This window comes from Lutra lutra, chromosome 1 (genome assembly GCF_902655055.1).
Source record: "Lutra lutra chromosome 1, mLutLut1.2, whole genome shotgun sequence".
Classification (NCBI taxonomy): Eukaryota; Metazoa; Chordata; class Mammalia; order Carnivora; family Mustelidae; genus Lutra; species Lutra lutra.
The window spans coordinates 27,120,735-27,192,823 of NC_062278.1; the positions used below are offsets into that span (position 1 = coordinate 27,120,735).

The window sequence follows — 72,089 nt, forward strand, 5'->3', positions numbered from 1 at the left end:
TTACCACACATTTGAGGCTTAACTCTAATTACAGATAGGACATGTGAGCAAACAGCATCTGGGACACTTCCACTCATTTCAGAAGGTCCTTCTTCACTTCCATAAAAGAAGGCTATTGATTTAGTAACCAAAATTATTAATAAGCCACTTTCTGCTCTGAACAAAAGGTTAGAGGGAAAGACCTCCTTCCGAGTCAACATATTGGTAGTCTTTATTGTTCTGTTTTGGAGACAGTATCTGCCCAACAAGTGTCATGAGAAAGGAGTTTATTATTCAGTCCTTTAGACAGAGGACAGCATTTTTGCGGATTGATAACTCAACCCGAAAAGGGCATTTACACCTGACGGAAGAAGAAAATTCTGTAGACAGATTTGTGCCTCTCTTCAAACCTTTCAACCATCTGAATAACCCCTGAGGTTAAATAGCTGGTAGACATCTGTAGGCAGAAGTAAGAGAAATGAGATCATCAAGGAACGGTATCGTGCTTACAACATGTGGCGAAATGAGTGGCTCTTCACCATCTGTTATTTGTGTGTGTATTTTATTATGTAAATGTTCGTACACACTGCATTCTAAACAAAGGAACATTACTTCCACTTTGTTGGAGCTGCCAAGCTTGCGTATGTGTCCTGGAAAAAGAAAGTGGCAGACAGAAAATTCAGGGTTCATCTAGCCACTTGTGTCCCCACTCCTTTCACCAAGAGGGTGAGAGACTCTAAGTAGGTTGGATCCCTTTTCTACATCCTGTTAACAAATACAAAGCTTGACTGTGAATGGAAAACAATGTCTTAAATCCTACAGTTATGGTCTAAAGCTTCTTTTGCTGGGGTCCACGGGAAAAAGATACTGGAAGCTGGGATGCCCTGGGATGGTTCCAGTGTACACTAGCGATAAATCCAAGCTAGAAAAGAAATCTGGACAGAGAAAACAGGCTCTGTTCAATTTTCTCTCATCTGTTTAATTCCTGGCACATATCTCTGGGTCATGGGAAGGTTCTGGTGGACTGCTGTCATTGTCTCCCCCAAAACAAGAGGGGTGTGTGTATGCATGTTTGGGAGGAATGAAAGTGAGGAGATTTGGGTGACACATATTCTGGTTTAAATTTTCATAAAATTACCAATTTAAATTGAAATGTAATTATCCTAACTGGCATCTTTTTGGCAGCAGCTTAAAAAAAAAAAATCCCTCGGCTTTACTGTACCAAGCAAAAGCCCAGAGGAGTCCTGACACTGGCCTTTAATCAAAAGCTGAAAGACACAAAAGCTTTCAGATAATCTATGCCAAGCTATCTTGGACAGCACGGAATTGCCTGGAGCACCCTTCTGGTGGCATTTAAAACACCTGGTGCCCTTAGAAAAAAAAAATACATCTGCGTCTGCAATTTCTCCTTCTGTAATTCTCCTCAAATCTCTCTATCTCAACCCATTCTCCTGTCTTTATAAGGAGGGATGCTACAGTGACAGTAAAATAAAGCAATTTTATTTACTGAGAGAATGACACTTGTCATGGGCTATGCCTGGAGGTGACAGACTCAGGTGCCCATCTGCACAAACACTTCCTCACTGTTTATTTCATGTGGTTTAATATAATTAAACTATCATTGTGCTCATTGATTCAGCTCAAATTTTAATTTGATAATTGGGGAAAAGGTGTGCATTTGAAATGGAGGCAATTAATTGACACTTTAAACGCACTGGAACAGAAATAATTTAAGTTACACCATACTTAGTGGTGACTTATACTGTTGTGTTTATGCAGATTCTTTTATGTAGCTCCTGTCATTAATGGACTGAGGTAAACAACGCCACTCGGCCTAAGTCCTTTCGAAACAGGCCGCCTAATGCTGCAGTTGGGACATATTTTTGCCGCCACAAACAGTCCCATTCATTTTGTAGCTGTTGGCTTTTCTAAAATAAAGACATTCTAACTTTGAACCACAATCTAGTCATTCATAACTAGTCTCACATATATGCAACATAATTATGCAGATTGTCACATAATTTTGTCAATAGACAGCCTGATCCTCATTGGAACAAACATCTTGCACAAAGAAATAATGAGAATGACAAAGACACAATTTCTCAACTTATAATACCCTTTCCCATGATTTGAATAAAAGGAAGGGAAATAACTGGTTCTTACTTATTTAATTTTTCTCCAATACCAGTATTACTTTAATTTGCTTCAAGGGAATTTATATATTTTGATGAACTTACTGAAACTTAAGAAGGAAACATATTTATGGATAAGACAAATTTTTTGTGTTAATTATCTTCCATCTGGAAACAAATATGCTTTCATATTTTATAAGAATCAAGAACAAAAGCTGGCTTGTTTTAGCAGCTTACAAAATCTTCCTCATTTTTACTGGAGCTCTTTTATTTACAGAGCCTGAATAAATACTTTTAATCAAAACTGAAGCAAGTTCAATTTTGCAAAATGCTAAGCACCACAAATTGTACCTGTAGTAAATAATGTTACTTAATAAGAATTATTAGTTGTTTCTACATATGCCCTGAGACGATTTGTTCTTAATATAAAGGATTGGAGCAGCCGCTCTGCCTTTTAGATGAACGCTTATGCTCTTGCTTCAATCTTTTATTCAATATTTTTAATATTCAGTGTAACCATGGATGAACCTAGGAAAGTTTTGGCAGGTCATTTCAGTTAGGCAACCACACTCTTTTTATTAAAGCTGGAAACCTCATTAAAATAGGCTCTGTGAAGATTTTGTAAACTCCAGCTTCAAATCAAGGTTGGCAATAATGATCCAAAAAACTTTTTATATAAATGTGGTTCTTTTGGAACTTGAAAGTTTCTGAAACTAAGAAATGTTAAAAAGCAGGAAAAGGAAGAAACAAAGTAAACAAACTAAAAACACATGAAATGCACACACATAACACACATACTCGTGTACATAGGTGTTGGTGATGGGTGACATCTACTTTCAGACAAAATTCTCCCAAAATATCTTTGCTATATCAGCTAATATAATAGTTATAAAGAAAGGAAAACACTATCTTAAACATAACCTTTGGCCGTAACCAAGCCCAGTTGATGTCTTCTGAAAGATCAGAGAGTTTTAAGGCTAGAAAGGAGCTGATAGATCAATTGATTTGATAACTAACTCAGTAACAGCAACAGATTATGGGCCAGAGATTAAAGACTGTAAACTCAACCACTGGTTAGTGATGGGACCTGGGTTATAACACAGATCTTCAGACTCCCAGATGAATACTGATTCTGTGACATTGTAATTTCAATATTCCTGGTTGAAATGTTTTCAATTTGACACAACCTGACATCTAGTTGAGTAGATCCACTCATGATTGGGACAGATTTTATTATTTTACTTATTTACTTATGTGCAGAAAAACCAAATTTCCCATATCTGCTTCCTAAAATATCCTAAATTTCATTAACCCCTTAAACATAAAGATCATCAATAGAGTGGTGCAAATATTCTTTAAAATTTGAATTGAACAATAATCCTTTTTCCTAATCTATGTTGTTTGTTTGTTCCATAAAGAAAGATCTTTTTCTTTTTCTCCAAAAATTTCTTTCTAGTATTGGGAACATTTTTTGGAAGCTTATTAATCACACAGAAATACTATTTAGGTAGGTGAAGATACTAAATCCTTTACTCACAAAAAATAGGTAATTAATAGGTAATTTTCCTTTGGTTCAGGCTCAATATCTCATGAAAATAATTCTTCTTTTAAAAAATGGAGTATCAAATCAAGTGATCAATATGTTCTATTAATGCTAATTTAAGTGGCAAAGGCCATTTCTCATAAAGGAAACCCCAAATTCCTCAATTTGATTTTAGTTCAGCTCAAAAGAATTAGTATCTAGCTCTAGTCTGGGCTTTTATAGAAAAAAAAAGGATAGAATTCCTCATCTCAGATTAGTTGAGCAATTTATGTATATACACAAAACCTGCCACAACATTCAAGAAAGGTAGAAGACAGAAATAAAAGGGGTTAAATGTGCTGTGCCTATTGTTATAGGTATTAAACTGATAATATATCCTTATCGTGAATAACTCAATATATTTTGCTTTAGAATTTTTTTTTTCAGTCTAAATATCAAAATAAGTTGTGTGATGAATGAAGCTTCTGGACCTGTTAAATAAATACTTTTTCCAGGACCACTGTTTGCCAAGAACACTATCAGTTGAATAAAGCAGTGAGTTTATGCAAAGAACCTACAGCCTACAGTTTTAACTGTGACAGGGTGAGAAACTAAGAGCTGGGTCACTTACCTGGTGTGGGGATAATTGAGGAAGGTATTTTTGAGTTATGAGAATATTTGGAAATGAGTTGATGAGTAGATAGAAATGAGTTAACATAAATTCAGTGCCCAGATTAAGACATAAAGTTATCAGACAAGTCACAAATTACTTGTCGATATCAGTAGTTGTTGCATGTTACCTACTATTACAGTATTTCTCAATTTAGGGGATTTTTTTTTTTCCTAAAACTGGAACACATGGCAGTTTCTCAGAAACCCTAATCTTATTTACCAAATTAGTTCTTTGCTTTAGTAAAAAAGTAAAATTGATACACTCAGCAAATTGCAATCTTAATTTTCAGTGTTAAAAATAACCCGAAGGTAAGTTGAAAGAACTCATTGTGGCCACTAAAAGATAATTGGCACTCATGGAAACATTCCCCTAATTTTCAAAACTTTGACATTAAAACAGCAGCTTCTACTTAGTTATACTATCTTCTCCTCTCTCTGCATATTAACGTTGGCCTGCTGTTTTACAGACTTTCCAAGTGTGCTGGAAATTTGGCTGAGTTTGCAGTTTTGTTTTAATATATTCCTGGAAATTTTATCTTCAGCAGTTCTGTGTGCTTTCAGCGAGCGGCTAAAATGGATGCAAGTTTTCTAAGTCCGACGAGGCCATGACGCCTAACACCATTGGTGGCAAGAAAACTCACGCATGGCCTCAGGTTCTGTTGGCTTAGAAGAAATGGCCGCTGGGTCAGCTTGTCATCTTCCCGCCACTTTTTTTTTTTTATATGAGTTTCATTGTAATCAAATCAGGGAGGAAATCGCAGGGCACTGAAGCTACTCATGCACCTTTTGAAAGCCTTAATCATTGCACTGGCAGCTTCGAGGCCTTATTAAACCAAGAGATGCAATGCGTGCAAAACTCTTTTTCTAAAGCATTGCCTGTGGCAAAGACGGACACCTCTGGAATGCATCATACAGAGAGCGGGGGAACTCCTCTAATAAGTGTTTGTCCGTGCACCAGCATTTCTGTCATTCCCAGAGTGGGTTTACGTGCAGTCTTGATGATGGCTTATCACAACGCATTTGAGGAGAGCCCTCGCTCTGCAGTCTGCAAACTGCAAGCTGCATTTGGGTATCGAGAATGCTTCGCTCTAGTTTCCCTGCCTCATAGTCCTCACAAGAAACATCTAGGACAGTTTCCAGGTGGACGAGGTCGGCCCTCACTCAGGATTGGCAACCTTCCTCAAACCCAGCTCCCCTGCCCCGGGGCCACCTACCCAGCACCATCAGGCTGCTTAAAATATGGGCTTGTTTCCAGGTGCGAGGGATAGCTCCTTGGCTGTGTCGTTAGAGGAAAGGCACCCGAAGTTCCCACTTGAGTTGAAAGTAGGAAAAGCTGAAACTGGTCTGCAATTTAAATTTTATTCCCAAAGAGTTGAGATTTAGTATGTTTTAGACTGAGAGGCTGAGCACCCGGAGATGAAAGCTATTGTTTTATGTGTTAATAAGGATAAGAATGGGTTTTCTGTAGCTAATAACACTTCTCTGAATCACTGCCTTATTTACAGTGGAAGAATGTCATAGATATCATATTTCATCGGCAGTGATGGCTTGAATATGTTCCGTGAATAATTATAGTATCTTTTCATCTCTCTTTTGTTATAGGAAACCTTTATAGTAAAGGCTTTTAAAATATGCAGTGGGAGTGTGTAATCCAAGTATCAAGTCTAACGAGAAATTGTTTTGGCAAGTTCAGAACCCTCTCAAAATTCATGGGTTTGGAGTTTCATATCTAATTGGAACCTTTTAATGTTGGAATAGGTTTGCTCTTAGGAAAACAGTGTAAAGCTTTTAAGCAAGGGGGAAAAATCTTTAAGAAATACTCAGCAGGATTCTGTGACATTCAAATTATGTTTATTTAAAAACAGAAACTCCTGCATTCCGGTGTCTTAACATAAAGAGAATAAAAAATGGGAATTAAATACACGTTTACAAGCATTACGAGGCTTTGAAAAATTGCTTGTGTTAAAAAGTTTGTGAGTTGCTGTTGAGCCAAACAATTGAAAAATGTCTCCAAGAGTGTCAGAGATGTAATGGGAGATTCTGTTCAATATGCTGCCATTTGCCAGAAGTCTCCTCAGAGTACGTGCTAGCTGCGTAAAGACCTAACTACACTGCCAGTCTCCTAACGTTAACTTAGACCATGCTGAGATCACTTAGGGATGCATTCCTAGGTTTTCCAGGGAGGAGGACATCCTTCTTCCCTTTTTCGAGAATGTTTTCTGGCCCTCGCTTTTGAACTTTCATCTGTACCACAAGGCAGGCTCGTTGGTCATGCTAAGTAGTCAAACAGTCTCTGTATGTTCAGTGCAGATGACTCCCATATGGTTTCACCTAAGTGAGAATGTTCTGTGTATTGAGTGTAAAGAACACTTTGTAAACATTAATCTTAAAAAGAAGTTGTCAGTGTACAGTATCATGATGTGCAGGTAAACCTAGCTCCAGAAACATTACTTCTTGTCACTAATAAGCAAAACACTTTGGCAGCATCTATGAAATTGGGTTTTTGGAAAAGTAGATCTCAAGACGGAAAGAATTACAAAAAAAAAAAAAAAAGTCTGACGTGGGGTGGCTCACTGGTTATGCCCATTCTGGGGCTTCCTGTATTCGTTAACTTACCATATGAAAAATGGTCCAAGCATTTTGCATTCTACTGATGATAGAAATAGTGGAAGACTTTCTTCCACTATTTCTTTTAGAAGTTTTCTAGTTTTGATACTTAGGTCTGGAGATGCTTTCGGGTTAAGTGTTGTGTATGGTTTTAGGTAAAGATCAATGTTTACTTGTTTTCCCATATAAATATCCAATTGTTGCAACATTATTTTGGAAAAGGCATTTCTCTTCCTCACTGAAAGGCCCTTTATACTTAAAAAAAAATCATTTTGCCCATTATGTTTGGATCTATTTCTAGACTCTACTCTCTTCCATTTATCTATATGTCTATTTTTTCTGCACTATTACATTCTCTCAATTACTGTATATTTATAGTAAGTCATGAAATCAGAACATTTAAGTTCTCCAATTTTTTTCTGTTGCTTCAAAAATTGCTTTGGCTATTCTTGTTCATTTGCATTTCCATAAAAATTTTAGAATCAGCTTGTCAACTTCTGTGAAAACATGCTGGGATTTTGATTGGGATTGCATTGAAATTATAAATTTGGTGAAAACAGATTTCTTAACAATACATACATAACCACATATAATTAGCAAAATCACAATATTAACATTGGTAAGATACTATCAGCTAATTTACAGAGCTTATTCATATTTGATCAACTGTTCTACTGATGTACTCTTTCTGGACCACGATGCGAGCGACGGGCCCACATTGCAGTTAGTTACCATGTCTCCTTAGTCTCTCTCATTCTGGAAGAAACCTCAGTCTGTCATTCATGCCTTGACACATTTGAAGAGTACTTTTAGTAGACTACCTCCCAACTTTTGTTTGATGTTTCCTCGTGGTTAAATTCAGGTTATTCTTTTCTGGAAAGAAAACCATAGAAGCGATGCTGCACTCTCCTTAGTGTATCATGTTAAGAGGTAGAGGTTGTCACTGGGTCTTATTAATGGTGATATTCACTCTACCACTTGGTGGAAGGGATGTCTGCCATTTTCTCCACTATAAAGTTACTTTTTTTTTCTTTTAAATTAAGTATGTTGTACAGGATATTATTTCTTCAAATTGGATGCATTCTAATAATATGTTTTCAAACTTACTGACCTTTTTATCTCAGTTTCTCTTAACCCTATCCAGTGGATTTTCTGTTTCAAGTATTAACATTTTCAGTTCTAGAATTTCTAATTTTCGGTATTTGCAGAGATACCTTATGTTTTCATTCATTACAGGTGTAATTCTCTTTAGGTCATTGAGCACAATTATAACTGTTTCTTTAAAGAACTTGTTTTAGGGGCGCCTGGGTGGCTCAGTGGGTTAAGCCGCTGCCTTTGGCTCAGGTCATGATCTCAGGGTCCTGGGATCGAGTCCCACATCGGGCTCTCTGCTCAGCAAGAAGCCTGCTTCCCTCTCTCTCTCTCTTCCTGCCTCTCCGTCTACTTGTGATCTCTCTCTGTCAAATAAATAAATAAAATCTTTAAAAAAAAAAAAAAAAAGAACTTGTTTTAATAATTCTAACATCTGCTAACCTCAGTGTTGGCTTCTGTTTAAAGTCTTTTCCCTTGACACTGGATCACATTTTCCTGGCTATTTATGTGTGAATAATATTGGACTGTATCCCAGACATTCAGAATATTATGTTGTGGAGAATTTGGATTTTGTTATATTGCTCCAAGAAGTGTTGATGCCTTTGTTTTAGCAGACAATTAGTGCGGTAAGACTCAAAGTGCAAACAGGCATGTCTGTGGTGGACAGCAGCTTTGATCTCAGATTAGTTCCTTAAACCATAGCTCTGAGCTGCTTTCCATTTGTCCCATTCAGTATGCGGTTTAGTGGTCAGCCAGAGGCTTGGGTTGAGGTTAATGGGATCCTCCTTCTCTGGCTCGCTCCTTTCTATTCTCCTCTTTCTCTCTGGAAACTCCAGTTGTCCTGTGCCTCTTGCCTTATATCTCTCAGCCAGTAAGCCAGGGGGCTTTCTATCCGTATTTGAACCATCCTTACACCACACCATTGCCACTGGGACTGAGGCGTCCCTTAGAACAAAACTGCAAAAAACCTAAGGGGCTCAAACTGTCTAATGGCTTTCCCCATTGTGGCTCTGCTTCAGAATCTGCCTGTCATACTTCAGTCTCCAGAACCTCAGGTAGTTAGGTTTGTAATTTTTCCAGTTTATCCAGTTCTTTCTAGGATGGCTTTGTTGGGTGATCATTTCTCCATTAACAGGAGGACCTAAGAAATGTTTGGAAACCAGATTTTGAATGGTGAAACAGTGTTGTCCTAAAAATTATAGTGACTAAAGTACCTGAGAAGGAGACTCTTAGATAAAACTTCTCTTCATGTAATAAAGTAGACTCCTTTGGGTATCGTCCAACTCATAATGAAGCACTTAATTACTCTCGCCTACTTCAGACTTCCTCATACTCATACTGTTAGCATGTAGCAGCCATGTTTATGCAATGGCATCTTGAGTCTCTGGCCAGAATTAATTGAGAAATGATTGGACACCCCACTCTGGGACCAAGTCATATGCTTGAAAATTAGGAATTAGGATTGAGGGAGTTCATCTCTCCAGTATGGCTTGAAATGTACCATATATACTCGTTCGTGCCTCTGCTGCTCTTCTGCCATTGTGTGACTTGAATAGGAGAAAAAAAAGTGCCCAAAAAGAGAGACAAAAAGGCACAGAGAGAAGCAGAATGAAGAGATGGTGAGAGGATGGTCCCAGGAACTAATAATCTTCAAGTGCTCCTTCCAGTCCTACCTGACATCTGGCTGCATTATTATTATTTTTTAAAGTGCTATTACAGATCCCTATATCCTAATACAGGGATTTTTTCCTTTTGCAATTTGCAACTTTAAGAATTTTGACTAATCCATACACTTTGCATATTACAGGCATTGTGAGAGTGTTTACATAACTATAGTGATAGGAATACACAGAAAAACTGTGTCAGGGACATTAAGTTGGAAAGAAACAAACTAACATTTCTTAGTACTTAAAGTGAGATGATTTCGAAATCATTCATTAAAATCACTATATTCTGTTCATTTGGATGTAACCAAAGAAAATAGGAGCAATATATATATGTGTATATATATGTATATGTGTATGTATATGTATATGTATATACACATATATATATGTATACACATGCTATAGATTTTTTCCCCCTTATTTAAGTAAATGCTAAATAAGATAATGTTGTTAGTTATAAACTCTGTAAATGCAGTATTCGTGTCCTGTCCTGGTGCTCATTCCCTTCCTCTGGGTCAATCCCATTACTATAATTAAGTTTCTGCTTAATCAATTTTATTTTTGTACTTAATAAAAAGAGGCAATTTTTCTAGATGTCCTGTTTTTTCCAATTATATAACCACTAAGAAATCAGTTGCTGAACAAAAGTTAAAGTAATATGATTTGAACGTGAATTACTCTTTAACAGAAGGACATAATGAGCCAGATGAAAAAGCAGAACCTGTCTCCCCATCCCCCCAAATAAATAAATAAGTCTTAGCTAAAGCATATCTTGGGATCCTTTGGATTTGTCAAACATTTCATGGATCTTCCAAAACATTTTGGCAGGATAATTCCCTAAAGTGATTCATTATCCATCAATTCATATTTCAATGTCACTTAATATTTGTTGAATATTCACAACATGCTAGCATTGCACAGCTGCTGAGAACATGAATCTCTGTCTTTCAGCCTCACACTGCATGTTTTTTTAAAGATGAAAAAAATAACATATTTTAAAATTTGTCAAGAGAAAAAGAGAAAATTGGTCTAAAAACAAATCAGTTGCACGTACCCTTCAAGAATTAATCTCTTGCCCTTATTAGGATCTGAAAGCACAAAAATATGCTCCTTGTATCCATTTATATATATCTATATATTCCTTATTTTCTTTATATGTATATGCATTTATATGTATCTAGAAAAGTTTATTCAGTTTTGATGTCAATTTTCTATACCTATGTATACTTTGTTTTTTAAAAGATTTATTTATTTCAGAGAGAACGAGAGAAAGAGAGAGAGAGCAAGTGCGCAGTGTCTCCTGAGCACGAGCTGGGGGAGGGGCAGAGGGAGAAGCAGACTCCCCACTGGGCAAGGGGCCTGATGTGGGATCAATCCCAGGACCTGGAGATCATGACCTGAGCCGAAATCAAGAAGCAGACGCTTAACTGACTAAGCCACCCAGGTGCCCCCATATCTATGTATACTTTAATTCTATTGTTACTTCTATGAAAATTTGTTTTATCCAGAATGTAATTTTTATCCTCAATCTAATTTTTAAATCTCTGTTTAGGTATATGGATATACCCATTTCTCAACAAATACTGAAATTTTCTTTTGCTTGTTCCTTATTTGTATTTGCTTTCTAATTTGAAAATTATTACATATATATTTGTTTTTTTTTTTTTTTTTTTTTTTTTGGTTCTCATAAGAAGAAGCTCTAATCGCCTCCATTTGCCCCATAAATCAACAAGTTTCGCTCCAGTATCTACTTAGAAAGGCCTTTCAGGTCATGCTATCAAAAATAACGTAGTCACAGATTATGATGTAGTTTTTCTTAATATTCTGATGGATTCTAAAAGGTTTCAATTAAGATAAAATACAAAAAAAGAGTGTTTTTTTAAATGCTCCTATAAAATCTCTTCTGATTTGAATAAATGTGAATTTTTGTTACATTTCCTTAACCTAAGGAATAATAAGGGGATATAACAATATTATTTGGTATTAAATGGTATCATAACTGGTTTTTTTTCATAATAAAAGTAAAGACTCATAAAGAACAGGAAAATCTACAAGAAGGCTAAGAGGTTGGCTTTGGAAAAAATAATTAAATTTATCTATTGCAGTTATTTCATGAGATAAACTGAGTTAGTATGGCTCTAGAACATCCCACTCACTATCTTTTTTAATCCAGAGTAAGAGGTTGCTTCTTCCCCCCCAGATAAGAGGAAATTACCCTGTGACATCTGGTTTTTCTCCTTTTATTTCTTTCAAATAAAATATTATTTATTTCCGTCCAAAGTTTCCTTAAAATGTTGTATTTACCACTATACTTTGTAGTGTCCAATATATTTTAAATTGACATTAAAAGTAAAAAATAGTGATTAATATTATAATTATTTACTAATAGCCCAAAGAACTGCCAGACTTCTTATTTTGTTCTTGTTTGGAATTTCTTTTCATTCAAAGAAGGAGAGTGTAGAAAATAAGCTATTTAGTTGAAGCTGCATTTGTTTTCTGAAAGTAGGGATATAAATCATATTAGCTGGAAGTTTAGAAAACAGATATTCACCCTGTCTTCCTCAAAGGAGTATAGAGGAATAATAAGGTTATAGTGATATCAACACATTTTTGTTTTTCTGAGAACAGGGTATTAGTAGCCTCCCCCCTTTTTTTTTCTGATAGAAACAAGTTAAGGTGATGGTAGTTTGGGTTTTGTTGTTATCTACACAGATACCTGCCTATTTTTTCTGTTAATTTCTTGACGTGAAAGTCTATATGATAAGTGATAATTTGACTACAGATAAATATTGCTGCTGTATACTCTCATAGTATCTTATGCATACCCTTATCTCAGCACCTTCTTTAGTTGAAATTGCATTGATCTCTTTATAGATTTCTTCCTCATTAGACCATGTGCTCTTAGACAGCAAAGTTCATGGTCACATAGCTTTCACACCAAGCACAAGAACAGAATCTAAATAATGGAGTCACCAAAACAGCCTGCTAGATGAGGCTTACATGTTTCCTCCCAGGTACCTACTTAATAGATGGGTTCAGTTAAATGTCAAGTTTCATCCCAAAGTTCAACCAATATTTAAGTTACTCTAAGAGTTTTGCAAGCATAGCCAACCATTTATGTCTCTTGCATCTGAACTCTCATCACTTCATCGCAATAGATTAGCAGAATTCATTTCCCATCTACTTCCTTCTGAAAAAATAACCTTATGATCTTAGAAACTACCATGTTCTATAGATGATGATGATGATAAAATTACCTCATTCTATATCTCATTTTGTTTTCTATAAATCACATGTATTTGGCTTTGCAAAATAAAATGGTAATTTTACCTGTGGTTATAGCAAAGGCTTAAAAACAGAACCTCAATATTAAATCTATTAAAAACTACTGTTTATTGAATGCCTAAGTGATAAGGACTTTTATATTTTAAACTTGTAATAATCAGTCAGAGGTAGGTATTAACATTCCCATTATTCTAACTACATAGTTGGAAACCAGGACTCTGAGAGGTGCAATACATTGTCTACATTTTGTTGTATGTTGTACATCCAAACAATGTAGAAGCAGGGATTAAATACAGCTATTGTTTTTCTTTTCTCAAATTAAAAAAAGAAAAAAATATAAGGCAATGTCTTAAATCTGTGTCACATGTAATTTAGTTTAGAGTCAGTGATATATTCACAAAACCATCACATAAATCAGCAAAAGCAGTTACTCAAAATTGAAAATAGGAAAATAGGAAGCCTTTAAAAAGTGAATTTTGACAGTCTCAGAGGCAAATACTTTTTCCAACCTTTATTGTCATTATTATACATACACCAAAACTGTTGCCACACATGCCAGTCATACTTTTACTTTTCCCTCTAGGGTTCTTCAGAGATAGATGCCTCTATGGTTTCATGTGCATCTTTGACTGAACTCTTTTCATGAGGGGTTCCTTTTATAGCATCTCATTCCTGAAAAATACTGGAGGTTGCAATCACCTGTATAAAAATAATATAAAATCTAATAAATTTAGAGAGAAAGATAAAATTTCTTTGAGTATGAGTAAAAGAGCACAAGAATGAACAAAGAGAAATTCTTAAGAGATAAACTTGATCAGAAATTTCTGAGCTCTCTTTAGAGCCATTTTTCTATTGGTGATTGTAAATATATATATATATATATATGAAATCAAATTGTCCCTTTCTCCAGTGTCATTCCACAACTTATATGCAGACACTAAATAAGAAAATAGTTGTGTTGATCCAAGATAAGGATTTTGGCAGGTAGATTTAATAAAGTGAGAGAGGTACAGAGAATGAAGGTTACTGGCAAGAATATTTAAGGAAGGAAATGAAGAAGAATAAAGTGAAAGAGAAGACTGGTTGATATTTAATGAAAGGACAAATATAAATATAAGAATATAATCATAGTGGAAATAGTCCGAAAAGTAGGCACCTGGAGGAGAGGTGTTCATGAGAAAGCATGTACCTGAATCTATGATTTGGGGAATGAAAGTTCTAGGTTATGACCCTAGGAATGAGTGGCGGAGATAGCACTGAGGAGTCACTGAGTATGAAGGAAACAAGGAAGCAAGAGGCCTGGTTATTGCTTAGATGATCAGCCACATGGACTTTTGAAATGATCCAAGATGGGAGAACTTGGGCAGAGAAATCATGTTAACCAGGTACAGAGGTATTCAGTGATGAGAAGTGAGGAGGAAGTGGTAGATGATCGAGACAAGGCCCTGAGACTCATAGAAGGTTAGTGTTAACGAGAGGGTGGGGAACTGGGAGTCACAGTGTGGGATACTGAGGAGATGGCTTCACTTCCGACCTTGATGTGCCTAGCTTGTGAAAGAATATGTAGCCTCTACTTGAAAGGGATGCAGGGAGAGTGTCTTCGGGAAATCAAGACTTAGTTAAGATCTACTGAGTTCTAAGATCTACTGAGAATGAATGTGAAGGTAGCCATCAAGAATGAGCAGCAAAGCCAAGAAGCATAACAGACGTGTTCTACCTGACCTCTTGGCAAGTAATGAACAAGCTTCACAGTTTTAAAAGTCCCAGGGGCACGAGGTCTATCATTTTATATTTTGTCTAGCACCTACCAATTTTAGTACCTATCAACCATCTAGTACCCACCTACCAATGGGGCCTGATAATTCCACATTAGTGTTATCTACTAAAGACTTACAAATATTTATATGAGCCAGTTGCAACATGCACTTGCATGCGACTAGAAAAACATGGACTGCGGCAACCAAAAGTATTTCCCCCTGTTTTTCTTGTTCTCCTTTACAAAATGTACCTGAGGCTTCCATGTGGAAAGAAAGGGAACAGGAATAATTCTGTCTATGGACAAAGAAAGTTTTGAGCAGCAGTCAAGGCCTCCATAGATGGATTGTGTCTCTCTAATACTTTAAGTAGCAATACAGATGTCACTGACCTTCAGAGGTGGTAAAATAAAATGCAGATTTTAAATAAAAGCTATAACTAAAAATTCTTACTGCTTAAAACCTGCATTAAAAAAAAAAAAATCCTAACCTGGTTCTTTAGAGTGGCTTTACCATTTTACATTTTCTTTTGACCATAAATCCTGCTGTATTCTCACCCACCCATTCACTCACACACACTTACCATCAGCTGTCAATCAATGTAATAAAGTAACATCAAAGAAATACATTACCACATGGGATCCTTGATTTTCCCATGTAAGCCTGTCATCAAAAAATAAAGTCAGTTTCTTTTTAGAGTCAGTTATTCTAAAACATTGTGAATGAGAGTAAGTCCTCTTGAATGATTAACAGAGAGGCTAAACTTTTGGCTCACTGGTTGCCTTTATAATCTATCCTTGCTATCGTCATGAGGTCTAGGTACCCACTGGTTAGGCAAATGTTGCTGTTATAAATTATAGATACATTGGAAAACTATATAGGCATTTTAATGAGACAGATATTTATCTAATGACTGGAAAGATACTCATGATATGATGTCTCAGGTTAGGTTCCGAAGGAGAGACATGTGCAGAATGTTTACTGGGGAGTGAGGACGTGAGAAGGGAAGGTTTAGGAAGGAGGAGAATCTGACCTGCAGTGGGATTGTAACCAAAACCCTAATTGATATTACAGAAAACTCTGACCTGAGATGGTCCTTTTGAGGTACACCAAAATGTGGCAGAGTGGGGAGGAGGATAGTATTTCTGCATTACTTAGTCATTGGTCATGGCCTTCCTTGAAAGGGAACTTGAAATTTAGGTGAGGGAAGTCCATGTAGCTGAGGGCAGTTCCTAGGTTGAAGTAGAGCTAAAACTATCAGCAGCTGCCATCCCAGCTTTTATAGTGTCATCCCCAGCTTTTATTTGGCCCTGGTGAGGGATTTGGGTGATACACCATACCATCCATTGTAGTCATCTTGCATTGCTCAAAATTGGCTTAGGTGTTTTCTTTTTTCTTTTCTTTTCTTTTTTTTCCCTTCCCTTCCCTTCCCTTCCCTTCCCTTCCCTTCCCTTCCCTTCCCTTCCCGTCCCATCCCTTCCTTTCCTGTCCCTTCCCTTCCTTTTTCTTTCTTTCTTTCTTTCTTTCTTTCTTTCTTTCTTTCTTTCTTTCTTTCTTTCTCTCTCTTCCTTCCTTCCTTCCTTCCTTCCTTCCTTCCTTCCTTCCTTTCTTTCTTTCTCTCTTTCTCTCTTCCTTTCTTTTTTAAGATTTAAGAAAAAGAGAGAAAGCGTGCATAAGCAGAGGGAGTGGCAGGCAGAGGGAGAGCAGGCTGAGTAAGGAGCCAATGTGGAACTTGATCCCAGGACCCTGGGATGATGACCTGAGCCAAAGGCAGAGGCTTAACTGACTGAACCACCCAGGCATCCCAAATCAGCTTAGTTTTTAGAGCAAATTCACCCCATTTGGGATATGCTTTTTGAAGATCATGGTTGGTCAGATTTCCTAGGAAAAGTTAAAAAAGAAGTTAAGTTGGATGAGTTGCAGCCGTAAATGAAGCTGTTGATCTAGAGTCCATAACTGATAATCATCATACCCACTTCAAGAATCGATTCTGTATTGCCCTCACTCTTGGCTAACATGTCTGCTATAGAGGTGTCTTACCTGGAGGGGTAGCCCAGACCTGTCATTGGGAGCCATCCAAGCCACTGGTTACCAAATGCTTTTTATACTGTGATTCTTTTTTTTGTGCCATTAGCATTAAAAGTGGCCTGGAAGCACCCACAAGACCTAAGTCCTCCTGACTGTTAGCATTAATTCTTCCCACTAGGATGGTGACTCCTCTTTCTATCTGCTGGTCTCTTAGAGCAAGGAGCACAAACTAACCGTGTGGCAGCCATAGCATAAGGTTGGTTGATACTCTAATTGTGTCCCATGTATGAGGACCTCTGGATGTGCAGAGTTTACATTTACAAAGATGGGAAGAAATTTTTCCCAAAGGGTCAGTGGAAATGATGTTAAATAGTACCACTTCTGCTTCTACTTGGCATCTACACTTATATATTTTACCTACCAGAGACACAGCACCATATTGTGATCACTGATTTAAGTTATATTTCACAACCTGGAAGATGGTATTTTATCTTCTTTTCTTCTTGGGTTATCATCTCTATGCCAGAGCCTTACGTGTGTGTGTGTGTGTTTCCCAGCTTTATTGAGATATAATTAACATATTAACATGTAAATTTAAGGTATATAGTGTTATAATTTGATACACATATATATTGCAAAATGCTTATCACAGTAAAGTTACTTAACATAGTCTTCACACCACATAATTACTATTTTGCTGCTGTTGTGATGGTGAGAACATTATAGCTCCATACTCACAGCAAATTTCAAATATGCAATATAGGATTGCTAGCTGTAGTCACCACACTGTGCATTAGATCCCCAGAACTCAATTATCTTGTAACTGAAATTTTGTACCCTTCGACCAATCTCTCCATTCCCCTTACCCCTTAGCTCCTGACAACCACATCCTGCTCTCTGTTTCTGTGAGTTCAGTGTTTTTAGATTCCTCATATAAGTGATATATATTTGTCTTTCTCTGTCTGGCTGATTTTACTTAGCACAATGCCATAAGTTCCATCCGTGTTGTCGCATGTGGCAGGATTTTCTTCCTTTTTACAGCTGAATAATATTCTAGAGTCCCTGACTTAATATTTTTCAGCTTTATGATGGTGTGAGAGCAAAACACATTTAGTAGAAACTGTACTTCAGTTTTGGATTTTGATCTTTTGGGCTGGCAATATGTGAAAGGATCCTATCTCATGATGCTGGCTGGTGGGAGCACACCACCACTCCCAGACAGCCACGTGACAGTGAGAGTGAACAGCCTATAGGTTTGCAACTATTCTGTACCTACACAACCGTTCTGCTTTTCACTTTCAGTATAGCATTCAATAAATGACATAGATATCGAATATTTCATTACAAAATGGGCTTTATATTCCATGATTTTGCCCAACTGTAGGTGAATATAAGTGTTCTAAGGATATTTAAGATAGGTTGGGCTAAGCCATTTGTTTGGTAGTTTAGGTGTATTCAATGCATTTTCAACTTACAATCTTTTCCATTTATGATGGGTTGATTGGGCTACAACCCCATGAAAAGGCAAGGAAGATCTACGTGTTTGTGTGTGCCTCTGTATGCCACCTTTTATTTATTGATGTATTTGTCAGTGGACACTTAAATTGTTACTATACCTTGGGTTTTGTGAATAATGCTAACTTGTGTTTTTGAGAAGCCAACATGCCGAGATATCAGGCTGAAAAATTCTGGGTGTGCAATGCCTTTATGATATCATAAGTGGACTTCACAGCTGTGTCCATTTACAGGCCACTTTTCATTTAAAGTAGTTTCTTTATTCTGAAACCCTATTAATATAAGATCTCATGTTGGTGGCTCCAATATGCTCCAAGTCCTTGCCAATAATGTTAACTGGGACTTTCTTAGGGAAAAGGAAATATATATACAATAATATTTATCAATACAAGGCAAAATGATTTTTTTTCCCTTTCAGGGTAGTCAACAAGTTTCTTTTGGGTTTCAAAGGACTTAGAGACATTTTCTCTAAGGTAAAAGAAAAAAGATTGCTTCTCAAACCCCCTGCCACTCAGAAGCAACACAGTAATTGACAGACCGCTTTGGATTCCAAAGGCAGCAAATTTAACAAATTGGAGTACTGTTTCAACCCATTTACAAGGTGACAGAAAAGCTTGCTGGTACTGAGTGGACTTTGCAGCCAGAAAAGGGACCCTTAGCAGAAAGATATATATTTGGAATATATAAATTTTTGGAACTTCAGTTTGTAATAGTGATTACTATTAGAGACCAAGACTGGAGGGCTAAAATAAAGGATTTTTTTAAACTTATTTATCTTTAACTTTAAAAATAGTCTATTTATTTAAAGAGTCAGTCAAAACAACTATTCAACTCCCTAAATTTAGATTGTATCTGTCACTTGGCTGCTGGTGCAACCTCCCCTCACTTAGTTCATCCGGGGCAAGGATATATTTCAGATATGGAAAAACTTTCATAACAATTCCCCCAAAGTTTGAACTTTTGATTTTAATTTTTTTTTTCATTTTTGTCAGACATTCTTATTTCCACTCTGAGTTTTCTGCCCATGGGGAATTTATTTATTTATGCGCTTCTGTGTATTTACTGCATGATTCACTGTCACTGGTTTTCATTTTTCCATCTGAGCTAATCTGTACATGAATATAGGTTACGTGGATTTAACTTCTTTAGCAGCAAGGAGATTGATTGCAATGCCGTCATCATGTCTTTTTCTCCATGGAATTTATGTAGAGTTTGAATGACTGCACCTGCCCACAGTGGGGGTGAGGGACGTCTTTGCAGGGGCTCTGGGGTTATTACTCATGACTCTCTGCAGGAGGAGAAAGGCTGAGGGGAGTTGTCAAAGCAGCAGGAGAATGTGTGGCAGCTTTCTGCGGTTGGGGGCTGGCCCAAGAGTATGCAATCCATTTAACGGAACAAAGCCAGACCCTCTGAGTTTAGTGCTTATCTACTTGACCTTGCTGACACCTCATTGCTTGCAGGTTCCCATCTTAAAAATGATGTGCATTTGGCCCCTATGATCTCACTTCCTCCTCTGTCTTTTCTCTGTTACTTAAATTGTTATTCCCCGTCTTCTACGTTTCACAATAAGCCCATTAATTTCCCTCTACAGAAAGATAATACTCTATCACCTTATCTCAGAAATGGAAATGCCAGGGCAAAACAGAGCTAGAAGAAGAGGAGAAGGAGTATTTGATTTTGAAAGCAGAGAAATATCCCAAACTTCTAAGTTTAACTTTGTATATGTCGTTGGGGTTTCAACGATCATAATAATAATTAATCACTTTGCAAAAAAGCTTGCAAAGGAGGATTATAAATTATTGAATCAGGAACTGATTTTGGTAACTAGTCTATTTGCCTCATATATGAAAAAAGAGATATAGCAATATTAACCATATTTCTTATGGCCATACAGTCCTACAAGGAAGACGTATTGTAATCTGGAGCAGACATAAAATAGGATCGAAAGCTGGCTTAGCAGTGGTAAGGCCAGGCTCTCAGAGTGACCTTTAGTGTCTAAGATACACAGGCCACTGAGACAGAGGCAGTCCAATGTCCTTGATGGATATATATAGGTCAGAAGACCCTTCTCAGTCCATCCTTAGGGCCACAGGCTTTCTGTCCACACCTTTTCTGGAAATTAGTTGTCAATAATGACACTAGGCCTCATCTTCCCAGATTTAATCCTGATGTTAAAGAAAGCATTTTATACCAAACCAAAATTTTCTGACTCTGCATTGGAAAGTGCTTGTTTTTTTCAGGGTTCCACCTTTGGGGTGGGAGTGCCAAGAGAGAAAGAGAGAGAAGAGGAAAAAAAGACCCTTGGTTCATGGGTAGCTTATTCCCAGGATATTCCCATAAAGAAGTTATGTGAAAATCATCCAAAGGACTTTTTCAGACTACATATAATTTTCTCAGAATTGAGGTCTATTGTCCTCCAATAATGTTTCTCAACCCTGGCTGTATATTAGACTAATCCAGAGAGTTCTAAAAGAACATCTCTGGCTAGGCCCCACCCCAGACAAATTAAATCAGATGCCCACGGGATGAGATCTAGACATCAGTATTTAATATCAAAGAGATTCTCGTGTAACGGGAGTTGAGAACTCGAGAAGCCCTTCCTGCAGCAACATGTGTCTAGGGCCCCTGCTATCCCATGAAAATCCCAGCCATTTTGAGCCATGATTACTAACTGAAGAAAGTTCAAGCAGAAGAAAATCTGAGAACCATCATTCTCTCTGTTTCATTACGGATGGAGCAAGAGCCTGACTTGGGGCCAACACAATGATGACCAGGAAATGGAATTAAAAATATAATTTGCCTGGTTATCACTATTATTGCAAAACAATATTAGTGAGTAAGTATTTCTCTCACATTTGTCAGAAATAAGAGAAGTATTTGCCATTTTATTTTAATAGCTAGATTTATTTTTGTGAGATAGTGGTATCTTTATAAGTGAAAATTTTAGTTTCTTGAGGTCAACATCACTATTGACATTAAGTAATACAAGTGAAACATTGCAATGAATTTAAAGAAACAAGGAACCTATGCTATTTTTAAATTTATACAAAATGGGAGATCCACACAGTTTAAAATTATAGTTGCATATAAAAATAAGATTATTTAAAATTTACCTCTTTATATTATGTTAAAGCACCTCATAATGGAGAGAAACTGCTTTGCATAAGCAAATGTACAAACAGATGCTAATAACAGTTGATGTAAATTGCTTAGATAATGTTCATCACTATAAATATTTTCTTTTTTTTTTAATGTTTGCTCTTTATTTATTTATTTGACACACAGAGAGAGATCACAAGTAGGCAGAGAGGCAGACAGAGAGAGAGAGGGAAGCAGGCTCCCTGCTGAGCAGAGAGCCCAATGTGGGGCTTGATCCGAGGACCCTGAGATCACGACCTGAGCTGAAGACAGAGGCCTAACCCACTGAGCCATCCAGGTGCCCCATCCCTATAAATATTTTCTAAAAACATTAAATTGAAAAATATATTTCTAAAATTTAAAATAGAAAATGATCAAGAAATAAAAATTATGTATTCTGGATGTTACTTTATGCTTCTATTTTTTACAGCAGGATTTGGCATTCTCTCTCTTCTGTGATCCCTTCTATACCAGAGATTCAAAAGTGGGGCCAATTTTGTGCTTTCCCCAGCAGACATTTGGCAATACCTAGGGACAGTTTTTATTGTCACACCTGAGGGAACATGGAGCTACTGGCATTTTGTAGGTAGAAGCCACATGGGCTGCTAAATATCCCCCAGTGTGGGCAGCTTTCCAAAGAGACAGTGATCTGGACAAAGTGATCACTGAGGCTTCGTTGTCTTTTTTTTTTTTTTTTAAGATTCCATTTATCTATTTGACAGAGAGAGAGATCACAAGTAGGCAGAGAGTCAGGCAGAGAGAGAGGGGGAACAGGCTCCCTGATGAGCAGAGACCACGATTCGGGGCTCGATCCCAGGATCCTGAGATCATGACCCGAGCCGAAGGCAGCGGCTTAATCTACTGAGCCACTCAGGAGCCCCCTGAGGCTTCATTGTCTTAAACTGACTTGCTGGGGACACCTGTGTGGCCCAGTCAGTTAAGCAGCTGCCTTCAGCTCAGGTCATGATCTCAGGGTCCTGGAATCAAGTGCCGCATTGAGTCCAGCATCGGGCTCCTTGCTCAGTGGGGACCCTGCTCGTCCCTCTCCCTCTGCTGCTCCCCCTGCTTGTTCTTTCTCTCTCTCTCTCTCTCTGTCAAATAAATAATTGAAATCTTGGAAAAAAAATAAATCAACTTGTTAAAAGCTTCATATTTTCTTTAAAAGGCCAATAAATTATTGCTATTTCAATCAATAATGTAATTTAATGGCTGTTTATAAATATCAAAGTATCAACTTGAATCTCTAAAATAAGGCCTATACTTTGTGGAAAGTAAAACAGAAATATATCAAGTATCTCCTACAATGTCCATATCTTATTTGTTCTTGTCATAAGTCACCTATGTAATCCCTCTTCATTGGTAGACAAGAGCAGGTGCATATATTGTATGATGATCGTTATGAATGAGTTTGCTCAACAGGCATTCCAAACCCCACCCCTTTTAGCATATGAAACAAACAAAAATAAACAACAAGCTACAGACCTAGACAGGATTTATAGTCTTGTAGTTCCAGATGTGATTTCATATATAGATATATATATGTGCGTGTGTGTGTATATATATATATACATATATATGTGTGTGTATGTATATATATATTTCAAGATGTAATTTATATATGTATAGTTATATATATGCATGTGTATTTCTATATGTGATGTATAGTCCTTTGATTAGGTGAACTAGCACAAAAGTTTTATTTCATAAGTCAATCAGAGAAAGACAATCATATGATCTCCCTGATATGAGGAATTTGAGAGGCAGAGTGAGGGGTTTGGCGGGTAGGGAAGGAAAAAATGAAACAAGGTGGGATCAGGAGAGAGACCAACCCTATGAGACTCTTAATCTTACAAAACAGACTTAGGGATACTGGGGAGAGGGGGGAGATGGAGAGGGTGGTTGTGTTATGGACATTGGGGAGGGTATGTGAAATGGTGAGTGCTGTGAAGTGTGTAAGCCTGATGATTCACAGAACTGTAACCCTGGGGCAAATAGTACATTATGTGTTAATAAAAATAATTAATAAAAAAAAGTTTTATTTCAAACTAAGTCATGTTGTTAGGGAGTCAGGGTACCAGAAATCCATTTTACTGGTGCACATATTGGCAGATGCAGTGTGGTCCTGGAGCTGGCAGATACTGTAGCAACATCCTCCTGATTTCGTGTGCAGTTTCCTGCTCTTACCACCTCTGGATGGTGGCAGGGACAGCAGCTCCCTTAATAACCCAATGTCACAATGTAGCTTTCTGAATGATTCCTGAAGACTCCATCCAGATTTGGGGTCTTCAGCCCTTCTAATGATCCTGTGTGGCAGTTAATGTTCTCAAGTAAATCCCTTCTGGTTACACTGGCTAGAGTAGATTCTTTTCTCTGCAACTAAACGTTGATACAGACATAACAAAAAGACAGCGTGAGGAAGAAAAACTCACTTGATGTGCCCACAGAGAACCAATATTTGACTCTTCAACCTTGGAACATCATTCGCAGCCTTGAAATGATGCCTGTGGGAAAAACATGGCACAATAACATTATTTATATTATCTCATGTAAATTACAAATACAAGTTGCTAATTTGCTTTCTGTTTTTACTCTCTAGAAGCTTTTTGTTTTGTTTTGTTTTGTTTTAATTTAATTTAATTTTTTCAGTGTTCCTGGGTTCATCGATTATGCACCACACCCAGTGCTCCATGAAATACATGCTCTCCTTAGTACCTACCACCAGGCTCACCCATCCCCCAAGACTCTCCCCTCTAAAACCCTCGGTTTGTTTCTCAGAGTCCATAGTCTCTCATGGATCATCTCCCCCTCCAATTTCCTCCAATTCACTTTTCCTTTCCTTCTCCTAATGTCCTCCATCTTATTCCTTATGTTTCACAAGTAAGTGAAACCATATGATAATTGAATTTCTCTGCTTGACTTATTTCACTCAGCATAATCTCCTCTTGTCCTGTCCATGTTGATACAAAAGTTGGGTATTCTTCCTTTCTGATGGCTGAGTAATATTCCATTACGTATATGGACCATATCTTCTTTATCCATTCATCTGTTGAAGGGTATCTTGACTCTTTCAACAGTTTGGCAATTGTGGCCATTGCTGCTATGAACACTGGGGTACAGATGGCCGTTCTTTTCACTACATCTGTGTCTTTGGGGTAAATACCCAATAGTGCAATTGCAGGGTCATAGGGTAGTTCTAATTTAATTTTTTGAAGAATGACCACACTGTTTTCCAAAGTGGCTGCACCAACTTGCATTCCCACCAACAGTGTAAGAGGGTTCCCCTTTCTCCACATCCTCTCCAACCTTGTTACTTACTGTCTTGTTGATTTTGGCCATTCTAACTGGTGTAAGGTGGTATCTCAATGTGGTTTTGATTTGAATCTCCTGATTGCTAGTGATGATGAAATTTTTTCATGTGTCTGTTAGCCATTTGTATGTCTTCTTTGGAGAATTGTCTGTTCCTGTCCTCTGCCCATTTTTTGACATGATTACTGTTTTTTGGGTGTTGAGTTTGAGGAGTTCTTTATGGATCTTGGACATCAGCCCTTTGTCTGTAGTGTCATTTGCGAATATCTTCTCCCATTCTGTGAGTTGCCTCTTTGTTCTGTTGACTGTTTCCTTTGCTGTGCAGAAGATTTTGATCTTGATGAAGTCTCAAAAGTTCATTTTCACTTTTATTTTTGTTGTCATTGTTGTTTTTTTAAATTTATCTAGAAACCACTGGCCTCACCTCACATCCAAGAGAAGTGAAATTCTTTCAGTGGTTCAAGAAAGGTTTGTGGAGAATAGAAAATCCCATTTGTTATATTGTGAGAGAGTACAATGCAAATAAGGCAACCCATGTTTTTTAATTTGAATATTAAATTGCATTAATATATGATATAGGAGTGACATTTATGTGCTTAGAAAAATGATTCTAAAATGCTATTCTGTTCTCATAATTCTGTAAAAAGGTAATTATGGAATGATGACCTGGCATGTTTATCTACAAAATATTTTCCTTGATTAAAAAAAAATGAATAGTATAATTTTTCTAAATGTCCCTTTATTACTTTTATTTTTAAAAATTCAACATGATTTCTCCTTCTTTCCTTCTTTCTTTATTCTTTCCTTCCTTCATAGTCATTTTTTGCTTTGGGGTCCTCTCTTATTTTCCATCCTTATTTTATTCAGTATCTAATTAGTCAATACATGTTTGCTGAACACCTGCTGCCTGCTGAGTGCTGTGCTAAGTTCTGGGAAAAAAGAAGTAACTCTCTATATCTCTATAGCTCTCAGGAGAGTGGGTACAGGTGTTAAAAGAAAGGTAAATACCAAAATAAATATGCAAATATATATTGTGCTAATATTGATGAGCACTGTGTGGGAAAAGAACTGGATTTAAATGGAAGGATAGCAAGCTAATTTAGACTGAGTCAGTGGAGAGCAGTCTGAGGAAGTGACATTTGAGTTAAGGACTCAAGCATGAAATGGGATTATCCTGGTTAAAATTCAAGAAACTGGATTTCAGAGCAATACAAAAAAGTCAGTAGAGGAAAAGAATGGGTTAAAGATAATGTGAAAGAGGCAGCTGGAGGCCAGGAGATGCAAAGAGTTATAGATCCAGTAAAGAGTTTGGATTTTAGCTTAAGTGTAAAAGAAAACCAATGGAAGGGTTTTGGGGATGATGGTGGTGGTGGTGAGACATCATATTGACATGATGAAAGATGATGGGTTAATGTGTCAGAATGGACTGGATGGTGGAAGAGGGGAAGGAGGCAGACCTGGTCAGGGGTTATTCCACTGGCTTAAGTGGACCAGGAGAATGCAGTAGAGTTGAAGTCGGGAAGAAGGGTCAGAGAACTCTTCAAAGCCAGAATCAATAGGGTTAGGACAAAGATTAGATATAAAAGGGCGAGTATTGTGGGTTGAATTGTGTCCCCCCAAAAAGATATGTTAAAGCCCTAACTCCCACTACCTCATAATGTGACCTTATCTGGAAATACAGTATTTGCAGATGTGACCTCATTAAAATGAAGTCATTAGGGTGGACCCTGAATCCAATACAGCTGGTGTCCTTACAAGAAGAGGGAAATTTGGACAGAGCTACAAACACAGAGGAGAAGACCACATGAAGATGGAAGCAGAGATGAGTACAGGGCAAGGAACATCAAGGATGAATGGCAAACACCAGAAGGTAGAAGAAACAAGCAAGGATTCTCTCCTACAGGTTTTAAAAAGAACCAACCCTGCTGGCATCTTGATTTTAGATTTTGACCCCCAGCACTGCCAAAGAATAAACTTATGTTGTTTAAGCAGCTCCCCCCAACCCTGCCACCAGCTTGTGATTCTTTGTTATAGAAGTTTTAGGAAACTAATGCAGCGAAGAAGAAAGAAGCGTTACGAATTCTCAAAATACAACGAACTTCTGGTCAGTGAATAGTTTCTGTAGGTTTCCTATTTGTGTATAGCCTTCACAAAACATTTAAGATTATTTTAACTTTTCTCTTTCTGAATTCCTCTAGTCCCTAGGATTTGTCCTGCTCTTTCTGGCACTCCTTTGAATTGATGAAAAATTATTATCATCCCACATTATGATAGAGATTGGGGAGAAGACAAAGACCAGCGTTTTGTCTTCAAGCTCTTTTAATCTTAAACTTTGAAGTATCAGTGTGTGTATACCATTGGAGGTAGGGCTATTAATTCTCAAAATTCGTAAGTACACTCAGGACTGGGAACATACCATGTAACTAATTACTTTAAAGACAGTAATGCTGTATAGTGTTGTATAAACATTCATAAAACTAGGAGGTATCCTAATGTAATTAAAAATAAGCTTTGGATAAAAAAAACCCTGAATGATTCATATCTCTATTGCTTACTAGCCATATGATTTCAGGATATTAATTTCTACCTTTATTTTTTATGAGAATTAAATGAGCATTTGAACTATTTATTACAGTGTCAAGCATATGGGAAAAATACAATAGATGGTGCTTTTTATTAATATTTTTAATATTTCTATTTGTTGAATGGAATTGAAATAATTAGTAGTGTAAGAGAGAAGGGCAGTGATAGCACTAATAAATATGTAAAATATCTCTAGTGTTAGTTTAAGTTAGGATGACATCTTCAATATAATCCTCCAGCTTTACAGTTCGTCCATTGTGGATTCTTCCAATTACATGTTTGTCAAGAATGTCTGGGTGGTGACTGTACCTGAATGAATTTCTATGTACCTCAGTGAGTTGGTCTCATTTCACAATGATTCCTTTAAGAATTTTGTATATATTTTCTTTATTATATACTATATCTTACTATTTATTTTTTATTATTTCCTACACTGCCCATTTCCTCAAATTATAAGTTGCCTACAAATTTAATATTACATTTTTCCTATCCTTTGTTGCAATCCTTGTTTTTTTTAATTACATTATTAGAATTACATTTATCTTGTTTATGTTTTTATTTTTCCCTTTCAAAACAACATAAAATCTTCTCTGCTGCTTACATATGAATTGATTTCTTTCTTTACTCTGTGAAACATTACAGCATTCGCTCATGAATTTATCTTATCTATTTTATCATTTCTCTACATTGTCATTTTTTTTCCTCTCCCATAGCACTTGTCAAACATGTTAATGATAAAAATAACGTATTTCAGGGAGAGGAGTCAAGATGGCGGAGAAGTAGCAGGCTGAGACTACTTCAGGTAGCGGGAGATCAGCTAGATAGCTTATCTAAAGATTACAAACACCTACAAATCCAACTGGAGATCGAAGAGAAGAAGAACAGCAACTCTAGAAACAGAAAATCAACCACTTTCTGCAAGGTAGGAGTGGTGGAGAAGTGAATCCAAAGCGACAGGAAGATAGACCGCGGAGGTAGGGGCCGGCTCCCAGCGAGCGGCAGAGCAATGGAGCACAAAATCGGGACTTTTAAAAGTCTGTCCTGCTGAGGGACATTGCTCCAGAGACTTAACCGGGGTGAAGCCCACGCAGGGTCAGCGTGGCCTCAGGTCCCGCAGGGTCACAGAAGTATCGGGGGTGTCTGAGTGTCGCAGAGCTCACAGGTATTAGAACGGGGAAGCTGGCTACAGAGACAGAGCCGAGGAGTGACTCTCAGCTCAGGGTTACCTTGAACCGGTTGCAGGCTCAGTCAGCTTGGAGCGCGGCCGGAGGCCAAGGTGGCGGGAGTCATTGGGCGCTGTTCTCTGGGGGCACGCTGAGGAGTGGGGCCCCGGGCTCTCGGCTCCTCCGGGCCGGAGACTGGGAGGCCGCCATCTTCACTCCCATCCTCCGGAACTCTAAGGAAAGCGCTCAGGGAACAAAAGCTCCCGAAAGCAAACCCAAGCGGATTACTCAGCCCGGCCCTGGGTAAGGGCGGTGCAACTCCGCCTGGGGCAAAGACGCTTGAGAATCACTACAACAGGCCCCTCCCCCAGAAGATCAGCAAGAAACCCAGCCAGGACCAAGTTCACCTACCAAGGAGTGTAGTTTCAATACCAAGGAGAGCTGCAGAATTCCAGAGGAGGAGAAAGCAAAGCATGGAACTCATGGCTTTCTCCCCATGATTCTTTAGCCTTGCAGTTAAATTAATTTTTTTTCTTTTCTTTTTCAATTTTTTTTCTTCTTCTGCTAAATTTTTTTAACTTTTACCCTTTTCTTTTTTAACATTTTTAACTAGTTTATCTAATATATATATATATATATATATATATATATATATATTTCCTTTTTATCCTTTTTCTTTATTGGTTTTCTTTTTTTCTTTTTTTTTCTTTCTTTCTGAACCTCTTTTTATCCCCTTTCTCCCCCCCCCACAAGAAACCAAAAAAACAATAGAACAAATCAACGAAACTAGGAGCTGGTTCTTTGAAAGAATTAATAAGATTGATAAACCCCTGGCCAGACTTATCAAAAAGAAAAGAGAGAGGACCCAAATAAATAAAATCATGAATGAAAGAGGAGAGATCACAATGAACACCAAAGAAATACAGACAATTATAAGAACATACTATGAGCAACTCTACGCCAACAAATTTGACAATCTGGAAGAAATGGATGCATTCCTAGAGACATATAAACTACCACAACTGAACCAGGAAGAAATAGAAAGCCTGAACAGACCCATAAGCAGTAAGGAGATTGAAACAGTCATCAAAAATCTCCAAACAGGGGCGCCTGGGTGGCTCAGTGGGTTAAGCCGCTGCCTTCGGCTCAGGTCATGATCCCAGGTCCTGGGTTCGAGCCCCACGTCGGGCTTTCTGCTCAGCAGGGAGCCTGCTTCCTCCTCTCTCTCTGCCTGCCTCTCTGCCTACTTGTGATTTCTCTCTGTCAAATAAATAAATAAAATCTTTAAAAAAAAAAAAAAATCTCCAAACAAACAAAAGCCCAGGGCCAGACGGCTTCCCGGGGGAATTCTACCAAACATTTAAAGAAGAACTAATTCCTATTCTCCTGAAACTGTTCCAAAAAATAGAAATGGAAGGAAAACTTCCAAACTCATTTTATGAGGCCAGCATCACCTTGATCCCAAAACCAGACAAGGATACCATCAAAAAAGAGAACTACAGACCAATATCCTTGATGAACACAGATGCAAAAATTCTCGCCAAAATACTAGCCAATAGGATTCAACAGTACATTAAAAGGATTATTCACCACGCCAAGTGAGATTTATTCCAGGGCTGCAAGGCTGGTTCAACATCCGCAAATCAATCAATGTGATACAACACATTAATAAAAGAAAGAACAAGAACCATATGATACTCTCCATAGATGCTTAAAAAGCATTTGACAAAGTACAGCATCCCTTCCTGATCAAAACTCTTCAAAGTGTAGGGATAGACGGCACATACCTCAATATTATCAAAGCCATCTATGAAAAACCCACCGCAAATATCATTCTCAATGGAGAAAAACTGAAAGCTTTTCCGCTATGGTCAGGAACACGGCAGGGATGTCCGTTATCACCACTGCTATTCAACATAGTACTAGAAGTCCTAGCCTCAGCAATCAGACAACAAAAGGAAATTAAAGGCATCCAAATCGGCAAAGAAGAAGTCAAACTATCACTCTTCGCAGATGATATGATACTATATGTGGAAAACCCAAAAGACTCCACTCCAAAACTGCTAGAACTTGTACAGGAATTCAGTAAAGTGTCAGGATATAAAATCAATGCACAGAAATCAGTTGCATTTCTCTACACCAACAACAAGACAGAAGAAAGAGAAATTAAGGAGTCCATCCCATTTACAATTGCACCCAAAACTATAAGATACCTAGGAATAAACTTAACCAAAGAGACTAAGAATCTATACACAGAAAACTATAAAGTACTCATGAAAGAAATTGAGGAAGACACAAAGAAATGGAGAAATGTTCCATGCTCCTGGATTGGAAGAATAAATATTGTGAAAATGTCTATGCTACCTAAAGCAATCTACACATTTAATGCAATTCTTATCAAAGTACCATCCATTTTTTTCAAAGAAATGGAACAAATAATCCTAAAATTTATATGGAACCAGAAAAGACCTCGAATAGCCAAAGGAATATTGAAAAAGAAAGCCAAAGTTGGTGGCATCACAATTCCGGACTTCAAGCTCTATTACAAAGCTGTCATCATCAAGACAGCATGGTACTGGCACAAAAACAGACACATAGATCAATGGAACAGAATAGAGAGCCCAGAAATAGACCCTCAACTCTATGGTCAACTAATCTTTGACAAAGCAGGAAAGAATGTCCAATGGAAAAAGACAGCCTCTTCAATAAATGGTGTTGGGAAAATTGGACAGCCACATGCAGAAAAATTAAAGTGGACCATTTCCTTACACCACACACGAAAATAGACTCAAAGTGGATGAAGGATCTCAATGTGAGAAAGGAATCCATCAAAATCCTTGAGGAGAACACAGGCAACAACCTCTTCGACGTCAGCCGCAGCAACATCTTCCTAGGAACATCGTCAAAAGCAAGGGAAGCAAGGGCAAAAATGAACTATTGGGATTTTCTCAAGATCAAAAGCTTTTGCACAGCAAAGGAAACAGTTAACAAAACCAAAAGACAACTGACAGAATGGGAGAAGATATTTGCAAATGACGTATCAGATAAATAAGGACTAGTGTCCAAAATCTATAAAGAACTTAGTAAACTCAACACCCAAAGAACAAATAATCCAATCAAGAAATGGGCAGAGGACATGAACAGACATTTCTGCAAAGAAGACATCCAGATGGCCAACAGACACATGAAAAAGTGCTCCACATCACTCGGCATCAGGGAAATACAAATCAAAACCACAATGAGATATCACCTCACACCAGTCAGAATGGCTAAAATGAACAAGTCAGGAAATGACAGATGCTGGCGAGGATGCGGAGAAAGGGGAACCCTCCTACACTGTTGGTGGGAATGCAAGCTGGTGCAACCACTCTGGAAAACAGCATGGAGGTTCCTCAAAATGTTGAAAATAGAACTACCCTATGACCCAGCAATTGCACTGCTGGGTATTTGCCCTAAAGATACAAACCCTGTAGTGCCCTGTAGTGATCCAAAGGGGCACGTGCACCCGAATGTTTATAGCAGCAATGTCTACAATAGCCAAACTTATGGAAAGAACCTAGATGTCCATCAACAGACAAATGGATAAAGAAGATGTGGTATATATACACAATGGAATACTATGCAGCCATCAAAAGAAATGAAATTTTGCCATTTGCGACGATGTGGATGGAACTAGAGGGTATCATGCTTAGCGAAATAAGTCAATCGGAGAAAGACAACTATCATATGATCTCCCTGATATGAGGGAGAGGAGATGCAACATGGGGGGTTAAGGGGGTAGGAGAAGAGTAAATGAAACAAGATGGAATTGGGAGGGAGGCAAACCATGGGTGACTCTTAATCTCACGAGACAAACTAAGGGTTGATGGGGGGAGGGGGGTTGGGAGGGGGGTGGGATTGTGGACACTGGGGAGGGTATGTGCTGTGGTGAGTGCTGTGAGGTGTGTAAACCTGGTGATTCACAGACCTGTACCCCTGGGGATAAAAATATATTATATGTTTATAAAAAATAAAATTAAAAAAAAAAAACTTCTTATCACAAGAAAAAAAAATAACGTATTTCATGACAATCAGTTTTAAAGACAGCTATGGAATGTTATGTAAAGGAATCCTCCAAAGAACACAGGGAGTTAAAATATCAGTAGATATGATGGACATGTTAATTAGCTTGATTGTGATGATCATTTCAGAACATATGCATTTATGAAAACATCATGTTTTACACCATAAGATATACAACTTTTCCTTTTCAATTGTACCTCAATGAAGCTAAAAATAAAAGAAAGAAAGAAATCCTGAGTTAGTCACTTTGTAAGTTTACTAATTTGGCAATTGTCATTCTGAGATGGAGCTGTGTTCTTACTTTTAAACAATAATAAATTGATTGTGTAAGAAGAATTACCCAACTTACCTGTGAAATCATTCTACAAGTATGATAGAGTGAATGGGTACTTAGTTTGCCAGAAACCATGAAATGTATTTTGTGCACTTTTCAATAGGCCCATTTAAAATATTTAGTTGAATTATTTGCTTATCAATTTATCATTTAGCTAGAAATTTGTACCTGTGGTATGCTCTATGATCAGGTGCTCATGTCCATTTTTAAAAGATAGACAAGCCATTAGCAAGTATCAGAATAAGGTTAAGAGTTAGAAATTCCTGTTTGCTACCTCTCTGAAGAACCCTTCTTGACCTGAGGAGGTACAGTGAACAGGATGAACAAAGTATTTAAAACATTTGTCAGTGTTCCTTTTGAATAACCACGGCTTTTCATACCTGGAAAGCTTGTTAAAAGGTACAGTTACCTAGCCATACAAATACTGCACAAGAATATTCTTCTTTTAAATATAAAAACATTATTAACTATAGAATATGGATATTTTGTTTTTATTCTCAAAGATAAAAGTGTCAATGTAATCTAACAAGTTTTACTCCATTTTCCTTTAATTAATACTTAATATGTAATTAAATATTACATATTTAATATGTAACCTGTTATACATATTAAATATGTATAAATATTTCATAGTCCCCTATTAAGAACTTTTGTGGGTTTTTTTCCCTTCAATTTATTGCTTTTATAAAGAATCATAAAACAGACATATTTGTATATGTCTCCTGGAGGAAATATGGAAGTTTTCCATCAGACTATAATATAAATTAAATATTAAGTGTTATGGTGTTTTGGTTTGGTACTATCTGGTTAATTTTAAGAGATAGTGTCAAATAGTTCCTGAAGTGGCTTTACCAATTTATTCTCTTATTAGCAATGTATAGACACCTATTTTCCCTACGATTTCAACACTTGATATTATCAAAACTTTAAAAGGTCTTATTGACTTAATTCTCAAGGTCCTGATTACCAAAACTATTTTCATATTTTTATGTATACTTATGTTTTTCTGTGACTTCCATGTCAATACTCTTGAATCATTTTTGAGTTGGCCTTTTTCCATTTCATTCTAATCAGTAGGACATCACAAGGTCTGTTCAGTTTAGAGTGCCATCTCTAGACCTGTGCTATTCCACTATTCCACTAGTGATTTATTTCTGGTCTACGAACTGGTAAGTGGAGACACTGGGCTGAGTAGTTTTGTGACTACTCAATATCATTTAAGAAAAAGACTTACACTTTATGTATTTTTTAAATTTTATTTTCCTGATAATTCATTTTTATTGTATTCGATAATGTATTGTCTTTTAAAGATTAAAAATAGGAAAAAAGGCTCTTTGTTACAGATAGTTTGAGGGCTACTGTTTTTGGAATTTTAGCATGGTAAATATTACAAATATTCTTCCTTCATCTTTACTTATTATTTAACTTTATTAATGCTGTATTGGTGGAATTCATGCTATTAATTCTGGTTTACTCTATGTGTCAATATTTTTATTTATAACTTTTCCTTTTTTGTCTTATATACCCTAGCCAACACTCAAGAAAGCATTATCTTATATTTTATAATAATTTGTTTTATGTTTTCCTTGAATCTACCTAAAATTTAAATTTGTGATGAGTCTGAGTTGAGAGCTAACTTATTTGTCCAAATATTCAGCTAATTTTCAAGAACATTTATGGAACAATGTTTCTTCATTGATATGAAATACCATCTTTTTAAAATACTTCATTGTGAGTCTCACTGAATGTTTTATTTAGTTTTAAGATTTTGCTATCCGCGCATAAATACCACAGTTATTTTAGAAGTATATTTGACTATGGTAGGATAGATTGTCCTTTTTATTCATCTTCAGGTTCCTAAAAATTAATTTTTTATATGAAATTTAGAATCAGCCTGCAAAATTCTATTAAATCATGTTGGATATTCATTTTATCGATTTATATTTTGAATACGTTTTTATATTAGTAAAAGAAAACTATGTTGAGATTTGCCATCACTGAAGATGTTATATCTCTTTATTTTTTCAGGAGTAATTATTCCATTCTGTATACTTTCATAATTTTCTCTTTAGAAGTCAAAATATCTTCCTTCAATTTTTCAGTCTCTCTTCTATCTCTAAATATACTTCTTTTTCATTTTTTATATTTTACCTAAGCCTTTTCTTATTTTCCCTGAGTCAGTTCTTAACTAATATTTTTGTTGTTAAGTTAAATCTTTTAATCTAATCCAGTTTTACTTTTGTTGGTCATGTTTGAATTTTTAATTTCATAAATTTTAATATTTTAAAATTTTGTTTTCTGAGAATTTACTCTGAAATTTTTCTGTTGTCATAAGTTGAATACTAATCTTTTTTTATGAAGTATGCTCTTAAGCACTTTATACTATTTATTATTACTGTGAATATGATTATTTTTATCTCATATTGGCAGGATTTAGAAAAGCTATTGTTATTTATATGTTATATTCTAATCCTCCTTTATTACTAAACTCACTTATTGGTTCTACTATTATAAGGATATTAGTTTTCCCCTCTCATATATATTAATAATATATAAAACTTATATTTCCAATTTCATTTCTTTTCTTATTTTATTGCATTGGCTAAGACCTTTAATATAATGGTAGATAGTAGTAGTGGTAGAAGTTTATAATCCTATTTCTGATTTTAGTAGGAAGGTAAAATGATTTCCATTAACTGTTTCTGGCATGATGTGCATCTTGGACTTACAGTAAATAATCACTATCAGAAAGAAAGAATTCTATTATCTTCCTAGTTTGCCAGAAGATTTTGGTTTTTTGTTTCTTTTATTGAAAGTTTGTTGAATTTTAACTATTTTTTTTGCTTTAGTAGTGAATATAACTTGTATGCATAAATAATTTTCTTAATTTTACTTTTGGGGCCTTCTTTCATAACTTTATATGTGGTCATTTTTTGGCAAATATTGTATGTGCATTTCAACTGAACATGTATTGCCTTTTGAATGAAGTAGTATTTACTTTTTATATTACTTAAATTCTCCCTTGTCTTATAAATTTTGGTTTATTTTATATGCTAGTTTCTGGAAAAGTGTGCTATAGTTCCCATGATGATTGTCAAAATGTTAATTTCCTCTTTTGTTAGGTTCAGGAAGTTTCACAATTTTTTTTTTAAGTTTCACAATTTTTAAATCTTTTTCATGGGTGGATCATTTCTTTTTTAACATGAAATATCCCACTTTGTATTTCCTAATGATCTCAACCTTAAATTTCAACTTTCCGACATTAATGATGCTACATTATTCTTATGTAGGCTTAAAAAGCAAAACTTAACTCAGTAAATCAATTCCAGGAGAAACATTACCAGTGTAGTACTCAGATCTCAGAAAATGTAGCTGGTGACTGCTTATACATGAAAGGATGTAAGAAAGAGATAAAAATGTGATAAGGAGTTGCATTAGTAAAACATAAAATGCAATTTTCAGGAACAATTGAAGGGGGGCTAATGAGTTCAGTTTTGTACATATTGAGATTGTGGCAAAGATATTTCTATTAGGCCCTTGCAAATGGAGTTTTAGAACTCAAGTTCAACCAGATAAAATACACATGATAATTTCTTGAATTCTTTTCAAGAATTCATTTATCATCTAAGAATTAACAAACCTTTTCCCCCTCACCTTTACTTCTCTAGCATTTAAATAAAGCATCTGGGATGTGGTAAGACCTCAATGAAGTCATGCTAACTTGGACTGGGAGGGGGACAGCTTTCCAGTTCAAACCTAGTTTTATTAGTACTATGTTTTTTCTAATATATCCCAGCTCCACTTGGTTTAAGCAACTCAGGAAGAAGGGAAATTTACTCAAAGATTTTCATGGTCTTCAGTCAAGCTTTTCTTGTTTTTAATGCAGCAAAAGGGTCTAAGAGAGAATGTAGAGGGAGATAAAGCAGGAATAGAAACCAGATGGCGGTATGTAAAAAACTACAGAAAGAAAACATATGCTTTGGATGTAAAATCTTTCAAATAATTTTGTCAGCAAATAATTCTTGTTTTTCCAATAAATTTGTCAGCAAATAATTCTATCAGCAGGAGGAAGGTAGCTATTGGGAACCATAGGTCAAGTGACATTTGTTTTCAAGGAAAATAGAGAGTGGGAGGAAGTGTGCTGAGCATACACTACAGCGTTAGAAATTGAAAACATAGGGACAGGATTTGAAAATGTATACATGGAGGGTGATTTAAATAGAGCTCAGAGAAAAGAGCAGAAAGCCAAGGATTAAATCCCAGGAAGTGGAGAAAGTTGATAGACGAAATGCAGGGAGGTGTGTGGGGAGCCAAGATAACTCAGACATCCCTGAGGTCAGAAACCTCCAGTTCACGTCATCAGAGAAACCAAAATGATTTGATGTGTGTCATGAGCTGATGTAATTCCCAGGGTCAGACAAAATTCTGACAGTATCTCACTTCCCTTTCTTTATTCCTTTTCAACTTCGAATCACCCCCACACTCATACTCTGTGCCCTGATAGCGATTTGCTCATACAGAGTTCTGTATTTCATCTCCTCATGCATCTGAGTCAACTTTCAGACAAGGAGGAGCCCCTCAGCACAGAGTAAGCTGTAGTGCAGTGTTTTTGGAGTCTAGGCCAAGATCAGGGAAGAGGCCAGACTATAGAGATTGAAGCCAATCAAATGAGAGGAAACTTACAGGGGAGTAATTTACAGCCAAGTCACAGACTGGCCAACTCAGTCACTGTTCAGAAGAAGTCATACAAAGAGAATTAAAAGCCAGGAGAAGAGAGGGAGAGTCTTTAAACAGGGGACTAAAGAAAGACTCTGAGTGAAAAAAGGACTAGTTGCTTTTTATAGGGCACTTCAGGCCTACAGTATGGGCATGCAAGGAGTTGCTAAAAGCTTAGACTCTGACCTGTTTCCCTACTGTATTTTTTTGCTGCAGAATTGTCTGTTTAACCCTGTTCCTCCCCAGTTAGCTCAGCTTTGTATTAGAAAAAACAAAAACAAAAAACAACTGTACACAACAACAAAAAAAGAATGTCCAATTAAAATCTATAATAGACTTAACTTCCATAAGTAATAATTCATAAATTTAAATGGAGTTCTTTTTTTTTCTTCCCAAACCTAGACGAATCTCTAATCAGTAGAATGTGTTGGAGGAAGTGAGCAAAACCCTGGTCTGAATGTTGGTAAATTGGACCAGTTAACTTGTGGCTTCAATTTAACTATGTTTGAATCAGAAATCTGTATTTTATTAAACTGAGCCTTTTCTAATTTTGCACTTTCTTTAGTTTCCTTTACTTTCTCCTTAGTTCTTGGTAAGGTTATTTAAAATTTTAGCTTTTCTTTGTTAACCAAGAAGCAAAATAGAAAAGGAGTTTTTGGCCATTTCTGGGTCTTGCAGCAAGGAGACAATATGGTGTCCCTGGAGGCTGACATAGAGACAAATGAGAACCAAGAGGGAGGTGTAAATCCTAGGAGGAGAAAAATCATTCACACAGCCATGGTTTTTGTCTGTGATGATCTCTCTCTTAATCTACTCACGCTGCTGTAACAGAACAGAAATTTATTTCTCTTAGTTCCAGAGGCTGGGAAGTCCAAGATCAAGGCACTGGCAGATTCGCTGGTGAGGTTCTGCTTCCTGGTACATGTATGGCTGTCTTTTCAACATCTGTGTCCCTGTGTGGTGGGAAGGGGAAAGGGATCTTACTGTGGTCTCTTTTATAAGGATTAATTGCATTCACCAGGACTCTACCCTAATGACCTAACCACCTTCCAGAGGCCTCACCTCCAAATACTAGCACATTTGGTGTTAGCTTTAAACATACGAAGTTTGCAGGGACACAATCTGTAACAATCTTCCAAATAGTCCTTTTTTTTTTTTTTACACATTTTTTTCTGTATTATGTCTAACACCTAGTTTTTTTGTAATCTTATTTTAAGAACCCAGTGGCATAGTCATACTAAAGTAGTTTTCAAGATAGGGACTCAAAATCTACATATTTATCAAGCTTTTCCCACGATGCTTAAACTTCCAGCAAGGCATACTCACCATGATAGCGAAGTAAAACTCTACCCTCGACAACTCCTTTTTTTTTTTTAATTTTTAAAAAATTTTTATTTATTTGACAGAGAGAGAGAGAGAGAGAGAGATCACAAGTGGGCAGAGAGGCAGGCAGAGAGAGAGAGGGGAAGCAGGCTCCCTGCTGAGCAGAGAGCCCGATGTGGGCCTCAATCCCAGGACCCGGAGACCATGACCTGAGCTGAAGTCAGAGGCTCAACCCACTGAGCCACCCAGGCACCCCCCTCGATGACTCTTATTTTGTTTTTGTGCTTTCATTAAACTCTTTGAGAATTGAAGATGATTCAAGCTGAAGAATATGACTTCACTTACTTCATGAGGGGCTAGGAATTTCCCAAACAAAAACATCTCCCCAGCTGTTTGTTGTATCACTGATGGAACTATGTTCAACAGTTGATTTTTTTCTTCCATGTTAATTTTCATAATGTTTTTACAAATGATAAAGAAAATGAAGCATATAAAGTTCAAGCCATATGTAACTTAATTAACTAGCTATCTGCCAGGAGTTATCAGGCATAGGAAACCTGAGATTACAGTGTTTCGTATATAGTGGGTGCTCGCCAGTTATCTACTGGCCGACAAGAAGAAATGAAACATTTTATAAGGAGGAAAAGAAGACCACAGTGAGTTATTTGTCATTAAAAATAATCCATTTATAATTTGGCTTTGACCTTCCCAGAAATATTCCAATGTGTTGCCTCTTAGTGGCTTCCTGACATTTAATTCTATCTCCTATTAAATTTTTGTGAGGTATAATTTTTATACAAGGAAATAAACTCATCTTAAGTGTAGAGTATGTGACAAATGCATGTGCCTGTGCTACCTATGCCCCTATGAAGATAGAATATTTTCAACACTTCAGGAAGTTTCTTCCTTTCCTTCCTGAGTCAATTAAGCCCTCAGAGGCAAGTATTATCTAATTGCTATCATGACATCAGTTTTGTCTGTTACAAAAATTCACATAAATGGAGAATATTTTTTGGAAACATCCAAGCTCTTAAGTGGAATCATTCAAGTTCTTCGATTGTTCTTTTTATTACCGAATAGTATTCCATTGTACAAATACACCATTTGGTTATCTATTTTACTTTTGATGAATATCTGTATTGTTTCTAGCTTTGAGCCATTATGAATAAAGGTCCCGGGAATATTTTTTTTATTATGATTTTTTTTAATTTTAAGGTTTATTTATTTATTTATCTATTTTTTAAAAATTATTTTATTTTTTATAAACATATAATGTATTTTTATCCTCAGGGGTACAGGTCTGTGAATCGCCATGCTTACACACTTCACAGCACTCACCATAGCACATACCCTCCCCAATGTCCATAACCCTACCCCTCTCTCCCAACCCCTCTCTCCCCAGCAACCCTCAGTTTGTTTTGTGAGATTAAGAGTCACTTATGGTTTGTCTCCCTCCCAATCCCATCTTGTTTCATTTATCCAGGAATATTTTTAAAGAAATCTTTTGTTTGACATATATTTACTTGAGCAAATACCAAGGAATGGGATTGCTAAATTAAAGGCTAGATCTATGTTTAACTTTTTAAGACATAGCCAGTTTTCCACCAGCAATGTATGAGAATGTTGGTTCTTCCAAAACACCAGTATTTCAGATTGTCAAACATTCTAATTATTGTGAGGTGATAACTCATTGTGTTTTGAAATTGCATTTCTTTGATGGCTAATGATACAGAGCACTTTATAAATGCTTATTTGCCTTTTGTATATCTTCTTTATTTTCCTTTGTATGGTGTTTATTCAGGTCTTATATTCATTTAAAAATTTTTGGTTCTTCTATTGTTGTTAATTAATTGTAAGAGATCTTTATATATTCTGGATATAATTCTTTTGCCAGATACAAGTGTTCTGAATATCTTCCCCAAGGTGTGGCTCACCTTTTTGCTTTTTTTTTTTTTTTAAACAGGTGTTTTTGGATGAGCAACTGTTTTAATTTTGATGGAATTCAATTTATCTTTTTTTTTTTTCTTTTGGTGGTTTATGCATTTTGTATTCTAAAAAAGTTAAAGGGGTTGGGGAAATCTCCAACAATTTCTTCTATAGGCTTTATGATTTGGGTGAGTACTTTTAGATCTACAATCCATCTCAAGTGATCCTTTTAAAAGTAGTAGTTAGGGGGGCACCTGGGTGGCTCAGTGGGTTAAGCCTCTGCCTTCAGCTCGGGTCATGATCTCAGGGTCCTGGGATCGAGTCCCACATCGGGCTCTCTGCTCAGCAAGAAGCCTGCTTCCCTCTCTCTCTCTCTCTGCCTTCCTCTCCGTCTACTTGTGATCTCTCTCTGTCAAATAAATAAATAAATAAATAAAATCTTAAAAAAAAAAAAGTAGTAGGTAGGGATCAATGTTCTCTTTTTTCCTTATGAATTTTGCCCATTTTAGCATCTTTTGGCAAGAAGATTTTTATTATCCACTGTATTGCCTTTAATATCTTTGTTGAAATTAATTGAGTGTATGTAATAGGTCTGAGTATCTTTAGTTTCATTTAATTTATTTGTTCATCCTTATACAAGCCTAAATGGTCTTGATTGATGCACCTTATTCTAAATCTTGAAGTCATATAATATAAATCCTCCAAACTTGTCTTTGTCAGGATTGTTTTAGACCATCTAGATACTTACTATTTACGTACATAATTTAAAATCTCTTTCCCAAGTTCTATAGAAAAACTGCAAGAAAAATTTAATGGAATCACTTGATCCAAAGGATACTATGGAACAGCTTAGCAATATAGATCCTCACAATCTGTTAATGTAATATATATTTTCACTTACTTACATATTCTTTATTTTCTTTTCTTCAAAACTTTTGTATTTTTCTGTGTATAGGAGTTACAGATCCAAACTCTGACACAGATTAACTTGCAGAATGTTTTTTGCAGAGCATTCTCTTGGGATAAATACCTACCTATGATAAAAGCAGTAGAATAGGGATTAGTTAGAAGGAACAGTTGGGTTAAAATGCAGTCACCACAAAGGTACCTGTTCATCTGATGGGAATATCGAAGTCTGAAATAGACCTTCAAAGTTGTTCTGAACTGGAGCAAAGTGACTGAACTTTTAAGGCCCTTATCAATCAGCTGTTGGTTTGAGGTTGTACTAGGAGGACATGTAGCCTTGAATAAGTTTGCTCTCTCTACTTGATAGCAATTTGCCAAGATGGATCACATCTGACAGCTATCTCCTAACAATGCTAGGAGAGTAATTCCTTCGGTACCAAAGGCTGGTGTTCTGGATTGTACAGGACTGCATCCACTGTAGTTCATCCTTTGAATCCACCTAACTTCATAAAGTTTCTGGAAACAGATCTATTAGGACTCTGTTGGGCCTTATTTCCCAGAGCAAATGTGTCATAGGAAGTTTAGTGAGATAAGCTATAGCCTCTCCCACTGAAGCCAGTCTCTTGGCCAAAACTGATACTCATTATCTCCATCCTCTTCTAGCCATTCAAGATTCCCCTCACCTTTGGCTAGAAATTAAACTCATTTAGAAAGTTTACTTAGAGGCATGATGAAAAACCTAATATCTCAGGGTACTGAGAGCCTGATCACGATGCCATTCTTTGGATGTGGCTGCTATGCTTATTTATTTTCACAAATGGGGCACCAAAAAATGCTGAGGTGTGCCATCTGAGTGCTAAATTTGTTCCTCCATTGTGTAACAGTAGTTCTAGCTCCTTGCGATAATCAGGGACACTATCTCTCAAGTCTGTGACTCCTCCATGTTTCTGCTTCTCTTTGGGCACTTGAGTTCAAAGTTCTCTGGCAACAGCCAGAGAATACAATCTATTGAGACTTATTAGGGTGACAGGGATGGTAAAGAATTGCACCAAGACTGGAGCAAAAAACCAGATGGAGTTAATTCATTCTCTGAAAGAGGAGAGGGGCTAGACATCAAGAGAGATGTTGGCTCTGAGTTTCTGTTATGCTGGGCCTTTTAAGGGATTTTAAAGATATGAGAGGGTTATAGCTACACCCATGGGGGAGGGGGTCAACTCTTGGCCAGGTAGAGAAGGAGGTGACCAGTTTTTCAAGGGGCTCTGTCAAGGGCTTGTCCTCAATATGGGTTGTGGTCCAGCTGGAGGAGACTATGTTTTGTAGCCATGGTCTATTTTCTGAGGACGTGGGCACCATGACCTAGAAAAACAGAGTTAGGGTCAAGTACAGACACCTACAAGTTTTATCTATAAGCTTGGCTGGAGAGGGGGCTTTGAATACAACACTTTCAAGACCCTTGCTGGCACCAATTAGAAGAGTTACCTACTTGGAAAACCAGGATTTCCAAAGATCTTTACTGAGGTTAGTATTGCAAGGACTAGAAGCATGGGTTAAGAAAAGTGATGGTAAACAGGTAAACACTTTCACTTTTGCATCTTGATTTCTAGACCCATAATTTCTATTAATTGAAGACATAGCACATACATTCTTTGCCAATTAAGAGTGTATATTACATCCTTGAGAGTAGTACTCATCTGCACATAGTGACATAGCTGAACTTGTGCCTCAGTTGCAACCTCAATAAGCCACTCTATTGAAAGATCAGTTTGGCAGCTTCTGGGGGTTGTGTATGCATTAAGACCAGTGGGTTCCATTGTTGTGTACCCATTACCATACTTGCTATAAATTTAGTCCTTTGGTTTTGGGCACTGTTTATGTTTGAAAATGTAATGCTCTATAAATACTTGGATATTGGAGCTGGCTAAAGTTCTATGAAGCAGAAAATAATCCAAATATATGTCAACACTAGTCATGATGAATCACTGTCTGGGTGAAGAGGGGGGCTTCTAATGTGAAATTGACAGTAAGTGGCTGTTTGGTCTCTTCTTTCAATGGTGCCATTTTAGAGATTGAACATTTTTCTGTGTTCCTGGTAGATTGGATATATCTATCTATTAACTGGAATGTCTAGTCCACTAGCATTTAATATAATTATGAGGGCTAGTTTGAGCAATCCATTTTGAAGAGATGAGAGAATAGGGTATGGGGATGGGTTGTGAGGGGGCTCATCTGATTAAGGGGCCCTGAACCAAGAAGATGTGGATTTTGAGAAGCCAGCAGGTCAAGATTCAGCAGCAACCCCACGGGCCAAAGTTGAGGAGAGTACACTGAGTGTATGGAGGTTAGAGGGTGGGGGTTTCTGGTCTTTGGTTTCTTGATTCAATCCTATTTCAACAGCAACTGTGTCTCAGCCTGTCAGAAATAAAAAGGTCATTGATTATTTGGAGTCAGGAATTTAATGATGCCAAGAAAATTATTGCAGATATTGAGGCCTTCCAGCTAAGAAAATTCAATCATCTCCCAAAGAAACTAAAAATAAGAGATGATCTAGAAAAGAGTTCCCAGGAAGATGGTGAGGACTCAGAAGAAAAATATATGAAAACCAAGGGTGATTCTCACTCAGCAGAAGACAGCAAAGATGAGAAAGAAGCCCATAAGAATGTGCTCCAGCAAAGCAGGCAGCCTCAAAAGCAACTTCCAAAGAAAGAGAGATGCTCATGGAAGATGTGGGCAGTGGAGAAGAACAAGAAGAGGAGGATGAGACATCATTCCAGGGGGAAGATTCTGGCAGCGAGGATGATTTCTTAGTGGAAGATGATGATGGAAATGACTATGGCAGCTCAAAAAAGAAAAAAAAAAAAACAAAAGATGGTTAAGAAGCCCAAACCTGTGCAGAAGCTTTTGATCTTGATGAAGTTCCAAAAGTTCATTTTTGCTTTTGTTTCTTTTGCCTTTGGAGATGTGTCTTGAAAGATGTCTTGCTGTGGCTGATGTCAAAGAGGTTACTGCCTATGTTCTCCTCTAGGATTTTGATGGATTCCTGTCTCACATTGAAATCTTTCATCCATTTTGATATCCAAGATCTATAAAGAACTTCTCAAACTCAACACCCCAGAAATAAATAAGTCAAAAAATGGGCAGAAGACGTGAACAAACACTTCTTCAGTGAAGACATACAAATGACCAACAGACACATGAAAAAAATTGTTCATCATCATTAGCCTTCAGGGAGAATCAAATCTAAACCACATTGAGATACCACATTATGCCATTTAGAATGGCAAAAATTAATAAGACAAGAAACAACAAATGTTGGAGAGGATGTGGAGAAAGGGGAACCCTCTTACACTACTGGTAGAAATGCAAATTGGTGCAATCACTTTGGAAAACTGTGTGAACCTGTTCCTCAAAAAATTAAAAATAGAGCTTCCCTATGATCTGATATGATATGATCTATCCCTATGATCTGATAATTGTATTACTGGGTATTTACGCCGAAGATACAGATGCAGTGAAAAGAAGGGCCACATGCACCCCATTGTTCATATTAGCAATGTCCACAATCACCAAACTGTGGAAAGAGCAGAGATGCCCTTCAACAGATGAATGGATAAAGAAGATGTGGTCCATATATACAATGGAATATTATTCAGCCATCAGAAAGGATGAATACGCAACTTTTGCATCAACATGGACGGGACTGGAGGAGATTATGCTGAGTGAAATAAGTCAAGCAGAGAATGTCAATTGTTATATGGCTTCACTTACTTGTGGAACATAAGGAATAAGATGGATGACATTAGGAGAAGGAAAGCTAAAATGAAGGTGGGGAGTTGGAGGGGGAGATGAACCATGAGAGGCTCTGAGAAACAAACTGCAGGTTTTAGAGGGGAGTGGATGCGGGGATGAGTTGGCCCGGTGATGGGTATTAAGGGGGGCACGTATTGCATGGAGCACTGGGTATTACACATAAACAATGAATCTTGGAACACTACATCAAAAACTAACGACGTACTGTATGGTGACTAACATAACACACACAAAAATTTAAGAATAGAAGTAAAAAAACCTATAAATGAAAAAAGAAAGTCCAAACCTGAGAGAAAATAAAATGCCCAAAAGCAGGCTAAAGGCTGCAGTGATGCCAAGCCCTATGAAAGGCAAAGAGAAAAGTAAGTCACCCCACAAATTCAGAGACATCAAAGGAAAAGACCCGTCTCAAAGAAGAGGCGGAATCAGCTAGCCCCCCAGAAAAGAAAATCTCTGCAAGCTGTCCACCTCAGCAATCAGAGGATGTAGTGTCTGAAGATGAAGCCCAGTCTGGGGAGGATTAAAAAAGTGATGATGGTTTGGGAAGAAATTTTATTTTATTTATTTTTTATTTATTTTTAAAGATTTGTTTATTTATTTTAGAGGAAGAGAGAGAGCATGAGTCGGAGGAGCAGAGGGAGAGGGAGAGGGAGAGAAATTCTCAAGCAGTCTCACAGGTAGAGTGTGGAGCCCACTCCAACTCACGACCCTGAGATCATGACCTGAGCTGAAACCAAGATTGGGACATTCAACTGATTAGAGAGAGAGATTTTATTTAAAAAAAGAAGAAGAAAAAAGTGGGGGAAAAAAAGAAAATCTACTTGTTAAGATAGAACATGATTTTGGCTATGGCTTGACTCATGGGCTTTCAATGCTTTTTTCCTTTTCTTGGAAATAACATCTCCCTCCTCTATCTCTCTTTTTTAAGAAAAGCATTGCATGTTTAATTACCTTTTTGTCTGTGGTCTTCTCTTTGCCATTCACCCTCCCCTTCCCAATGAAAGCCATAACAAAGTAATCACTTGATTGACTGCTTCATCTTTTTAATGGAAGGTATACCACAGTCATAGAACAGTAAGATTTGAGTTGAGCAGTATGGAAATTTTGCTTTTTGCTAAGTGGTAACAAGTTGAACAGCAATCAAAAAACAGAAGGATTTTAGTTAAAAATGATTGCTTCTTTCTCTACCTGGACTTAAAAAAAAATCGGTTGTCATCTAATCCAAGTTTATATATCTACATACCCAAGTGTAGATGTGTAAAAAAAAATCATGATATTAAACTTTCATTGATGGGGCAGGTAGGAGATAAACCATTTTGCTTTTTAAACCATTTTGAAATGCACAGTTCAATGGCATTAAGTGCATTCACATTATCGTGCAACCATCACCACTGTCCATCTTCTGAACTTTCTCATCATCCCCGCCGGAAACTCTTCCCATTGAACAGTTCCCTTCTCCCCAATCTCCCCATTCCCTTCTCCTCCAACCCTTGGCCACCACCCTTGTACTTCCTGTCTTTTTGATTTTGTGAAGGTCATTATAAGGAACTTTAAAAAAAAGAAAAAAAAGTGAGGGCCACCAAAACTTAAGTCGCTCTCTTTTTTTAAAGGATTTATTTGTTTTAGAGAGAGAGAGAGAGCATGCACATGTGACTGGGGGGGGGGGAGCAGAGGGAGAGAGAGAGTCTCAAGTAGATCCCCCTCCCCCCATTGAGTAAGGAGCCAAAATCAGGGCTGGATCTCACAACCCTGAGATCATGACCCGGGCTGGATCTCACAACCCTGAGATCATGACCCAGCTGAAACCACGAGTCAGAAGCTCAATCCACTAAGCCACCCAGGAGCCCCCAAAAGAAAATCACTCTTGATTTCCTATTTCATTCTCTAATGGTTCATGTTTTTGACTATATATGTATCTAGTCTGTTTCTTGGATTAAATTTTATCAAGGATAAAAAAAACCCCAAAACGTAGAATTTAAATGGCAAGATCTATATACCAGAGTAAATCTCTTTTTAGCCAATAATGCTTAAGTTTTAAACAAATAAAGTACCAATTAATGTGAAACTCAATCACAAAGACTTTTTCCTTCATGAAAACAGAACATTGAAATTCTTTTACGGCATAAATATGCATTCAGATCTCCCCCAATAATATAATTATGATTTTGATTGGGTGTAAGTTTTCATCTTGTTGTTGATTTACTTGGTATAATTTGTTCTTTCTTTTTTCCCTATTGTGTGGTATCAGGGGTATCAGGATTTTGCTTCATTAAGTAAATTAAGTAAAAAGTAAATTAAGTAAATTGCCTTCTGTTGGATTATTTAACTACCTTTAGAAATATACTTTATCTCCTATATTACATAACTATGTACACTTCCCTCATTCATCTTTATTTTAAAAATAAGGTAAATCTTTTTAACTTATCACCCTCTACCTCAAAGTACTATTCTATCCCCTCTTATTTAATGTAAAATATATTGACAATATACTTCTCCTTACCTGCTTCTATTTTTGTCCTATTGTGTTATACCATTTACTTCTAAATATATTATCAACTTCAAAATACATTGTTATTACTATTTAAACAGTCAATGGTCTTTTAAAAATTAAGAAGGTATAAAAGCATATTTCATATTAACCATATATTAATTATTCCTAATCTTTATTCCTTCACATAAATTTGAGTTTCTATATGGTATCTATTCTTTCAAAAGAACTTTCTCTAACATTGATTGAATGTTAAGTCTGCTGGTGACTAATTCTCCCAGCATTTGTTTAATAAAAATATCTCTATTTTCTCTTTATTTTCAATTTTTTGTGTGTGCATTATATTGAATTCTAGACTGTTTTTTTTTCTAAATTTCAACATTTTAAAATGTTGTTTCACTGTCTTCTGAGATGTATACTTTCTTATTTAAAAAGTCAGTGGTTTCTCTTGTTAGTTTTTCCTGTCATATAAAGTGTCTTTTTTTATTTGGCAGTTTTTAAGATTTTTCTATTTGTCATTGAGTTTTAACAATTTGACAATGGTGTACATAAGTGTGCTTTCTTTGTGTTTATATGAATTGTGCTTCTTTTATGTTGCTGATATGGGCTGATATTTAAAAAAAAAATTTTTAGACCTTTTTACCTGTGCTTGATACTGACCTATAGATAACTGAGGCCTTTTTTGTTTTTATTCTTTTACAGTTTGTGCTTCAGTTTGCATAGTTTCTGTGGCCTCTCTTTAATTGCCTGATATTTTCTTCAGCAGTGCTCAACAGTGCTTTTTAAAAAAAATTCAGATATTGTATTTTTCAATTTTAGAACATCTTTTTTTATAGATGTCTTTTCTCCCCTAAGATTTTCCCATATGTTTATCTATTATGTTCACTTTTTCCTTTACATATTTGAACATATTTATCATAGCTCTGTCACTGTCTTTGGCTCCATAATTGTATCATCTGTGTCATCTCTGTATCTGTGTCTATTGACTGTTCTGGTATTTTTGCTTTTATACTGGGTACAGTGGATGTTACATTGTTGAAATTCAAAAGATGTAGCCTCTTTTAAAGAATATTAAGTTTTGGCAAGTGATTAATCTGCTCACAAATCAGCTTGATCAATTCAAGGCTTGGACATGTCTGGAATAGCCCTATTCTTAAAACTTGCTCTTTCTGAAATCTGAAATAAAAGTCCCTAGTTTTCAGTGAGGTTTATCTACTCTGACTACTTAGTATTCTCAGCACTCAAGAACCTCTAGAATTTTCATTCAGCTCCCATTCAGATCACTTTCAGACACCAAGATGTCACCTTGAGCAAATGCAACTTAGTATTTCATAAAAGAATCAAAAGAGACCCCCTGCAGATTTCTGATTTCTTTATCTGTGTATGTCTCTCCTCCCCAGTATTGTGTCTCATAACTTTCAACTTCCTCAGCAGCCCCAAATCATCACAGAAAGATTTGTCTGCCCAGCAATACTGTTTGTCTTTACTTCCCTACATCCCAGCTTAGAAAGTGTCCCAGAGAGGAAGCTAAGGTAAATGTGGAGTTTACTTAACATGTGTTCTTTTTTTTAGGATCATAGCTTGGCACTGTCTGTGCATGACAAAACCATTTTATAGCTGTTTATGGTTGGAGAGTCAGTCAATACCTGTTATTCCCTATTGGCTATAATCACAATTTCTCTCCTTCCACTGTAAAAACAAATAGTTACCTTGGCATTGTGGCTTATTCTTTTTTAAAGCACTTTCATGCATTATCTAATATTATTCTCAAATTATTATCAAATGAATTAGCACTCAGGTGATAATTAGGGAAGAAGGGAAATTTTAAATTCCATATTTCTTATAAGAATACTAGCCTCAATGAGAATAAGTGATTTTAACCTAAACCATCTGGATTAGTATCCATTTTTCTAATTTTTATTTTGGTACTTTGTCCACTATGCAGTGATGTCTCAAGGAAAACTAAAATTCTTTACTTTTTAAGTATAATGACTTCTGAGTTTTTATTTGTGTTTTCTGTTTGTTTATTTGGTTGTTTAAGCATATGCTTTCTTTCTACAAGTTGTAATTTATCAGAAATCTGGAGATGTTTTATTATTTTTTTTCCTTAGGCTCTTCCTTTTCTGGTTTTGCTTCTTTCACACATTCTAAGAAATTCAATGTTGAATGTGTCTATCTGTATGACTGACCTTATTAGCATATTCTGTGAAAAAAATGAATGACCGCTGACTTTGTTTTAATTAAACTTTTGATGTGGATTCTAAAAATACTGACATAATTTTATGTTTTTGTAATATAATTATAATGTCCAAAGAAAAACATTTTATCAACCCTATTCTTAATGTAAAGTTACTACAGTTGTAATTTAATATTAATATGATTATCTTTACCACAATCCCACCCCTATCTTTCTTTGACTTTAAGTCTCTAAAGGCAGGTAAAGACTACGTGTCTTGTTTAACCACTAGTCCTTGCTATAATAACTGGCTTGTAATAGGTGCTCATTAAGTATTTATTGAAAGAGTGAACCATGAATACTGATTAGTTCATATGTGGAACTTTGCATTCAGTTCTAAAGATCACAGTTTAACAAGGTCATGACAAATTGGATGAAATAGAGGGAAGAATGACCTAGGTGGTGAAGGGAAATGAAAGAATGGTTGAAATTGGAGATATTAAACTGAAAGTTTATAAATAAACTTCATATAATACTAATTTATTATATATTGCATTATATAATATATTAATGTGCATATAATGACTAATTTAAAATATCTGTGCGTATAATGCTTGCTTTATATGTATAAATATATAATGCATATATATGACTGCTTTAAAAATATTTGAAATTATTTTATATAGCTTGGGTGGTATAGTAGACTTCTTCTGTGAAGCATCATAGAAAAATCATTAGGCCTAATGGGTGATGTTTTAGAGAGGCAAATTCTCAACTCAATATAAGTAAGAACTCTCCCGATAAAGATATACAATTTGAATAAAAGACCTCAAGGATATAATGAGATCTATCACTTTTCTTGATTCTAGGCACTGGATTTGTCTATTAGGGATCATAGAAACAATCTTTTTCTTCATCTTGGATAACAGATCAGTGAGCTTTACATTTAATCCTTAATCAAATGTATAAAAATGTGATTTCATCACTCAACAAATGTTTATTGAGCTCTCGGTATGTGCAAAGCCTCTAGGAAATAATTTTATACTGAAGTGAGGGGCTTATTTTCAAACTATCCCTTCAGAGGAGATTCAGAAATTCTTTTCCCATCCCCTTATTTGTAGTTGTGGCTTCCTTTGAGAAATGTTACTACGAGAGGTGTCTGATGCATGCAGTCACACGTACACATGTGCGTACACACACACACAGACACACACACAGAAAAGAAAAGAACAAAGAAAGCTCAAGAATAACTGTTGACTTGGTTTGTTCTTTGCAGAAATTTAGAGTAATTATATTTTCAAAGCATCGTCAAGGTTTCAGAAAATAAATTATTAGGACAAAAGATCATCGAAACAGTCATGGAAAGCATGACACACTTAGATGAGGAAGGATTGTTCCCTGTGACTTAATCTAAGAACAATCCACATCACATGTTTAAGAGCAGTTTTCAAAATGTACCCTTTCTGAAAGTTTCCCATCCTCTGGTTTGCTTTGGAAAAATGTATGGGGGAGCCGGATTGCCTCTTGAACTGCCATTAACAAACATGCAGCATAATTTAATACAAAATTACCTCCAAGTTTGAAAATGATGACACTAAGAAATCTGAACTTTCCCAACCTCAACAGTTTATGGGTATACATGAAGTCATATACATATCTAAATTAATAAGAAAGATGTTGCCCTCATGTACTAATGAAACAGAGACATTAGCTTCTTGCAAAGACTTTGGACTTATACACATTGGTCTCCAAGGATCTGTCAAATGTTTAAAAGTAAATACATATGTAGAGATACAACTGGACAATACCAAAAACTGCTCTGGGTGGCAGAGCCATTCCTTGCTGCTATGGCCACTGTCCAAAGCTAAGGGTCCTCAGATCTGGAATGTTCTGCCACTTCTCCTTGCCTCTGTTTTAGACAGAGGAGTTTACCCTCTGACAACAGCTCCAGTTCCTTCACTGAGGGTGTACTTGCTATTCTGTGGGTGTGATGAACACCTTTGTTGCTCTTTACAACTCAGTCCAGCATCTCCTTTCTGAAGGCTGCTGCCACTCTGTCAGCAAAGTGGCCACTCTCGTTGCTCTCCTTGGTGTCGCAGTTACTGGCATGACTTGTTTTCCACTTCAGAGTGTGGTCATCTCTCTTGTTGCTTTTCTGGACAGAGATATTATCTTTTAGTAGTTCCTTCAGCCTTAGGGGACTCCAAAGCTGTGTGGAGACTATGGAGGGGATTATAGGGAAAAGTTCCCTCCTGTATGTGAGGTTCAAACACAGTGTTTCTTGGGCCCAGGTATGTGACGGGGTTCAGCAAATCCACCCTTTAGTGTACCTTAAGGTTTCTCCCTCCCTGACATATGGATATGCATTCAAGGGCCTGGACCAGCATCAGATTTTTACAACAGCTATCAGGCTGTACTCAGAATCTCTATTCCCTTTTAATTATTAGGGTCTTATAACTAAGTCAAACTCACAATTGCATGATCCATGTTACCTTAAGAATATATTTTTCCCCTAGAAGAATTCTTATTCTCCATGCAGCTAGATGTTTCTCAATTTTCTTCCATTCATAATCCCCCAGTTATGTCTGGATGTGCAGGAGTAAGCACAGTATAGATATACACTGGAAGGCAGGATACAGGATATAGTAACATTTTTGGAAGAATCTCTGATATTTGGAAATCATTACTAGAGTACTTGGTGTACGTATCAGAAATAATCTATAAAGCATACATGAAGCTCAAAGGAAGGAGATTTCATGCCATGAAAAAATCAAATCACTATGATTGACTACATAAAAATAACCACAGGCTGACCTTAGTTTTTTCTTCTGTGTAGAATATCTGCAGTGCTTTCTCATTACTTTCTAAAAAAGCTAGTACTGATTGGGTGAAAGAAGGAGCTGTCTTCTACCCTGTCTCCTACCCATGTAGTATGCTCACTTTTTGGGAAGATAATCTTGGAGCCACTGACTCCTTATACCGTGTGTGAATCATGGCACTAGATAGGAATCTGATCTTAGATTAAGCGATTTTCCTGCTGTAAAATGGGAACATACTGCATCTTGATAACACCTTTTTTAAAGTAAGTGAAATTTGGGGCGCCTGGGTCGCTCAGTGGGTTAAGCCACTGCCTTCGGCTCAGGTCATGATCCCGGGGTCCTTGGATGGAGCCCCGCATCAGGCTCTCTGCTCGGTGGGGAGTCTGCTTCCCTCTCACTCTCTCTGCCTGCCTCTCTGCCTACTTGTGATCTCTCTCTGTCAAATAAATAAATAAAATCTTTAAAAAAAAATAAAGTAAGTGAAATTTGTATTCATTATTGGGATATTTTTATGAATGGCCTTATAGTTTGGATTTATCCAGCCCTCGTTCATGCGTTCTCTCTCTCTCTCTGTGTATGTGTGTATCCTTTTATACACGCATACATGCACACACACATACACACATTATGTACATAATCCATACACAGGATTTTTTTCTAAGATATACTGTTGGCCATTATGGATATAAACACATCAAGAGGTTTTAGGCTAGGCACAAAGAGGACACTTAACTTCACAAAGTTCACAAATGTAAGTATTCAGAGAAGAAAGGAACTTAGATAATATCATACTCTTATCTCACTAAGGGACATATCATGTAGGGCACATTGCTTCCTGATTCACCGATAGTCCCTTTACATGTCTTATGCTGTGAAATATGAGCAACACCCAAGTGTTGTGATCTGAATGTCTGTGTCTCTCCAAAATGCATATATTGAAACCTAATCCGCAATGTGGTGGTGTTGAGAGGTTCCATTTCCCTACACTCTTGGAAGTTTGGGGTGGCCTTATTGTTTTACTTTGGTGAATAATACATGAGCGGAGATTCTGTAGATCATTTCAGAATCTATGTGTTTTGCTATATTACTGTTTTCCCTGTCTCAGCCACGTGGGATCATGTGTTGAGATGGATGCTCTATCATCCTCGAACATGAATGATTATGATGAGCCAAGTCTCCATGCTACCCTGCAAGGCATAGACTAGGTGGGTAAAAAATAAGCTTTTCCTGTGAAAAGCCACTGAGATTTGGGTATGCTTGTTAGTGCACAGCCTAGCTTATCCTGATTAGTATACTCATTAATGTAAATTAAAAAGCTAGTTTCTTGGCATATGATCCCATTTAATTTACAATCACTTATTGAAATCTTCTGTGCATAAGGAACAACACTAAGTATTTATTTGAGATGCAGATACAGCAATCAGTAAAACCCAAGTCATTGCTCTCAAGATGCTCAGACTTTATTTTAAGGAGAATTTTAACCTTAATATCTGGGTACAGGTTATGTTCTGCTGGGCAGTTCTATTCTGCATGATGGAGAATAAGCATAAGAATTCATGGGGTAGCATGTTGTGTGTGTGTGCGTGTGTGTGTGTGTGTGTGTGTGTGTGTGTGTGTGGTGGAGAGAGGGGAGGTGCAACAAATAACTCCCTAAGTGCAAAGCAGAGGAAATGCAAATTCAAATGATAAAATATCTCAGGTGTTTAAACCAAAGAAACAAGGCAGACATTGGTAGAAGATATTACCATGGATTAGATATCTATCTAGGTGAAATGATGCCAATAGGGAAGGGGAAGAATTAGTTGCCTCAACCTGCAATATTAATGTTCAGGGCAAATATAAATGTCGTGAGAGATCTGAGGTGGGAACCAGAGATCCAGAAAGTAGGACAGTCAGGAGCATCTGCCACATAAAAGGTGGGGGTTAGATAGGGAAGCTATAGCCCAAAGGCACAGAGATACTCCAGATGACAAGAGATCATGGGCCCAAGTAGAGGTGGGCATCCAACCAAGTTCCTACAGTACGTGACACGAATGTAAAAAACAGGTTCGATCTTGGTACTACCATTTCCTACTATTTAAATTTGAGCCTGTTACATAGTTTCTATGTGCTTTAATTCCTTAATCTGTACAATAAGAATAATTTAATTCTGTGTCTACCTCATAATTGTAATGTGAGCATTAAATGAAGTAATCCCCATAAACTTTATATGATAATGTCTGGCAGATAATAAATGCTTAGCAAAAGTAAACTATCATTTTTATCATGGCTAGCATTATGTGATTATCCTTTCCCTAGACTTCCAAGCAGTGAGTGTATTGGTTCACAAAATTTGGGTGACTCCATTTAAATGAAACATGTAAAATAATCCTAAAGCCTGACTGATTTTGTGGAACCAATGCACAATGTTAAGCATAGTTAATTAATTGGTTTTCCTTATTTGCTTAGGGTCTCATTTTATTATTTTGGTTATATGAAAGTATATATTTGGCTTCCATAGGAGAATTTTAGCAGTTCTCTCTAAGGGGGAAAAAAAAAAGCTTTTGGTGAAGCCGTTACAGCAGTTGCTTTTTCTGATTTTATTTCATGCTCTAATCTGTCATTTTTTTTAAATTCATTCAGTGTATTTGGTTAAAATCTTTCTTTTTCTTCCCACTTACTTCCAAAAATCATTTTGTGGGGTGCCTGGGTGGCTCAGTCGGTTAAGTGTTTACCTTTGGCTCAGGTTATGATCTCAGGGTCCTGGGTTCAAGTCCCATGTTGGGCTCCTTGCTCAGTGGAGAGTCTGCTCCTCCCTCTTCCTCTCCCTCTGCCTGCTGTTCTGCCTGCTTGTGCTCTCTCTCTCTCTCTGTCAAATAAATAAATAAAACCTTAAAAAGAAACACTCATTTGTAAATGTGTTACATTGGTATGAGTTTCCTGCACATCTTTATGATTCTGACTCCAGAGAATGCTCATAGGAGGTTGAAACTGTTGGGGTTTTATGTGACTTTGATGACAGATATCATCAGGCTTTCTTTTCTGCTTTATGATTTGGCATCTCTTTTTTCTACAATGTATAGGATAACGTTCCTACAATGTTAGGAAGAAGAAACTGATTTGAAAGACTAAGCAGACACCCTCGCTCTAAGAAAGGAAGACCTAAGAAAAATGAAAGGTACAGCTTAGACTTAAGCAGGTGTGTTTCAGGGCTCAAGTCTGTTTTTGTGAATGATTATTTGGGTGATAAATGCATTACCTTCTAACAAAGCCAGGCCTGCTTCTGAGGCAAACATTCTACTAAACAAGGAAGAAGCATTTTTAAATCTTCTTTGCTCTCTTAAGGGTTGTGAGCAGGAAAATGACTTCGACATCTTTGCACGTATTTGGTTTGATGTCATTCTACAGAAGACTAGTATTTGGAGGAAGAAGGGATTTTTATAAAAGGAGGCAGATGGGTAGACCATTATTGGGAAATGGGTAGAGGCTAACTAATTTGTGCAATAAGAAACACTAATATTTAAGTATTCCTCTTACGTGTCTCTTCTTTCTAAATATTAGGCATGCACTTTTGTTTATGTGCCTATTTAAAATTCTCTCATTTATTTACATGAATCTTTATCCCCTCCCCCGCCTCCCCCCCCCCCCAATTCACTCAGATATGTTGTATGTCTGTGAATTATACCCCAAGTGTGACAGACGATGACTATCTGGAGGATGCCAAGTAGCAGTTGCCCTAGCAACAATAACCAGGGGATGCTTCTCAGAACTTCTGCCTCCTCTCTTCCCCGTCATTCTCCCTGTTTTGAGAGTTAGACAACGTGGTTACCAGAATTAGTGGAAGCTGGTTCTCTCCCGCAGCCCCCGCGCCCCAGCATAATGAAAGAGAGAAAACTTAGAAATGTCTGCCTTTTTCTTACTATCAGGGGAAATCCAGCATACTCCTGCAGTCAAGACTGAAAGGAAGCACGCTTTTAGAAGGAAAAGAACCGTGTGCTCTCACACTCTAATAAAGGCTCGATAGTGAAAAATTTGTCAGAGCTGCTACTGCAGATCACTTGTAAGGAATGAAAAAAAAAAAAAAACATTGTTGAATTTCCACACGTGGGCTAAAAGAACAGTATGTAAATTGGATTGCAAGATGCTATGTTCTGCAAGTGGAAATTTCTGGTCTTTTCTGAATTCTGATATGGCAGATTTCATTTTACTTTCTTAAATGAAGAAAACCTAAAACAATTGGGAGTGTCATCCAGACAGCGAGATAGAAAACTTCTAATTACCAGTGACTTTATTGATATTTATATTCTTCCCCCCAAATAAATATTCAGATTAAATATAAAGAATACATTTTAAGGAAAAATGCTATTCGGTTAGAGAAGCAGAGTGGATTTCTGTGGAGCAAAAAAAAAAAAAAAGCTTAGGCCTTAGGGCCTCTCACTTGCAAGGACCCTTCCAAGACCCTGTCTCTAAATATGCATTTGTAAAAATATCACTATTATTCCCCCCCCAAAAAAAAAAACACTCCCTCAATGAATCTGCATCCATCTCTCAAAACAAGGGCAAATTGAGGTGATTTATTTGATCACATATCATTGCTATTTTATCACTTTTTATGATATTCAGGTTTATAACCTTGTAATTTTGTTTTGAATCCTCATGTCTGTTTTTGCTTTCTTTTTGCTTTGGGGGATATTATAGATCTTCCATTAATCTCGAGGTTGCACATTTTTAAACAAAAATAACAAAGACCATGTTGTTTGCATACTTATTGTACTTTCAAAACCATTTAATAGAAATTATGAGTAGAAAATGAAATGCTCCTTAACAGAAAACAGATTGAGTAATTTTTAGTTAATTTATCTCCTAATCATGCTATTAGAGTTTATTCTACGTAATTTCTGTGGGAAACATCAGACTTCTGACCAGAAACAACAGATTTCTGATTTCATCAGAAAACTGGAAGGTTTTGGGTGATCTTACAATAAATATAATTAAATAGGTGTTTAACTCAGGGTTCTTCAGAATTCCTTTTCTATATCCTTTGAGGGAATAGTTTTCATCATATATATGCCAATAATATTTGAAGGGTATGCCCTATAATACCTTGGAGGTTTATATCAAATGAACTGTGTTTTATAAATCATATACTAGAAATTTTTATTATTTATTTGAACCCAATACTTACTGGTAACTCTGGAAGAATTTTGAAAGATTTTAATAAAACTGGAAAGCCTTTATACTCCTACTAATTACATTTATCACCATTTACCTTTTATGGAAATATCCAGTTCCTCCCCTGAAATATATTCTCCTAAGAACAGGGTCTGTATTTTAACTTGATATCCCAAGAGCACAGAACCTTGAACCTAATAGGTTCTAATGTGCATTTTCTTTACTTGGATCTTACATAATGAATTTTTCAAGAACTTTGCTCTCAGACCCTATAGCTTATCTAGCTGGTAATGCGAATCCCATAGTCAACACTACTGGGAACTTTTATCTTTACAAAAAAAATCTAAGTATTTTAAAAACAGAATATATTCACATAATTCAAAATTTAAAAGGTACAAAAGAAAATATGTACCTTGGAAAAGCTTCCTCGCACTCCCTTTTTCTGAGGCATTTTAGGTATACAAAACAAAAATATGTACATTCTTTTTAGCTTAGTATATAAACTGTATAGTCTTAATGCTTTTTTTAAAACACTCTTGCAAATTGGCTCATATCTGTAAACAAAAACCTGTGTTCTCATTCTATGTTATGGTTATATTGAATCTAATTTATATAGATGTAGTATAGTTTTTTAAACTGGTGTTTAGTTGATGGATATTTTGATATTTTCCAAATATTGCTTATTAAAATGCATTGGAATGAATAACCTTGTACAAGGCACCATATGTTGTAAAAATGAGAAAAAATTTATAGGCTTTGTTTCTATTTCTGAAGTAAGGGTCAAAAGTTGTGTTTTTTATATATTGATAGATACTGTCAGATTACTTTCCATACAGGATGAATTTATTTATATCTGCAATCAAAACACCCTTTTCCTTTATTCTTACTTATAGAATGTGCTATCAAACTTCCAGTCTTTGTCAATAAGTAGGTAGAAAATGCAGTCACTATAGTTTAATTTATATATTTTTCTCTTTGTGGAGGCTAGACTGTTTTCGTATGTTTAAGAACATTAGAATTTATTTTCAGTTTATCCTAACACTATCTCCTTCCTTGCACTTAGTGCAATGTGTAAATATTTTATTTTCTTATTTCTGTCCTCAGTCATCACTTGTGTTTTTGATGATTGTATAGGTTTCTTGAAGGTCAGTATTCCACTTTCTTGTTCATCACTGACTCATCAGCAACAACACAGCACCTTCCCTAGCAGACATTCTGGAAATATTTGGCAGGTGAATATTTAATAGAGAATGTGAGCTCACCAGAAGGTCTCTAGTAAGTTGCTACTGATCTCTGTTCTTTTTTTTTTTTTTTAAAGATTTTATTTATTTATTTGTCAGAGAGAGAGAGGGAGAGAGAGCAAGCACAGGCAGACAGAATGGCAGGCAGAGGCAGAGGGAGAAGCAGGCTCCCTGATGAGCAAGGAGCCCGATGTTGGACTCGATCCCAGGACGCTGGGATCATGACCTGAGCCGAAGGCAGCTGCTTAACCAACTGAGCCACCCAGGCATCCCTGATCTCTGTTCTTGAGGTTGTGTCTAGTTACCTCTGAGTCTCCTAGAACAATTGATGGCCTTTATAATTAGTTTGGAAGTATGCTGAACTATTTGAAATAGACAAGAAACACAATACTTAAAGAGACTCCTACTTAATATCTTAAAATATGAATTCCTTATGGTTTCTTCAAAAATAATTAAGTTGAAATCACAGTTTAGTTTTCCATAAGGGAAAAGGTTCTCTCAGGAGAATTCTAGCTTACTTAATTTTTCTTAGTATCGTGGAAAGAGAAACAAAGATGAATCTGGGAAATAAGGAAAGAATAAATGTGTTTATTTATAGACATCAATATTACATATTGGGAACTGAAAAACTTTCCTGTTAAACAGTACACAAAATTTGCTACATTGACCTTTGTACTTGAATAAGAAGGTAGAGTTTTCAGGAATGTGTAATTTTAAAAATTGTCAGTTAAAATACTGGGTTCCAAAGCTTACTTGGTAAGAAGGGTTTATTTGTTTTTAAATATTTTATTTATTTATTTGAGAGAAAGGGAGAGAAAGCATAAGCAGGGGGAGGGGCAAAGACAGAGGGAAAAGCAGACTCCCTGCTGAGCACAGAATCTGATGCAAGGCTCAGCTCCAGGACCCCAGGATCATGATCTGAGCTGAGCGCTGACTTAGCTACCAAGTCTGACTTGGTTAGCTTAACTGACTGAGCCACCAAGGCGCCCCTCATTGGAACGGTTTAAAGGGTTTTGTCAATTATATAGAAGTCTGACCCCATTTTGGTGTTGGCCTGTTGTCATGTTAACTGATTTTGGGATTTGTGGTGAGGAAACCAGAAGAGGGAGTTTAGAGATCTAGGAAGTTGGGAGAGAAGGGTCTCCGATTCCAGGGGAAGACAGAAGGGCACTGTACTAAGGCATCAGCAAAAAAAGTGGGCATGGGTGGTAGAGTCCAAGAGACATGCTACTTCATAACAAATTTTAAGTGTTTTTTTTTTTCCCTGCATTATAGTTCCTTGATGCAGTCTTTAAAATTTGAGTTCAATTCATTAAACCAATAGAGTGTCAGGTAAACTGCTCTAGGGAAGCCAAATTATGGGTATATTTGTATTCATGGCTTGGGTTGAGCTTGACAAGACAGAACAGGATCAACAAAGAGATACAATGATGGACAGAGACAATTGTTGAGGAATCCCAGCTCTATGGTCAGAATCGAGAGGGGACAAGTGACATTCCAGATATATAAGTGTAGCCCACATGGTGGGGTCTTCAGACAAAACGGAGGTGGGGTCTGAACTTCCTGTATTCTTGAGGATGGGTCTTAGATTATAGTTAAATGGTGACAAGTAAGCTTCGAAGACTGGGAAAATTGGGATGTATACAAACGTGGCTTAAAGAAATTGCTTATGGATAATTGTTATAAGTCCTCAGTGTAGTTCACGAGTGGTTCTTGTCTCATATTTCAGGGCTTATTATTATGTACTTTGAATTACTGCCACGTGTTCATGTGCACTGGTATCTTTTCTCTAACCAGATTATAAACTCCTTGAAAAAAACAGGGATTCATGCTTATACATCATGCTTATTTCATAATATCTAACATGATACTGAGCCAATATTATGGTGCTCAGCATAGATTTATTAAATGATACTTTAGTGAACAGTTTTTTAGGGCTATAGGTCTTAGATGACTGTCATCACCTGAAATAGGATCTTAAATATCTTTTGCATCTCCTTTCTTTTTACAGTGTTGTCTTTTCACTAATGATGCATTTGCTTTCTTCTTTTCATTCCCATCTTCACTTAGCTTTGAATGTCTTGCCCCCTCAGTAACACCTGATTTTCAGCGTTCCTAATGAAGAACAAGATAACTGAACTAAATTCTTCTCTTACACTAAAATAAAATAAAACCTTAGTTCACATCTCAATCCTATGCTCATGTTTTGGGCATGATTCATGAATGCCTAAGTCCACATGTCATGTGTCTGTGCCGCTATTTATACACACATGAAGTACAAACATGTCTTGAAGTTCTGAGGAGAACTGTGACCAGCTGACACGTCTCAAAAAATCTTTTTTGCTCCCAAAGGATTTTGTCCTCAAATCTTGATAAGTTAAACTTATATAAGTATTCTCAAAGTTGTACGTATTACACTTATTTCTTAGGACTGCAAAAGCTATCAATTGACAAGTGTCAGGACCAGTGTTGAATAAATAATACACTTGTCACTTCCTCTGTGGGGTGGAAAGGGTTGAGCAGGGGAAGGGAGGGAAAGAAAGCAATTGGTGCCTCAATCCCACATGCACACAGTACCCTCCCTAATGGCATTACTCAGTTTGATCAGAAATCGGCCTGCAGCTCATGAGTTAAGAAAACACACCACCCCAAGGATGGGAGTGTTATTTGCTTTTCCAGACATTTGCAGGAATTATACAATTGGTACTTCCAATCTGGTCGGGCCTTCTAGGTGGCTCCATCATGGTTTTGAATAGTGAGTGAGTTTCCAGGACTGGTAGCAGAGAAAGTTTTTCTTAATAGAAAATTAAAAATGGAGGAGAAGTGGGGAGATGAGGGGTTGGTTTTCCCCTCTGCTTATGCACAGCACGTTCCCAGAGACCATGCAGCTGACGCGCAGCAGACTCTTAGTTTTTGTTCAGGTCTGGTTTTGATCTGCAGTGTTCAGGGATAAGCAATTCCTTTCAAGTTATTTGCAAACCTTGTCAAAGCCTGATTGCAGCATGACATTGATGACAGACTGATTATTACTTGTCTCAGAAAGCAGTGTAAGAACATACTGGCTTTCATGCCAACATCCAGCTTGTCATTAGCGCACAGTGCAAATGCCAGCGGTTTTCTACCGGAATCCTGGAAGCCTAGGCAAAAGGAGGAGTCTCTGTTTCTATTGGTTCTGGTAAGATTTCAATAAAATTTTAGGGACAATTTTGTCCAGTGAAATTCTTACAAACACCAGGACAAATGGTCTTGCTTTGAAAAATCATTGGTTCACTTAAGAGGCATTGCCTCTAAGAGGCTAGACAGAAAAAATAAAGAAGACATATAAAATAATTTTAAAATTTAAACAATTTTTTCCAGCAAAACAAATCTACTAAAACTTAGAAGTGAATTCATTTGCAAAGTTCTGCTTGTTTGGAAGCACTAAGTACTAAACTTTGGTAATTTCTCAATAACTAAAGCCAGATCCAACCAGATGAATAAATTATCTATTTGGGATGTGACTTAGACCTTGCAATAGGTACGTTCCCTTTTTAAACCACAGAATCTCAGTTGAATTAAAGAAGCATATATATTTTGAAACTTTTTTAGGGATTAAAAACTCTATAATTTCAATTTTATTCAGGAGTCATGAAAATAACCTACATCACTATTTCATACTTAGTAAAAAGTTACCAGCTGGAAATCAGTGGTATCTGAAGTCAGGATATTCTTGCTTCTCTTGGGAGAAATGTAAGGGGATAATCTCCTTAGTCCACAGCTGTTCATTCATAGAAGGAAGAACCACCTCAGTTTCTTAAAAAAAAAATATTAACTCTATAATGAGATGACTTGCTAAAGTTCATTGGAACTTTTAATTGTAAAACATAATATAGGTACGTGACAAAATTTAAGTAAAATGTGTAAAGAGGTATTTCGTGAGAGAAAAATCTTTCCCTTATCTCAAGAGGGAATCACTGATACGCATTTGCATCTATTTATTGTCCCCAATTTTTACATAAATTTAAGCAGAACTCAACATAGTATTTTTTAAAGATTATTTATTTGATAGGGAGGGAGGGAGAGAGAGCGCAAGTATGGGAACAGGAGGCAGAGAAAGAGAGCATAGGCAGGCTCCCCACTGAGCAGGGCATCTGATGTGGGACTCGATCCCAGTGCTCTGGGATCAGGATTTGAGCTGAAGTCAGACACTTAGGTGACTGAGACACCCATCTGCTCTCAACATAGTTTTCTTATCTGTGCTTATTCTCTTAGCAATATCAGAAGCTATAGAGATAGGACTTTATGTAGTCCTGAATTCCTATCTTACTTGGGATGGTGAGATTCCAGAGATGATTGGAATTGACATTTGATTCATGTAAATCTGATACTTTGCTTATGAGTATGCTTGAACTGGTCCATGTTAGCCCACAGTTTGCTAAAAGAGATAAAGGTAATTGTTATAAGAATAAGAAAAACTAGAACCCTGGTAGAGAGTTATAGTTTGTGGCAGTTAATTCTATACACAGGAAAAGAATACTCCACTGTCATCCTGAGCAGGCCCTCAGGTGGCCGTGCTGTGACCTAAAATGATCATCAGTTTTCTCGTCTTGTTCAATTACCCATCATCCACGGAAGGATACCTTGCAGGAGAAGGAGCTTGCATTTCCAGCATGGAGACTGCAGCTGGACCTATGTGCCACTGGCTTCACATAGTTAAAACCTCATTTCCTTCACCTAAATAAAAATATCCAATAAACTTTGTCCTTTGGCATCTATCAATCATTCTCACCTTTGTAATAATCATTTAGGTGCTATACTTTCAATTTTTTCCCTCCCTAATCAAGGTTATACAACAGAAGCTTCCAGTTCAAAATGGTGGACTCAGTATACAAATCTAACTCCCTTACACTCCTAAGTCCCCCCAAATGAGAAATAAATATTAAAAAATCATAAGTATATTTTCTGAAAATAAAAAATCAGAACTCAGATCCAGATTCTTTCTGAAATCAGAATTCCGTGGTCTTAAAATACGAATATGAAAGTGAATTTTGTGTGTCAACTTGGCTGGACCACAGGGTGCCCAGATACTTGGTAAAGATTATTCTGAGTGTTTGTGTTTTTGGATGAGATTAGCATTTAAATTGGTAGATTCTGAATAATGCAGATTGTCCTCCATAATGTGGGTGGGCTTCATCCCATCAGTCAAAAGCCTAAATAGAACAAGATGACCAGCCTCCCCCACACAAGAGAGAATTCTACAGTAAAAGATCTTTCTACTTAGATTGGAACACTGGCTTTCCTGGATCTCCACCGATAGGCCCACTGGGCAGATTTTGGATTTGCCAGCTTCCACACTTTGGTTATTATGAATTCCTTATAATAAATCTCTTTCTCTATACTATTAGTTCTATTAAACCAGAGAAACTTGGCTAATACAATGGACAAATCAAGGCAGTGTTAACAGCTATCTTAAACACACACAGTGTTAAGTATATTGAAAGTGATAGTTGTTTTTTTCCATTAAAGTTTGGAAACTGTTGAGGTATTGGGTTGGCAGGTAGAGAATAAGAATGGGCAGTGACACTAAAGTCCAGATTTGGTAATCAAAATGATAGATTAAGAATATGCTTACAGGGGCGCCTGGGTGGCTCAGTGGATTAAGCCGCTGCCTTCAGCTCAGGTCATGATCTCAGGGTCCTGGGATTGAGTCCCGCATCAGGCTCTCTGCTCAGCAGGGTGCCTGCTTCCCTCTCTCTCTCTCTCTGCCTGCCTCTCCATCTACTTGTGATCTCTCTCTCTCAAATAAATAAATAAAATCTTAAAAAAAAAAAAGAATATGCTTACAGTCCAACTGATACAGTTAACTGTGTATGTGTCTATGTTTGGATTATCTCTTATCATCTACCTGTCTGTCATCTACACAGCTAGTTTTTTAGTGCTTCCTATGTCAGACACCACATTGAATATATTACATAGTTCATCTCATTTAATTCTCACATCTACCCTATAAAGTAAGTACTGTTATTATGTTTATTTAACATATAAATGTAAATTTTAATATAGTGAATTAAAATTTTAATATAGTGAATAATTTTTCTAGACTTACAGAGCTAATGTGATCTGAGACTTCTGATATCATTTCCTAGAATTATTTGGTCAGAATTATACAACTAGTAAATCATGGAGCTGAAATTAGAACCCAGCCATCTGACTTCAGAGACTGTGCCACTAATCAATGTGCTCTTTGAAGACTGCTTCAAAAATTACTTGAATCCAACATATCTTTAATAGCAAACCCTGATTTGGACATTAACAGGAAAGAAAATTAAAGCCAGATTCTCCCATGAACACCTTTGCAAAAAATTCTAAGCAAAATATTAGCAAATTGAATCTGTATAGGTCTATTTAAAAATATAGTAAATAATAATGTAGTGTGGCTAACCAGAAGATTGCATATTGAATATTATTTTTAATATTCAAAAAGCAATAGTGTAATTCACAACACTAACCCTATAAAGGAGAAAAACAATGTGATCATCTTAATATGAATACAAAAAAAATTTGATAAAATTCAATACCCAGTCATGACAAAAACTAAGAAAATTAGAAGTAGAAGTAGAATGCCTGGGTGGCTCAGTCGCTTAAGGGTTCAACTCTTGGTTTTGGCTCAGGTCATGATTTCAGGGTCGTGAGATGGAGCCCTGCTCTGGGTGCCATACTGGGCATGGAGCCTGCCTAAGATTTTCTCTCTCCCTCTCTCTGCCCCTCTCTAAAACAAACACTGAAAAACCAAAGAAGTTTAAACTGTCATTATTTGCAAATGATGTGGATATGTGCTTAGAAAATTCAAAAGAACCTACAAAAAAACGATTAGAATAATGTCAATTTCGTAATTCATTGGATGTAAAATCAATACACAACAAATGATTGCACTTCTATAAATTAGCAGCAAATATTAAGAAAGGAATTAGTAAATAATATTTATAATAGCACATATTACCCTCAGATATTTAGAAATAGTTCACATGAAAAACATCTTATTCCTCTGCACTGTGACCAACAACAAAAAGAGGGCCAAGAAAAAACATTTTTTTAACCCAAATAAATAGAGGGATAGAACATGTTCCTGCACTATAGAGCTCAATATTATTAAAATTTAAGTTCTTCCAAAACTGATATATTCAGTAGGCTCTCAATCAAAATAACAGAAGGATATTTTCTTTTTCTTGAATTTGTTTGTTTGTTTGCTTGTTTGTTTTTTATGGAGGAGGGGTAATTGGCCTGCTAATTCTAAATGTATATGGAAATGTGGAAGACCTAGAATAGCAAGACAATCTTTAAAGGAGAACAAACCTGGCAGAATGGTGCTGACAGAGGTCAGGTCTCATTACAAAGGTGCGGTAAGCAAAACAGTGTGGTATTGAATGACACTGATGTAAAAATAATAAACAGATCGGCCAATAGAACAGGATCGGATATCCAGAACCTGACTCACACGTACCATCACCTGATTTATCACAAAGATGCCACAACAGTTTAATGCAAAAAAGATGGTGGTTTTAAGAAATTACTGAATCAGTTGAAAACCCATCTGAAAAATAAGTTAGTCTGTACCTCACACCATTCACAAAATTGAATTGGCAATGGAATTTAGACATAAATGTGATAGACCAAAGAAGAACACATGTAGAAAAAAATCATAGGAGAATGCCTTCATGATGTTGTGGTAGGAGGATTTCGTAACTGGGACAAAAATAATTACCTATAAAAGAAAAGATTAAGAAGTTGGAATTCACTTAAATAAGTTAACTCTGTTCAACAAAAGAGAGTAGTAGTAAGAGTATAAAAAGTCAAATTACCAAATCAGAGAGAATGACTATATCTGTTTTATATATGTAACTTAAAGAAATTTTGTAACTATACATAAGTTTATAGTTTATAAGTTATAATGTATGACTACATATAAATAATTTTATCAGTATATATGTTAAATCAAAGGACTTCTATGCAAGATATTTAAAGAATGCCAACAACTCAGTGAGAAAAATTCTTTTAATGAGCCTCAACTAAATACCAGTTATAACCACAATGACATAACACTATATCCCAAGGAGAATGACTAAAATTTTTAAAGACTAGACATATCAAGTGTTAGAGAAGATATAAATAAAGTAGAATCCTCAAACATTATACATATTAATGCCTGAGTCGATAATCATTTTGTTGGAAAGCTGTTTGGTAGTATTTACCAGAGCTAAATATACACATTATCACTTCTTCTCTGAGTTTATACACAATAGACATGAATTCACGAATGGACAAAAAACATGTACAGTAACATTCCCTAACTTTATTTACAGTTGTCCCAAACAGGGAACAAGCCATTTATGCATAAACAGAAAAATAAGTACATTAAAGTATATTTATATAATGATATATTTAGCAGCAATAAATAATAATTACTTACAGAGAACGCTTATACTAGAGAAGAAAGAAATTGCCTGAGAGAAGTGGAGGGTCAGTAATAAATATGTGTGTATTGTTTCATAATGAACACTTAAAATTATAAAACATATTTCATATTTGAGCTTACTGAATATGAATTAAAAGCTGCAGGACTCCCATTTTGTTAATGTTGGTGTACGTACAGCAGGACAGCCACTAGAAATATAGCAGAAGCCAAAACCTGTCCAAGTCGAGAAGTTCTAATAGGCCTTTGCTGATCATATTTTCACCTACCAGGCTTAATAAAGACCATTCCCTGGAACCTTAAACAAACAAGCATATGCATTAGTCAGTGCATGAGATTCAGTGGAGAAGACTTGGCAGAAAGACAAAAAAGAGTCTCCAAACTTCTTTGGAAAGTGTTTTGCCACTTATCCTAAAGCTATAACTCTGCCAACTGGAGTCAGTGGGCTATTATAAATTTATATATGCATTTAATCTGCCTGGAGAATTTTTTTACTTGTATGTATATCAACATTTCAAAACAACCTTTTAAGATACAGAATCTTCCAAGAGGAAGGTTCTTTATAAGTGAGAGGCAGCTTTCCTTCTGAGGGACAGCAATGACTAGTTTGTTTGAGTACAAAACTGACAGTTGGAAAAGTCTGAAATATAATTCTGGCTTTTCTACTTCCTTAGGTTCGCCATACAGAATAAACACGAACCTGTTAAGCAAGCAGAATTTTGGAAGAAGTACATACACAGTTTAAAGAAGAGCTGGAAACTCTGCTGTAATCAGGGTTAGGGAAATGTCTTGACCATTATTTGAGTGACCCTGTCTGACTAGATCTGGATGGAAACCATTGGCAAAATTAGCACACAGACTTCATGAGGCTTTGCAACATTAAATGAGAATGAGGTAAGAGGATTCTGCAGACAAAGTACACAATTATGTGAAATTGTCTTGCCTTTATAATCTGAAAAGAAGTAAGTTTAAAGTATTCCAAATGAGTGATTTTTTTAAAATGAATGAAAATTAATGGAAAAAATAATGAATTATGAAATAATGTTATAACCCGAAAGAAAAGTTCTTATAGAAGTTCATTTTGTTCCATTCTGGAGGGGGAATCTTAGCCTTTGCTAAGTCTCCTATGTAGATATTATTGTCTATCAGGATATAGCTGTTAGCCTGAGGCATCTCAGAGAGGTGGTAATCACTAATTGCTAGCTGATGTCCACTACTCAAATAGTATGTATAGTTACTTATGGGGAATATTTGCAGTCTTTTTGGTTTAACTTGCTGTTAAGGGGCAAAGTTCACCATAGAGTTTGAGAAAATGTCCCTCAAATTGTATCTGATGGAAAATGGAAATAAAACAAAGGGACCCATCCTCTCAACAAGAAGCAGTTAGAGGATGTGGGGATTAAAAAGAGGATATAGTGAGTAGGTAGAGTTGTCATTAGAAGGAATCCAATATTAAAGAGACCTTTTCTTTCAAATGGGTCATCTAAATCCTGGCTTAAGAATTGGTGGAATTATGAAATACTCAGTTCATTGGATTATTTGTGGGAGGTTCAAGCTTCTCTAAAATGGAAGCCTTAGTCTCTGAAAAGAAGACTCACAAATTCAATATTTAGCAAAATCCTTGGAGTGGGCTAAGATATTAGAACAGAAAATGAAAAATAATTGCTATGATCATGTGTGATTTTGGTGGCTCTAGGTCCATAACCTATGAAAGGTATAGCTTAGTAATTAGGAAGTAATTTGTGGTGAGGTTCTTTGAGACGCTGGACATGTCTTTTTCATCAAAGCAAAAGATTCATCCATTGAATTGAAAGATTCACCTATTGATTATTAACCCATCATCATATACTTATTAGTTTTCTACTGTAAGGAAGATCTTTCCTTCCTACTTCTTCTCTTCTCACTCTCCCTCCCTCTTTTTCTTTTCTTTTTCTTCCTTTCTTTGTTTTGCTTTCCTTTTCCTTTTTCTTTTTCTTTTCCTTTCCCTTTCCCTTTCTCTTTTCTTTTCTTTTCTTTTCTTTTCTTTTCTTTTCCCCTTCCTTCCTTCCTTCTTTCCATCTCAGGATAAAATAAGGATTCTTCTTTTATTCAGAATGTTGATTATCATGTATTCTGAGCTCAGAATGGCCATATTTGGCCAGTGGGAGCTCCTTAAATCTTTTGTCTTTCTAATATTTTTGATCATTTTTGAGCACTTCGTTATTTTTCTGGCCACAAAGATGTCCTAGAAAACTTTATCTTTTGCTAAGATGTCCTGGAAGCCAGCCTGTCCTTACCACTTTAAGTTAAAGGATTTTAGTTTTGTCTGGTCTTCCTTAGCGCCTTCCTCCTTTATTTGATTCTGTGTCCCAGCCAAGAGAATCATGACTCAACCCCTTTTGTGATATGAAATAATTTACACTCAATCTAGCAGATTCCTTGAAGAATCTAGGAGGTTTTGATAGCCTTTTCAATTTCCTTAGAAGGTGCAGAATTTAGTTGCTTTATGTTCTATCAGTTTTTGCTATGAATGTCAAAGGTGGAGGCAGTTAGATGCCTTTGTTTATAGCGTCCTTCCTACTGGAAGCCACTTAATCAGTCCATGGCTATTCAGTGGGTTATTTTATTCAAGTGACTATTTAACTTAAAAAAAGATTGATTGCATTCTTTGTCACTTAGGGTCTTAACAGTACACTGGATTCACTTCAGATGGTTCATATGAAGAGTTTTAAATAAATAAATAACACATAGAGTTGTAGCAAGAATAAGAGAGCAAGAAAGAGTTGGTGAGGTACCCAAATACTAGCAATAGTCGGGAGCCTTGGCCATTCCAAGGCCAGAGAGACACTGGAAGGACACGGTTATGGTGGACCACTGAGGTGAAGACCATGGAGAAAGACTCTGATGAAAACATTAGTTGTAGAGGGATACAGCCACTGTCACACTTTGAGCAGGCATCAGAGAAAGGAGGAGAGGGAAAGTAAATGCAGTTTTTTCACTTCTCCTACCCTCTTCTATTGCACGTGCTCTCAGTGGCCAAACCTAACTGAAGGTCATCCTGCAGGAGAGCCGAGGACATACAGTTCATAGTTATCATCTGTAGGAGCACTATATTAGTAAGGGTCCTCCAGAAAACAGAACCAACAGAATATATATATATATATATATATATATATATATATATAGAGAGAGAGAGAGAGAGAGAGAGAGAGAGATTTATTATAGGAATTTACACTAATGACTATGGAGGCTAAGAAGTCTTATGACCTATCATCTACAAGCCAGAGACCCAGGAAAGCTGGTGGAATAATAATTTAGTCCCCATCTGAAGGTTTGAGTTTGGAATGGGGTGGGAGGCCTAACAGTATATGACCCAGTCTGAGCCCAAATACCCAGGGACCAGGAGTACAGCTTCCCAAGGGCAGGAGGTGATAGATGTCCCAGCTCAAGTGGAGAAAGAGTGAATTCACCATTCCTCTGCCTTTTTGTTCTATTTGGGCATGCAGTGGATGGATGATGTCCTCCTGCACTGGGGAGGGCCATTTGTCTGCTTTACTCAGTCTACTGAACCAAAGGGCAATTTCTTCTGGAAACATCATCACCAATAAATACACCCAGAAATAATGTTTTACAGCTATTTGGACATCCCTTAACCCAGTCAAGTGGACACATACAATTAACCAACATAAGCACAATGAGGTCAGAGAGGGGGGGGAAATGTGTTCTGTGGGCAAAAGAAGAATCTGTGTGTGTGCTCAGACATGGTTTTCCTCACTACCATCTAGGAGCTCAACGCCATTTATTCTGTAGCGAGTTTGTAGATGCCGAGTTTCCTATGCTTGATGCCTCAGAAATGCACTTTCAACTAAGTTCAAAAGATTCTGCCACACACAAGTGGTATCATATTTACTTTATTAGAAGGAGCTTGTACCTTTCTCCTGCTCTTGAAAAATCCAATTTGTTGTTCCACTGAGAGAAAGTATGTCAGGTGCATATGTGGATAAGGCCGTCATAAACAAGTCTACATTCAGCTCACACAATCTAACCCTGTTAGAAGCTATCAGTTAAGGTATTTTCAGGGGGACTGAAGTTGATTATGAGAGAACAAAGAAGCAAAAGTCATACTACATAATAAAAATGGAAATTAGTTTAAATTCTCAGCTCCATTTCCTGAGCCAATGAACATAAAGTTCATGTTCGGCACATCTGTTTGCTGAGATGGATCTACAGTTATGTTAGGGTAAACGAAAATAAACCCCAAATAGGTTT

General features: G+C 36.7%; 1 pseudogene; it reads left to right on the top strand.

The window, feature by feature from the left end:
• Positions 1 to 14,305: 14,305 nt before the first annotated feature.
• LOC125093574 (nuclear ubiquitous casein and cyclin-dependent kinase substrate 1-like) lies at positions 14,306 to 46,074 on the top strand (annotated as a pseudogene).
• The last annotated feature ends 26,015 nt before the right edge of the window (positions 46,075 to 72,089 follow it).